This window comes from Saimiri boliviensis, chromosome 2 (assembly GCF_048565385.1).
Source record: "Saimiri boliviensis isolate mSaiBol1 chromosome 2, mSaiBol1.pri, whole genome shotgun sequence".
NCBI classification, from domain to species: Eukaryota; Metazoa; Chordata; class Mammalia; order Primates; family Cebidae; genus Saimiri; species Saimiri boliviensis.
The window spans coordinates 174,506,656-174,578,744 of NC_133450.1; the positions used below are offsets into that span (position 1 = coordinate 174,506,656).

Consider the following 72,089-nt stretch of genomic DNA (forward strand, 5'->3'; position numbering starts at 1 on the left):
TCATCCTGGGTGACACAGCGAGACCCTATCACCAAATAAATAAAGGAATGAGGCCAAGCATGGTGGCTCATGCCTGTAATCCCAGCGTTTTGGGAGGCCAAGGCGGGGAGACTGCCTGAGCTCAGGAGTTTGAGACCAGCGTGGGCAACATGGTGAAACCCTATCTCTACTAAAATACAAAAAATTAGCCTGGTGTGGTGGCGTGTGCCTGTAGTCCCAGACTTGGGAGGCAGAGGTTGCACTGAGCCAAGAACACACTACTGCACTCCATCCTGGGTGACATAGCGAGACTCCATCTCAAAAAAACAAAAAAGTAAAAAATGAATGAAAAAGAGTGAATTAAAGCCATCTTGATTTTTTTTCCCTAAATCTTTTATATGCACCCCACCCCCCAAAAGAAAGGCATTTTTCCTTTATGACCCAACAGAATGAGCTGTAATAACCTTGTAATATGTGCAAATGTCTATCCACATTCAGATATCCCCAGCTTTGTGGCTGCCTTCATTTGTAGTGGGCAGTTGTGCTGGGCAAGGGCACAGCATTGGCATGTGTGTGGAGTGAGTGAGCTTCGTCGTCCTCCTCCTCTGACACCCATTTGTATCTTGTCCTCAGGTTGATTGTCCAGGGCTACCACCAGCCCCTGGAGAGCAGTGGCCTCTGGTCCTTAAACAAGGAGGATTTGTCCTCGGAACAAGTCTTGCCTGTTTTGGTAAAGAACTAGAAGAAAAAATGCACCAAGTCTAGGAAATAAGTGTGAGTTTCCTTGTCCTCTAGGATGCCCTGGCTCCCTTCTTCCCGCCCCTGTGGCCTGCATCCAAGCTGTGGCCCTGGCAGTGCTGCCTGTTACTAGCTTTGTGGTTCTCTCTTCTCCTCTGGGCCTCAGTTTGTTTTTCAGAGAAATGGGGTAAAATCTCACAAGACATTAAGGCAACTGAATACAGAAGAAGAGAGAAGCTGGGCATGGTGCCTCATGCCTGTAACCCCAGCACTTTGGGAGGCCAAGGTGGGTGGATCACAAGGTCAGGAGTTTGAAACCAGCCTGGCCAAAATGGTGAAACCCCATCTCTACTAAAAATACAAAAATTAGCTGGGTGTGGTGTTGAGCGCCTGTTATCCCAGCTACTTAGGAGGCTGAGGCAGAAGAATCGCTTGATCCCAGGAGGTGGAAGTTGCAGTGAGCCAAGATCCCACCACTGCACTTCAGCCTGGGAGACAGAGTGAGGCTCCATCTCAAGAAAAGAAAAAAACACTGCCCAAGCAGGCAGCTGATGCTGTTTGCCATGGCACGTGACTGTCCCTCCTTGAGTCAGTCTCACTTTTTCTGTCCCTTTCTGAGCATCTGGCATCCTGTGTGTTCCTGCTTTTTGAAGGGTTTGTGTCTAACACACCCAGCTGACCATGTACGTTTGTTTAGCCAAAGAAGCCCCATTTGTGAGTGATTTTTGCTGTCCTGGATTTTAGACTCTACCCCTTATGTAAGGTGTGCCCCATTGCGCCACCTCTGTCATTCTTTTGGGAATCAGGTCAGGGCTTCCACTGCACATACTTTAACTCTTCAAATCTGAGACACCATCAGTTGCACGGTATGTTATTATTGTGTGAGCCACTGTGCCTGGCCTACACTGTTGTCTTTAAACTTTTCAAAAGCCAGCTAGGCAGGGATAGACCTGTCACCGTCCTCCAGGACAGGTACCAGAACACTCAGTGTAGCATAGATCATGATAGTAAAAAACAGGGAACAATCTGTTTTTGCAATGAATGGAAGAAAGGTAATGCCAGCAGAGCACATCCACATGCCAGACAAGCATGCATCATGAACACAAATGAAGCAAAGCCAGGCATGATAGCAGTGCACCTGCAGTCCCAGCTACCTGGGAAGCAAAAGCAGGAGGATTGCTTGAGCCCAGGAGTTCGAGGCTGTAGTGAGCTATGATCACACTACTGTACTCCAGCCTGGGGGACAGAATGTGACCCCACTTCAAAACCAAAACTAAAAAAAAAGCAGAATGAACCCAGATGATACACAATTAACTACACAAAGAGAACTCTTTATAGTATGATCCCATTTAAATCTGTCAAAATATTTTTTAAAAACCTATATGCTTGTACATTTTCTTCTAAAAGCATGCACAAAACTGTCACTTTGGAGGAGAGAAACTGATGGAAGAGAAGACAGTATACTTTTTGTATCTTTCTGTATGATTTGATTTTTTTTTTCTACAGTGGATGACAAGTATTTGTTCAGTACCTGCTGTGCACTGTTTATAATTATATACTGAGGATATAGCAGCCCACCTGGAGCTGACATTCTAGTGGGGAAAGAAAAGTAAGTATACTTTTAAAAATTCAGTTTTTTTTTTTGAGTTCTGATTTTATTCATGTTACCTGAGCATGTTCCCACAGTCTCCCTGATCGTGCTGCCAACTGCATATTTATCCCTTTGGTATCTTCCATCCTGGGTCCTCTCCCACCTCGTCTGCATTCAGCCCTTTGGTGCCTTAAATTGTGCTGCTTTCTCTCCTGGCATCAAAGAATGAGTCAGCCAGTGGACAGTGGGGGCTGTAGTCATCATTATTGCTCAGGTGTTGTGAACTAGGAAAGAGATATGATATGTTTAAACACAGCATAGTGTCAGAGAGCCCGTGACAAATGTTGGCTCTCTTTGTCATTGTTGATGTTCTGGTGATTACTGTTGATGCTGGGTGGATTCTTCCTGGGATTGGGGCAGATACCCAGCTGTGCTGTCCCTTGGTGTTTTTATCAGGGTCCTTCCTTAAGTCTGCAGCCAAGGCATCTACCAGGGCTGGGGTCTCATCTAAAGACTCAACTGGGGAAGGGCCTACTTTGAAGCTCACCTGGTTGTTGGCAGAACTCGGTTTCCTAGTTGTTCATATTTTGAAATACTTCCTTATTACTGTGCAAACAGCCAGTGCTCCAGGTACCTTTTACAATGAAGTCTCTGGAAGTCTCTGTGATCTGGAAACAAAAGATTAATTCCTGGCACTGCAGGGTTCCCTGGGCCTCTGCCTGTTGGCTGATAACCTTGTCAAACTGATTACCTATTTTTAACATCACCTCTTCTTGCAGTGCTTGGGAACCTGGAGGCTATGCCCTTTCCTTCCTGCGGTTCCTTACATCCTGGTTCTGGGAAGTGAGCTTCACATGTCAGAGATACTGCTATCTGGGCTAGGTTTTACCCATTGCTGCTGGTACAGGATGCTGGCTCAGGCCAAACAGCTTGAGAACTTCCTGAAGCATACACAAGTTTCAATACCGAATTGATCAGGTTGAAGAAAGGATGTAAGAGATTAAAGATCAACTCAATGAAATAAAGCAAGAAGGCAAGATTAGAGAGAAAAAAAGAAATGAACAAAGCCTCCAAGAAATATAGGATTATGTGAAAAGACCAAATCTATGTTTAATTGGTGTACCTGAATGTGTGAGAGTAAAACCTAGTTGGAAAACACTCTTCAGGATATTTTCCAGGAGAAGTTCCTTAACCTAGGCAAGGCAGGTCAACATTCAAATTCAAGAAATACAGAGAACACAAAGATATACCTCCAGAAGAACAACCCCAAGGCACGTGATTGTTAGATTTACCAGGGTTGACATGAAGAAAAAAATACTAACGGCAGCCAGAGAGAAACGTCAGGTTACCCACAAAGGGAAGCATATCAGACTCACAGCGGATCTCTCGGCAGAAACCCTACAAACCAGTAGAGTGGGGGACAATATTCAACATTCTTAAAGAACTTCTTTCTTTAATAATTTCATATCCAGCCAAACTAAGCTTCAAAAGCAAAGAAGAAATAAAATCCTTTACAGATCAACTGCTGAGAGATTTTGTCACCACCAGACCTTACAGAAAGCTCCTGAAGGAACCACTAAACATGTAAAATAACAACCAGTCCCAGCCACTGCAAAAATATACCAAATTTTAAAGGCCATAGATAGTATAAAGAAACTGGCATCAAATAATGGGCAAAACAATGAGCTAGCATCAAAATGGCAGAATAAAACTCACACATAACAATATTAACCTTAAATGTAAATGGGCTAAATTCCCCACTCAAAAGACACAGACTAGGAAATTGGATAAAGCATCAAGACCAATCAGTACATTGTATTCAGACAACCCATCTCACATGCAAACCCACACATAGGCTCAAAATAAAGGAATGGAGGAAGATTTACCATGCAAATGGAGAGCAAAAAAAAAAAAAAGCAACAGTTGGAATCCTAGTCTCTGATGAAACAGACTTTAAACCAACAAAGATCAAAAGCTACAAAGAAGGACATTACATAAAGGTAAAGGGATCAGTGCAACAGCAAGAGCTAACTATCCTAAATATTGCGCACCCAATACAGGAGCACCCAGATGCATAAAGCAAGTTCCTTAATGACCTACAAAGAGACTTAGACTCCCACACAATAATAGTGGGAGACTTTAACACCCCATTGTCAATATTAGATCAGCAAGGCAGTTGTGTTCATTATAGGTATGAATCCCAGAGTCCACTGCGCAAAGAACCTGGAGTACAGATGATTAAGGGCAGGAGAAAAAGGTGGCTCTGGCTTTGGAAGAGAGAGCCTGAATTCAACCTTTCTTCACTTCTTTGTTTCATCTGGGACCCCAGCTTACTGGATAATTCCCATGCACATTAAAGGCAGATCTTCCCCATTCAGTTCACTGAGTCAAATGTCAATCTTCCCTGGAAACACCCTCACAGACACACCTGAGGATTGCCAAACCACTTGTTTTCCCTTTTAGCAGAAGAAAGATGGGCTCAGTGCTTACAGAAGCATTGAAAAGTATCAGTGCTTCACCAGTTGTATGGATATCCCTTAATCCAATCAAGTTGATGGTTAATACTCAAAATCAACCATAACAGATATCTTCTCAAGATTCTTTATGCTAATACAACTAAATATAAAAAATTTTTCCCTTACTGTATGCAGTCACTTACTATATGATTTTCTGGATATAATAATATATCCTGGATATCTTTTTCCTTTGTCCTGTATCAGCAATTAGAAGCATACTAATTATTTCTTTTAACAAGTGTATAGTATTTCATGATGTGAATGTATATACTGTATTTCACTCTCTCCTCTCATACCTATAATGAACATCACAGTCCCCTAGGCTCTCCGGCCTTCAGCTTCTAACTGAGGTTTATAACATGGACTTCCTTGGTTCTAAGACCTTTGGTCTTGGATTGAGTCATGCTACCCGCTTTCCTAGTTCTCCAGCTTGCATAGGGTCTATTGTGGGACTTCTCAACTTCCATAATTGAGTGAGCCAATTCCAAGTCCCTTTCATTTCTATCTTTCTCTCCGTTTGTCTATCTCCATAGATATATATGGGAATATACATTAGGTAGGTGCAAAAGTAATTGCAGTTTATTATTAGACATATAATAACATAAGGAAAGCAATGAATTATTATGTACCCCATATTTTACACAAATGGTCAGTTACTATATATTTTTCTGAATATTTTTCACAAAATAATATATCCTGGATATCTCTTTTCTTTTTTCTGTATCAGTAATTAGAAGCCTACTAATTCTTTTTTAAAAAGAAATGCACTGAGATATGTCAGATATATATAAGGAAAATGTGGCACATATGTACCATGGAATACTATGCAGCCATAAAAATGGGTGAGTTCATGTCCTTTGCAGAAACATGGATGAAACTAGAAACTGTTCTCAGAAAACAAGAACAGAGAACCAAACACTGCATGTTCTCACTCATAAGTGGTGTTGAACAGTAAGAACAGAGGGACACAGGGAGGAGGGGAACGTCACACACCAGGGCCTGTAAGTAGGAGATGGGGGCTAAGGGAGGGATAACATTAGAGAAAATACCTAATGTAGCTGACAGGGGGATGCATGCAGCAAACCACCATAGCACGTGTATGCCTATGTAACAAACCTGCATGTTCTTCATATGTACCCCAGAACTTAGTATAATTTTTAAAAGTAAATCGGATGCAGTCTTGTTATGCTGCCCAAGTGGTCCTCAAACTCCTGGGCTCAGGCAATCTCAAACTCCCAATTAGCTGGGACTATAGGTGTATATCACTACACCCAGCTATTTTTTGTACGATTTTTAATGTTGCAGAACCAATAAATTAAGTAGAGGAACAATCTCTCCTACCAAGTATATAATACCCAATTAATAAGTGTCCAAGAAAAACAGTTATATGCTTTTCGTTTTTCAACTAAAAGGTGCCAGGGAGATTCCATGATTACCGCAAGTAATTGGATCCACTGAAGATTTATACTGGCAAAAATATAGATGTCACACTAGTATGACTTAAAAGTCAAAGTATTAACATTTATCTAATTAAACCTTAACCAAATTTCTTATTTTTTGTATTGGGAAAAGCATTTTCTAATATGATTTTTCTGATGCTATGTATCTTCTAGTTCATTTTTGTTCAGCCCCCACCCTGTCACAGTACTTATTAATAAGATTAAAAGATTAATCTTTTGTTAGTTACTAATATTAAATAAAATTTTTTAGTCAACGAGCTGTATGTCTGTTTTTTTCTGACCAACTTTCCACAACCATCATAAAACGATAACAGGGAAGCCACTGCTAAATTTTAAAAAAGTAAGTACTATGCAAAAGTTGACTGAGTAAGAAAATTTTACAAGAGACCGCTTTACCTTAGTAGTAACAGTCAAGTTTTCATCATCTGGTTTAGGGCCTGAATCCACATACAGATCGTGGAAAATGCTTTAAAGCAAAAATATACAATAAAAATGAGCAACTTGATTTTTTTTTTTACTAATTTTAACTGCCCGTTCATATTCAGCTCCCTCCCACCCCCCTATCCTCCCCACCCCCCCAAAAAAAACCACAAACTGGGAAAAGGTCAGCTATCTCTATATGAAATGACATTTCTTGATACAATTAAGATATGGCCTCTGTTCTAAAAATAGATTTTGGTTACCTATTTCTGCCTCTACCTGTCTAAATATATACAATGTTGAATGAAAACTGACCTTGAGCTCCATAACAAATAGTGACAGCCAATATATTGGCAGAGCTTGACAATAATTTACCTTCACAAATTATTTGTCCTGAAGCAGAACATGAAATTCAATTAATGGATGACCTAACTTTTGTTACCTAAACTAGAAGGCACCTTATGACCTAAAACAAGGTAGAAAAATACACTCTCTCGCCCGTTATCTGTCTTTCGTTAAAAGACTAATCTGTGTCACTTCAAAATGGCAGTCTTGATTCCTCAGCATGAAAACCATTTAAGAAGGTCCCAATGCTTTCCTTTGTCCTAAGAGAATACAGAGAATCCTCTGCTATATTTGAAATGTGTGAGAGCTAAATGTACCGAAGTCTAATAATGAAGGTATATTTTCTTATTAAGGATACTCTTCCCAGAAAGATTAGAACATTAACAATTATAAAAATCCACTTATTTTTACTCTTTAGTTCCTAACTTATGCAAGTCCACATAAACTAGTAAGCCCTTAAAAACCTTTATAGACACTCAGATAACCAACGAGAGACACTGCTGAAAAGAGTCCTGGCAGTTGTACCTCTATTTCTCTAAGTACTATCTAAATATCTTTCTTCCTATGGGTTCTCACTTCCAGGTTCCACGTATGCAGGGCTCCAGGGCAGTCTCCAATCTTCAAATATTCAGTCTATGAAACCACAGATTTTTGAAAGGATGGCCTCAGATCACCAGGATCAAGAGTGCTCTATATCCCTGCTCCTGAATAACAACCTAACTGAAGTCTACTACCAGCACAGACACACCTCCAACTACCCACCTGAACTTCATGACTGATTTGATAGCCAGTGATGACCCTGACCCAGCCTACATGGATATGGGAAGGACATCAGTAAATTAGGAAAAGAGGCAGAGATGAGGCGACACCTACCCTGGGCCACAGATCTATGTAGTTCAGCAATCTCCAGCCCATCAGTACTCAAGGGGCTGTAAGCCACCCCTCTGTAAGTCAGGATGGAATTAGATGATACCGCATTTCTGTCTGCTATAGAGACTCCTCCAAAGGTTTTAGCATCTTACAACAGAAATCTTCAAGTTTGTCAGTTCTTGATTTAAAAAGAGCACAGCAATCTGTTGAGAGCTTCCTTGAACCCTCTATTTTAATGTGCCTTTGTAGATAATTCCCAGTATCTTGTGTCCTTCATCTTTATAATTTATCAGACTTGTCATAAACCCCAATATTCTAATCTCTTATTGAATAATCCATATCCAGTGTTGTTTCTCTTTAAACTTGGCCTTCCCCTGCTCATTCCATTCTTAGCCATTTCACTGGGTTCACCAGCTAATTTCATTCTCATTCTATCCACTGGGTGCACCAGATTCACTCCCCCTCTGTACTATTAAAATACGTGCTAGGCCAGGCACGGTTGCTCACACCGGTAATCTCAGCACTTTGGGAAGCTGAGGTGGGCAGATCACCTGAGGTCAGGAGTTCGAGACGAGCCTGACCAACATGGAGAAACCCTGTCTTTACTAAAACTACAAAATTATCCAGGAATGGTGGTGCATGCTTATAATCCCAGATACTCAGACAGCTAATGTAGGAGAATCACTTGAACCTGGGAGGCAAAGGTCGCGGTGAGCCAAGATCGTGCTAATGCACTCCAGTCTGGCAACAGGCGCGGAACTCTGTCTGAAAAAAAAACAAAACAAAAATACCAATAGAATTAAAAAAAAAAAGAAGGAAGGGTATTGGGCTTTAAAACGAGTTCAAATCTCATTTCTACCACGTCTTATGTCAAAAAAAAATCCTAATTTCTTTGAGTCTCAAGTTCTCTAGAAAATCATTTGACCAGAACATTCAACACAGACTGAAGTACTAGAAGATATTTTAATTAGTCCTAAGATTCTTTAAATTTCTGTAATTCTGTGTGCTTTTGGTTCCGTCTGTAGGAAAATTGGGAATACATAGCCTGCACAATTTGAAAACAACAAAAAACACCAACAAAGAAAAGTCATGGAAAAATAAAAATAAAAAAGCATTATGGAAGTAGGCAGAAATACTAGCCTAAACAGAAAACAAAACTGGGAATTTAAATAATTTCTCTCCAAGACTTGCCAAATCTTGGTTTTGTAAACCTATGGCCAAACCTCTACACTGCCCTAAAGAGTTTGATGACTAATTAAAAAAAAAAAAATCAAAATAAAAGGGTGCTGGTTACCACAAAAATTGTGAAATTTATTAGGACAAACTCAAGGACTAACCTCATTTCTAACAGTAACCTAAGATGAGAGTTTAACTTATTTAAACTCCTTAATTTAGACATTAATTAAAATAATCTGATTAATCTTATTCAGACCTATACCTTGATCAAAGTGCTGCACAGATATCTCTATCAATCTGTGCTGAGGAGCAAGAGAACAGATTTGAAAGCCAGTTAGGCTGACGGTCAGACTGTGGGTCAGCTACTTTGTAAGCTATGGAATCATGATCCAATTAACCTCTCTCTAAACCACAGTTGCCTATTTAATAAGCAGTAGGTTATAAGAAAACAAATGTTGTGATGACTTTATGAGATAAATGCATAGCACATATATAATAGGGTATTTAGCCTAGAATATAACACTCAATAGATGCTAGTTTCTTCCATCTATATTTTCTTAGTTAACATAATTTTTTAAATCTGTGAAATCCTACCTGACTGCAGATTCAACAGAACTCCCAGAATCTATTAAAGAAAAAGGTAAAATGCATTTTAAATCAATAATGTATAGAATATTAAAACCATATGAAAGTATGGTGATACATTCCTGTAATTTCAACTGTTTTGGAGGCTGAGGAAGGAGGATCACTTGAGAAACCCAGAAGTTTGAGACCAGTTTAGGAAACATAGCAAGACTCTACCTTCATTTAAAAAAAAAAAAAAAAGTATGCACAGTTGTGTACATGATTCAGATCATTTTTCTCTAAAATACAGGACTGATGCTTTGTTACAAAGCATTAATTTGGGAGCATACCTGGGACTTTATTAGCATTAATATAAATTATACCTATTGGTATGTAATTAATGCAGTTAGAATTCTTCCCTTACTTTGTATTTCTTCAATGCAAAGAAGAATAAATTTATCAAAATTTGATATCTACAAGTGTACTGCAGTATGCAAGTCATCCTAGCCAAACCCTATGAAATTGGCTAAAAATGGTATTGTTAGCAGAACAGGTAGAATGAGTGACCAGTGTCAAACAGCATGATTTCTGGACCAAAATATGAGGGGGGCAGTTAAAATCAGAGTAAATAGTAGTACCCTTTCTGCACTTCATGTGTGGAAAAGACACACCTGCCATGTTTTTCTCTGCTGTCACACCACAGCAACAATTATCAAAAAAGGTGGCTTCTGTGACCAAACATGGAGAGGTTTTCCCCATCAACAAGCAAGCAATCACTTCTGCAGACGACACAAACTGGGTGTCATCCAATTCAGTTCTCTTACTCTGTCTGCAGATAGCATCAGATTCCACAGGTAAGGGCCGAGTCCCATGAGACTGCCTCCCTATATCAGTCCTAAGTCTGAAACTCCAGATATTCCTACCAATTGGCTTCAAATTGGGGTTCCCAGGACTCCCTCTTTGGGTTAAATTGAATTGCTGGAATGGCTCAAAGTACTCAGGGAAACATACTTAGCAGTATACTATAAATGATATTACAAAAGGTACAGATGAAGAGATGCAAAGTATGGGGCTAGTGGCAGAGAGATTCCATGCCCTCTCAGGATGCACCACCTTCCAGGAACCTCCATGTATTCAGTGATCTGGAAGCTCTTCAAGCCCAGACCTTTGGGTCTTTATGAAAGCTTCAATACATAGGCATCACTAATTAATCACTGGCTGTTGGTGACTGACAACCTTCAGCCCGTCTCTCCTCCGCAGAGTTTGCAGAATGAGACAGAAGATGTCAACCCTAATCAGTCATGTCTTGAGGATGGTGACCAGTTCCCATCCTAAGTCTACCTAGGAGCTTCCAGCCATCGATCATTAGCATACCAAAAGACATCACTTTGGAAATTCTAAGGAATTTAAGAATTGTACACCAAGAAATGAGTCAAAGTCCAGATTTTACATCTGCAGTTTTGAATTATGTGGTTACAGATACTAATAGTTAACTGTATTCCAAACATATTACATTGAAAACTCCATTGAAAACAAGTCATAGTGTTAGTGTGCCAGTCTGAGAAGCACAATACAATCTTGAGCTAGTGCCCTTTATCCATCCCAGGATGTCAGTCATTCCTTTGTCCAGTGCATTCATACTGCATATGCTGTCCAGCCATTAGTCATCAACATCATTAAGGCCTGAAGGTCCAGGAACACTCAAAGCGGGGGTGAATAGTGGCCTAACACTATATGACAATGCCTACATCATTCACCTCACTTCATCTCGTTACATAGGGATTGTATCACTTCACATCACAGGAAAAAGGGTGAGAACCATACTATATATTTTAAGAGGCCAAATTCAAATAACTGTAATTTCAGCATGTTGCTATAATTTTCCATTTCATTATTATCGTTAATTTCTTACTGTACCTAATTTATCAATTAAACTTTATCATAGATATGTAAGTATAGAAAAAAAAGTGAGTGAGTCAGTACTATTTGTGCTTTCAGGCATTCACTGGGGCCTTTGAATGTATCTCTCACAGTTAAGGGGGAACTACTGCACTTTGTTGTAATACAACACAGTCTCTCTAGCTCTTCAGTTAAAACTATTCAGTTTAGGATAAAACACCCTATCACCAGAAGTCAGCAAAATATAAGAATCAGACCAGAAATAGGGATTCTTGCAAAAACTTTCCAGCTGCCAGTGGAGAAGAGCTCAAGAGATACTAATGTGTTACTCTGGCCAATACTCTTGGGGAAAGTGCTGGGTGTTTTTACTTAGTTGTAGCTATGTGCTGTGCCCTACATATAAAATTCACCTGCCATTTTACCTCCCAACAGAAAGAACGACTGGAAAGATTACTGCTTTAAGAGCTTATCCACTCTGAACCACATCACAGAACAATACTCTGTCTCAAAAACAACAACAACAACAACAAAGAAACAAACCCAATTGTTCCCATGTAAAAATAAGTCTAGGTCCACACTAGATCTGAAGAGTTCACAGTGCCATGAGACAGGACAGAAATCTATTAAAAAATTATATTCCTGCTTTCTGTAGAAATAAAACTGTTCAATTTAAGCTTTTGTAAGACAAGAAAAGAGCAAAAAATGCAGAAGTAAAACTTGAAAGCCCATTTCATCATCAAGGGCTCATGATCACGAGACATTCACCAACTATATATATTGTTCAAAACATTTTGATATGAGTATGTTGCAGTTTCATTCAAGGATGTCCAAGAGGTTAAATAAGAGAGAATGTCATTTGCTATTTGCTATTTTCAGTTTTTTTTTATTTAAGAGAACATTAAACCTCTTTAGAGAAATGAATTGTCATAACTTCATAGGCTACAGGCTCATGAGTCATAATTCTAAGGGCATTTGTAAAATGTGGTTGTGAATGCTTGCATTCTGAACTTTTCAGCCTTAAACTCTCATATAGTAAATATTTGCAGATACAAACTGATTAAACGAAAGCCCATTTTAGTCTGACATTATTTTTCTCTTTTTTTGTTTGAGACAGTTTTGCTCTGTTGCCAGACTGGAGTACAGTGGCACAATTTTGGCTCACTGCGACCTCCACCTCCCGGGTTCAAGCAATTTCCGTGCCTCAGCCTCCCAAATAGGTTGGACTACAGGCACGCGCCACCATGCCCAGCTAATTTTTTATATTTTAATAGAGATGGAGTTTCACCATGTTGGCCAGGATGGTCTCGATCTGACCTTGTGATCTGCCTACCTCAGCCTCCCAAATGCTGGGATTACAGGTGTGAGCCACCGTGCCCAGCCCATTTTTCTTTTACTTTTTTTTTTTCATTTATCAGCAACAGGAGAGTCTAATTAAATGTGATAGAGTAATATAAGGGAACACAATGAAAAGTATACAATAAATTAAACCAGAGCTAATCACATCAATGTGGATACATCTGGAAAATATACAAAGTAAACAAAATAAAGTGGCAGAAAGATACATAAAGTGTAGAACAACTCACATTCCATTTTAGGACACAAAAATTCTGCATATTATTTCTGAGGATCACAACATAGTTAAGGATTTCAAAAGGGTATTGAAGTGGAAAACAGCCAATGATGTTGGTAGCCTCAATGATGTTCATGATGTTGGTCACCTCTATGCAATTTTTTTTTTTAAACTTTTATACCAAAAAGTCTCAAAAACAACCATTTTAAAAGACTGTCTTCCAGCTATGAATGAATGATTACTTTCCTAGTTCTTGATAATCAAAGATGCTACAAACACACCCATACGCACACATGCACACACAATCTGCTCGTCAGAACATCTCATTGGCTTCAGATCATCAGTGTAATAACATTAACAAGAAATCTCTAAAGTTAATACAGAAACTGACATCTCAGTAAATCTTTCCTTTAGGTAAATATCAGAACTCCAACCAGCACATAAGACACTGGAAATATCTCAGAGTCCCAAAATTCACTGCTGTGAATCCCTGATAAGTATAAAAATTCCATATTGGAAATGTTATGCTATTCAAAATATTAAAATAGAAATACCTGAGTTAAAATTCATATTTTTAAAATCTTGTTTTCTAATACTTCTAAATTAATTTTTATTGAAATATGGATACCAACAATAACATTTATGTCAGTGCCTTCCATGCAATGTAGAATAAAAAGAATTAGGCGTAAGAAGAATATGAGTACTTCCAATCATTTAATGTACTTATTTCCAGCATTCTAGTTGTATTAAAAATGTACCTGCTCTCGTGTGTACATTCTTTCTTTGTACTGCTTCTCTCACAACAGGATCTTCCATTTCAATGGTAGGCTGAATGGGTTTTAAAAGGAAATAACTAAACAATCATATATATTTTATACACTATAAAGTTAGTAATTAAAAATAAATATATATAATTATCTTCAAGTAAGGATGTTATTCAGGAGGCACTACAAAGCAAAGGAGACATGTCATCAATTATATGTAGGTATGACAAGGCCAACAAAACATTCATACAGTGTTAGTATCAAGCTGAGTACTCACACCTGGCTATGAAAATAATTACTTAAGGTTTTGAGAGTTCTTTCTGGCATCTTCTTTTCATTGCCTAGGACAGCAACGTGATGGAAATATACCGAGTAAAATAGGAATATAGGATCCCTAAATCACAAAGTTTATATTTCAAAAGTGAAATTGTTTCAAATGCCTATAACTAAAATAGAATAGTATGGATATTAATGTGAACACGTTGGGGTGATAAGGATAAAAGGGACCATTAAACGTGGAGCATATCATAACCTGAGAGAATCAACATCAAGGCTGATGGTGAATGCTACGGAATATTTAAACTTGAAATGTCAGAGGCATTGATGCAGGAAGACCACAAATATTTATATGTGCTTCCCCTTGTCCTGTCACTTAGGAAATACACAGTTGGAATGCCAGTTCAGGTGATTGTATGAGTCACCTCTCATCAAACAAAGTGTTATGAATTGATCAGCTATGATACACACTTATAACAGTTTCTCAAAATTCTCATTTTCCCATACCCACATTGGCTACTGAAGCACCTACATTTCTTATATCCTTTTGTTTGACCTTAAGAGTTTCTTGATCGAATCATGCAAGATTTAAAACACATCAAATAAATCATATAGAATAAGCTTTCAATAGCAAAGAGAAAACATTGACTTGCCAGTCTTGATGGAAAAGAATAAACTTTTATATTTCAAGATCAGTGCAGTATTTGTAGAAAATGACAATTTTGGTATTCACAGAATAAATTTTATAATATGACTGCCTCTAAAGTTAGCTAAGTTTGGTATATCATCTTACTCTGTAAACCACTTTTATAAAACAGCTATCATATCAAAGAACTGGCTGAACCCCCAAAAATTAGCCAAAATGCAACTTAATGACATCTTATTCACTCATATCAATGAAACTTCTTGCTCTGAGACCTAACAGTTATGAAAAGAAATTAGCTGCTGTGATTTACCCCAATTTTAGCACTCCCTCCTGCCTCAAGTACTCTCCACAGCAATAACGGCTTTTGCTAGACCAGGCATATGCCCAAGGAACTGAAAGTGAGGTGTCTCAAGTTTCCTTGAAAATCCCCCAACAAACATCCTCCCCCTTGCCCTTTCACAGTCCCTCTTCCTTTGCAAAAGCAATCTTTAGATCTGTCATCCTGATGATTCTCTTCCTACTTTTTATAGATAATTGTGACAATTTTTTTCACCTGTATTCAGCAATAGTATATACCAATAATTTTTTTTCATCTCATTCTGCTTCCTCTGTGGCTAGAATCCTACTTCAGAAATAAAAGGAGATTAATGCCTTCACTTGATTCTGTTATTATTTTTTTAATTGCTGTCCAATGGTTCTTTTTCCAGATTTCTCTAAAGGAAGGCTATTTCCTTGTTATTCTGAGCTGTGTCCAAGGAACAGCGCCAACACCACCGGAGTACTTCTGAGAAAGGCAGAATCCCACACGTGCTGAATGAGAATGTCCATTTTCCAAAAGCTCCTCAACTAATTCATGAAAATTTGGATACTCTGTTCTACACTAATGTGCTTCCACATTTGTTTACCTTAATTGCCCATCTGGAACTTAGCCTCCCTTTCTTCCCTGTTAAGTCCATGAATTTAATTCTGCACTATAAGCCATAATGTTTCTAGTAAACTTTTAATCAGGCTATACCTCCTCTAACTTTCTCTTCATGAATCACGACGCTCTTCAATTATGTTAATCTGGCCTATATGATACTATCTAATTAAGTTATAACATTCTCTATAAAACTAAATTATGGCCATACATGGCTGACCATTTATGGTGATGATCATCTATGGCAGATAAAACACAGGTCTGTGTGGTGAGGTACCTCAGTCCTTAATGCCTCTCCAATAGTGAGAATGACAGCAAGAGCAGGAAAATGTTACTCTCATTCTCTGACACATTTTGGTGCTGGAAGCTGACATTATCTTCCTTCCTATTTCTATCATCCTGCTCTTCCTTCTACAAATCAATTTGACTTTACTACCCTCCTTTACATACACTTGCGTACTGTTTCTTCATTTATTCCATGTACACTCTGCCCTCCTTATTCTTTCTCTTTTATTCATTTCCTCTTCCTTCTTTCCTGACTTGCCTTAGATTTTAGAGTATCTTAAAATGGGAACTAAAAATTCAGCTCCTTTAATGGTACTCTCAATAGACTCAACTACTGATCCCTGATTAGATATACAACTTATCAAAATTTTACTTCTCCTTTACTTATTATACATTTAATAGAACATTTTCTTTAGCTATTTGAATATACTGGTGCTCAGATTTTTTTAAAATCCATGAAATTACTTTAAAAATAAAATAGTATTCTTACCTTCTCCTTTTACATTGACTGTACTGTATTTTTTTTTTCCCCTGGAAGGTCTAGGTAAAGGCTCTGACACTTTCTCGGGGACACACTGTTGAGGTGATATCGAGCATGAGTTTCCATTTACAAAATTATAATGAGTTGCATAAAGACTTTATCAATTTTTTCTCTTTTTTTTGAAAAAGGGTCTCACTCTGTCACCCAGGGCTGGAATGTAGTGGCATGATTATGGCTCACTGCAATCTCAACCTCCCAACCTCAAGCAGTCTTACCACCTCAACTTCCTGAGTAGCTGGAACTATAGGTGTGTACTGTCATGCTAGGCTACTTTTTTATTGTTATTTTTGTAGAGACAAGGTCTCACTATATTGCCCAGGCTGGTCTCAAACTCCTTTTTTTTTTTTTTTTTTTTTTTTTTTTTTTTTTTTTTGAGACAGAGTCTCACTCTGTTACCAGGTGCCAGGCTGGAATGCAGTGGCATGATCTCAGCTCACTGCAACCTCCACCTCCCTGGTTCAAGCAATTCTCCAGCCTCAGCCTCCTGAGTTGCTGGGACTATAGGCATATGCTACCACACCCAGCTAACCTTTTTTTTTTTTTTTTTGTATTTTAGTAGAGACTGGTTTTCACCATGTTGGCCAGGATGGTCTCAATCTCTTGACCTCATGATCCACCCGGGTTGGCCTCCCAAAGTGCTGGGGTTACAGGTGTGAGCCACCGTGCCTGGCCCACACCCCTGGTCTTAAGTAATCCTTCCACTTCTGCCTCCCGAAGGGTTGAGATAACCAACGTGCACCGCCACAGGCAGCACTAATCAATTTACTTAAATAAATAGTTTGCCCAAGCTTGGTGGCTCCCTCTTACCCCAGCCCTTTGCAAAACCAAGGTAGGTGGATTGCTTCAGCTTGAAGTTCAAGATGAGTTTGGGCAACATAATGAGAAACTATCTCTACCAAAAAATAAAAAATAAAAATGAGTTAGGCATTGTGGTGTGTGCCTGTAATCCCAGCTACTTGGGAGGCTGATGTGGGAGGATTACTTGAGCCTGGGAGGTGGAGACTGTTGCAAGCCAAGATCATGCCACTGCACTCCAGCCTAGGCAACAGAGCAAGACTCTGTCTCACCCAAAATTTTATTTTAGTATTTTAAAACTAATTTGACTTAAAAAATAGAGAAGCATGTACTGAAAACCAAAGCATTCCAGTAGAGAATGTCATCTACACTTTCTAGATTAGGCTCATATGTTATCTTCATATGTCCATCGACTTGCTTATCCAAGCATGGCAGCCCAAAGGAAACATTCACAGGCAATATATTAGCATGTGCATATTTCAGTCAGGAACTAGCTTCAAAGTACCCAACTCTACTTTGCAATCTCCTCCAAACATAAGAAAACATTTAAAAAATACATATTGGCAGCCTAACACGGTGGCTCACGCCTGTAATCCCAGCACTTTGGGAGGCTGAGGTGGGTGTATCATGAGGTCAAGAGATGGAGACCATCCTGGCCAACATGGTGAAACCCCATCTATACTAAAAAATACAAAAATTAGCTGGGTGTGGTGACGTGCACCTGTAGATCTGGCTACTTGGGAGGCTGAGGCAGGAGAATTGCTTGAACCAGGAGGTGGAGGTTGCAGTGAGCCTAGATCATGCCACTGCACTCCAGCCTGGCGCCTGGTGACAGAGCAAGATTTTGTCTCAAAAAAAAAAAAATACACATAAACACACACACACACACACACACACACACCCCAACAGGTGCATTGGCTCACATTCGTAATTTCAGCACTTTGGCAGGCCGACGTGGGTGGATCACCTGAGGTCAGGAGTTTGAGAGCAGCCTGACCAATATGGTGATACCCTGTCTCTACTAAAAATAAAAAAAATTGTCCCAGATTGGTAGTGTGCACCTGTAGTCCCAGCTACTTGGGAGGATAAGACAAGAGATTGCTTAAACACAGGAGGCAGAAGTTGCAGTGAGCAGAGTTCACACCATTGCACTCCAGCCTGGGTGAAAGAGCAAGACTCCATCTCAAAACTTACACACACACACACACACACACACAAATATATATATTACTTGGTATAATACAATATTAAAAATTTTTAAATATCCTCATATAAATATTTCAGTGTTGATATTTATGATAGAAAACTTGGAAATACGTCATACTGAGCATCAATAGAACACCATAGAAGATGCTTCCTTTAGGTTAACAAAGACTTGGAAAAACCTATATATTTTTTTATAAAATCTTTACTGATAGAAAAAAAAAAGGTTGAATAGAATGATAATGTAGTAATAAAATTTTTATGTTATATTTAAATAAAAGCAAGCAAATATGTGATCAACTGCCCAACTATTTATTTTTTTATCATACTTTAAGTTCTGGAGTATATGTGCAGAACACGCAGGTTTGTTACATAGGTATACACATGCCATGGTGAGTGGCTGCATCCATCAGGCCAGGGGCCGTGGATCACACCTTTAATCTTAAGACTTTGGGAGGCCAAGGTGGGTGGATTGCTTGAACCCAGGAGTTTGAAACCAGCCTGGGAAAAATGGTCAAACCCCATCTGTACAAAAGACACATAAATTAGCTGGGCATGGTGGTACATGCCTGTAATCACAGATATTCAGAAGGCTGAGATGGAAGGATCACATTACTCTGGAAGGTCAAGGCTGTAGTGAGCTGAAATCACACTACTGCACTTTAGCACAGGCAACAAAGTGAGACACTGTCAAGAAAGAAAAGAAAGAAAGAAAGAAAAGAAAAAGACAAAGAATGAACTTCAAAAGTGTCACAAGCTTCCTTTAAAAGGAAAAAAAAAATTTAGGAAGCATCTAAAATGTTCCAGGATTCTATTTTGCATTTGTTATACATACTGTAATCATAAAAAATAATGATGATGATTGCTTTCTGCCCATTCCAGGGTGTTAAGAGCAAAATGATGTGAGCCTTTGTTCTCTCCATTCAGAATTTCCTCTTTTAGACTTTCACATGGCTGGCTCTTTCTCATCCTTTAGTTGCAGCTTAAATATCATACTCAGAGAGGTCATCTCTGACCATAGATTTCCACTCCTACTCCCATTCCCATCCTAACTACAAACTTCCTTTATATCTTCTAACATTTTCTAGTTTCTTTATAGAAAGCATTTACAGTGAGAAGTATTTGCTCTTTTTCTGTTCCTACTACTAGAGCATAAGATCTCATCTTGTATATTCAGTGTCACACTGACTAGCACAGTTTGTGATCTATAACCAAAATTAATTCTATGTAAAAACACTTAAAAGTTATCAGAAAGTCTCACGTGCCAAACTGCTATGTTCCTACAGGACATCTTCAGTCCTAGTAGCCTGCCGAAACTGAACACACCGCTACCCTAAATTTAAAATCCACATGCCATTTCCTACTTTCCCATTCTTTTCTTGATGCTACCGCCATTTTATCGTCTTTCAGGTTTACAAAAATTTTCCTCAAGATTTACTAAGTTACTGAATACTGAATACTGCTGTGATCATTTCTTCTCACATTTGTAAACACATTTTCCAGTTTACAAATGTTTTTACATTTCCCACTACTTTTGTTCATTACACAGACCTGGGAGGTACCACTAGCACCATTTTTATGAACAAGGTCAATGACAGTCAAATACAGAATTTTTCCCAAAGTCCCATATCTAGTAAGTGGCAGAACCAGGACGCTAACATGTCTTTTGACTTCTACTTGATGCTGGTAAAACTATGCACCAGCTGCTTCTAGTGAAAAGTCAGGCCCCTCCCATTTCTCTCCACAGTCATAACATTTGAATACACCGTTATTATTTTAAACTGCTGCTGCTGTAAGTGTGGCTGCCACAAAAGTACTCAGTGTGTTCTCTTTTTGAAGATGACTTCCACTTACTACAAAACTAAACTAAATTGTTATTACAGTCCCACATATAGTTACTACTCCCCATGTTTTTTCTTAACCTAAAATGTTCATTGTAGATCTATACTGGACAATCAAAATACAGAAACATACTAAAATCCCAGCATTATCTTTTCAAGTTCCAATTTCAATAAAAACTACAATTGAAACAGTTTCTAACTCTCCTTATGATTTTGCACATCCAGATATACCACAGAATGATATATTTGGCCACAGCTTAACCTGAAATACTTCTTTATATTTTAGATAAACTTATTTTCAGAACACAAAGTGATTTTTGACAAATTCTAAACTTTATTTTTCTGGCACTATACTACACTTGCTTCTTAAATGAATCAGGCAAATTAGCAGAATTATACTATGAAACAGTAATTTACTTAGCACATAATTATTAATTATGAACTAAAAAACATGAAAAAATAATTCATTATGGGCATATGCAGGAGGTAATTATTTGAATAAGTCACTTCTTGTGGGTGAAAATGAGAATTTAGTTTATAGTAGTACCTTATTTAAGTGGGTTGGCATTGCAAATAGTATTAGTTGCTTTTATTCTGCTTGTCAAAAAGATAAAGATAAATGTATAAATTCAGCTCTTTCAAAGAAAAGGAAAAAAAAATAGTAAATCTTGTGGGCAACAATTGTTGAATGAAAGCCACACATAGATAACTAAAGAGAAAGCTGTAACTAAATATGCTGACTATGAAGACACAGATGGACTGAAAGACCAGTCACTAAAGAAATAAGATCTGTGAGAAAAAAATTAGGTGGGGATAAATCATTTTTAAAATGTGACATTAAGTGAGAAACAACAAAGAAGCCTAACTAGTCAATTTAATACGAGCTTCAGCCAAGAAAGAAAAGAAACAACATGACATACAATACATGGAGAAATAGACATGTAACTGAGCCTTTTGTTCCTTTATAGCCCTAACAATACAGGTTAATACTTATGCTACAATTAGTTTTTTAAAAATATTTCTGTGATACATAGTTTAATTTGATTACTATAAAACATTCAATTAGCTAACCATGGTCATCTACTGCTACCTGAAAAATGGTTATTATTAGAGAGGGAAAACTAGAACTTTCCATAAACTTTCCACCTCGAGAAAGAATTGGTCACCAGAATTCTAAAGGGTAATGCATGGCTTATAAAGGCGTATTTATTAGAGCATGAGTTGGGGCTAACAAAATGTTTAAGAAATTTTAGTCCCCCTTCCACACTCTTCATGGAAACCTTTCTCTTCTTCTTTCCTTCTCTTTTCTCTACCTAAACAAAATCACCTTTCTGCCACAAACACACACACACAAATTTTAGTCTGAAATCATACTGTAACCTTCTTTGCTATTAATGATCTATTTCTAATTTATTTCCTTTTTATTTATGGCATAATTTCTCAAAATAACATCAAAACGTCTGCATCCTTAAACATTAAAAATACAAATGTAAGCAATATTTTAAACTGCAATATTTAATCAATAGACACATTATGCATATTACTTTTAACATTCTATTATATAAAAATTAATTCGTCTATTTATTCAGATTAAACAACTATTAGGGCTGAATGTGGCAACTCATGCCTGTAACCCCAGCACTTTGAGAGGCTAAGACGGGCATATCATGTGAGTCCAACGGTTAAAGACCACAGTCGGCAACAAGGCAAAACCCCATCTCTACAAAAAATACAAAACTCAGCCAAGCATGGTGACAAAGGCCTACCTGGATGACTGAGGTAGGAAGATCACCTGAACCCAGGAAGTGGAGACTTCAGTGAGCCAAGATCCCACCACTGCACTCCAGCCTGGGTGACAGGGTGAAACTCTTATCTTGAAATGGGAGACTGTATTCCAGGTACTCCAGTTTACACACAAATATGTCTATGACCTCCAGTAGTTCGTAGTATGCAGGAACTTCAGACGATTACTTAAACGACTAAATATAAAAATTTCTTTAATTAAATTTCTGAATATAAAGACTTTGAGTAGATATTTTAAATAAAATATAATGACAAAATTATAGTGTTAAAGTCTTACCATATTGATATTGAGCCTGCTTATATAATTGGTTATTTGCAGTAAAATATATGTTATTCATTAGATGAAGTGTTTTACATATACCCTTTATGGACAACATATAAAACGCACAAAAACCCGTTTGTAATACAAATTTTGATAACATAACTTTACATTTCTACATTTCTACAATTTATATTTTTAAAGCAGATACAATCTGGTTATGTTGCCCAGGCTGTTCTCAAACTCCTGGGCTCAAGCAATCCTCCTGCCTCAAACCCCCAAGTAGCTGGAACTACAGGTGTACACCACCTTACCCAGCTAGTTTTCTACAAATTTTAATATTATTTTAGTCTCACTACAGAACTAATAAGCAGAAAAAAATCTCTCCTAAAAACCATATGATACCAAAATAATAAGTGTACCCAAAAAGCTATATGCTATGTGCCATACAGTTTTGCCAATAAAAGGTACCAGGGAGATTCTATGATAACTACAAGTAATTTGATTCACTGAAGATTTATACAGGCATAAATATTATGAAAGTAACACTAGTATGATTTAAAAGCCAGTATTAGTATTTATCCAGATAAACCATAACCAACGGTTATATTTCCTTTATTGGGGAAAGCATTTTCTAATGTGATTTTCCTATGCATCTTCCAGTTCAGTTTCTTTCAGCCCACACCCCATCACAATACTTAATCAATCCTTTGTTAACAAGGTTAAACAATTTTTTTAAATCAACCAGCCATGTCTATGCTTTTCTCTGACCAACTTTTTATTACCAACATAAAAAAAGATAGCCAAACCACTGCTGAATTTTAAAAGTAAATAATATGAAAAACTTTGAGTGAGAAAATTAATTTTACAAGAGGTCACTCTACCTTGGTGGTAACAGTCAAGTCATCATCATCTGGCTTAGGGCATGAATCAAGAAACAGTTCATGGAAAATGCATTAGAGCAAAAATATCCAATGAAAATGAGAGAAGTGATTTATTTATAAATTTTTTAACTGCCAGCTCATATTCAGCTTCTCCCTCCAAAAAACACAAACGCAATCTGGGAAAAGGTCGGCTGTGTGTATATTAAATCATGTTTCTTGATATAATTAATATATGGCCTCTGTTCTAAAACTAGATTTTGGTTACCTATTTCTGCCTCTACCTGTCTAAATATATACAATATTCAATGAAAACTGACCTTGAGCTACATAATAGTGACAGCCAACATATACCTGAGTCTGATAATTTACCCTGACAAATTATCTATCCTGAAGTTGTACTTAAAATTTAACTAATAAGACATAACTTTTGTTACCTAAACTGGAAGAAACTTGATGACCTAAAACAAGGTAGAGAGATCCACTGTTTCTTGTCCATTATCTATCTCTGGTTAAAAGACTAATCTGTGTCACTTCAAATTGGCAGTCTTGATTCCTCAGCATAGAAACCTCTTAAAAAGGTCCCATTGCTTTCCTTTGTCCCAAAACAGTACAGGGAATCACCTGCAATATTTGAAACGTGTGAACGCTAAATGCACAAAAGTCTAATAACAAAGGTGTATGTCCTCTTTGAGAATACTCTTCCCAGAAAGATTAACGCATTAACAATAATAAAAATTCAACTATACTAACTCTATACATCCTATCTTTTTCAGGTCCACATTAACTAGGAAGCCCTTAAATCCTTCACAGGTAGGGCTGGGCGCAGTGGCTCACACCTAAAATCCCAGGTCTTTGGGAGGCCGAGGTGAGCAGATCACTTGAGGTTAGGAGCTCAAGACCAGCCTTGCCAACATGGTGAAACCCCATCTCCACTAAAAATACAAACATTAGCCAGGTGTGGTGGCAAACACCTGTAATTTCAGCTACTAGGGAGGCTAAGGCACGAGAATCACTCGAACCCTGGATGCAGAGGTTGTGGTGAGCCAAGATCATGCCACTGCACTCCAGCCTGGGTGATGGAGCAAGACTCCCTATCAAAAAAAAAAAAAAACTTTCATAGGCACTCAGATATCCAAGGAGAGAGATGGCTTGAAAAATAGAGTCCTAGGAATGCTGGGAAGATGGCCGCCTAAGAACAGCTCAGGACTTCGGCTCCCAGTGAAAGCGTAGAGGGTTAGTGGACGCCGCATTTCCAGATGAATTTTTACTGCCCACAGACCAGGAGATACCCAGGCAGGGGGTCGCCAGCACCGCATTCCCGGCCGGTGCGGCAGTTTTGGCCCCCGTGGGGCTGATTTGGCCCGCGCTGCTGCTTTGGCCACACCCTGTTGCGGCACTTCTCTGTACAAAAGCCACTGGTCTGGGAGCCCTCTTAGCTGGCGATCGGAGCCCCGAGACGGCAGAGTTGCCCATTCATCTGAAATAGCAAGCCAGGCCAGGAGATTCCTAGGCAAAAAATCCACCAGGAGCCGGGGCCGCTGTTTGAGCCTTTGAGCCAACTCAGTGAGTCGCAGCACAGGAGATCCCAGCACCTTTTCAACAAGCAACTGGAACGCAGGGTCGTTCGATTTAAAAGATAAAAGAAAAGACTCTGAGTCAGGGAGCCAGGTGATCAGGCTCGGTTGTTCCCACCCCCCAACCCCCAACAACAATGAAAACAAGAACAATAACTGAAAACCCTCTGGGTTGAGCCCTTCAAACCAAGCACTGCTGAACCCGGGACGGTCCGGCTCAGTGGTGGAGGGGTGTCCGCCATTACTGAGACTCTCCACCACCAGGGAGGCGGGCCACCGTCGCCGAGGCAACCCGCCGTTGCCGAGGTAACCTGTCACAACAGAGAGAGTCCCCCCATAACAGAGGCGGGGCCACCCTTGCCGAGACAGTTCTAACTACGCCCATATAAACAGGACTGCAGGGAAGAGCACAGGGCAGCTGGGCAGAGCCCACAGCAGCTCAGCAAAGCCTCTGCAGGCAGACAGTGGCTAGGCGTGCTATTAGCTGGGCGGGGCAGACCTGAAAGAAAAATCAAAAAAGGCAGTAGCGCAACGGAAACTCATAAAGCCCCAACTCCCCGGGACAGAGCACCTGGGAACAAAAAGTGCTTTATGAGTTCAGCTGCAGCAGACCTAAACGTACCTGCCCAGCAGTGCTGAACGAACAACAGAGGTCACAGCTCAGGACTTAAGCCCCAATAAAAGATAGACTATCTCCTCAAGTAGCTCCCTGACCCCCATAGATCCAAAGACGCACCTCATAAAGGAGAGAACGAACTGACAGTAGGTGAGCATCCTTCTGGGACAAAGACAGAGGAAGAGGAAACTGGTAGCAACCCTTACTGTTCTGCAGCTGCTGCAGGTGATCCCCAGGCAAGCAGGGCCCGGAGAGGACCTCAGCAGTCCTACAGCAGAGGGGCCAGACTGTTAGAAGGAAAGCTTAAAAAATAAAAATAAAAAAGAAGTAACTTCAGCATTCACGAACTAGAAGCTCACTCAGAGACCCAATCTGAAAGACAGTAACTACAAAGACAACAGGTGGATAAACCCACAAAAATGGGAAGGAACCAGCGCAAAAAGGATGAAAGCTCCCGAAACCAGAACACCTCTCCTCCTAAAAGGGATCACAACTCCTCACCAGCAAGGGAACCAGACCGGATGGAGAAGGAGGGTGATGAAATGACAGAATCAGACTTCAGAAGGTGGGTAATAAGAAACTACAGTGAGCTAAAAGAACATGTTCTAACCCAATGCAAAGAAACTAGGAACCTTGAAAAAAGATTGGACGAACTGCTGACGAGAATGGACAGCATAGAGAGGAATAAAGTGAATTGATGGAGCTGAAAACCACAACACGAGAACTTCGTGAAGCATGCATAAGCTTCAACAGCCGAATTGACCAAGCAGAAGAAAGGATATCAGAGGTCGCAGATCAACTCAATGAAATAAAAAGAGAAGGCAAGAACAGAGAAAAAAGCGCAAAAAGGAATGAACAAAATCTTCAACAAATGTGGGACTATGTGAAAAGACCTAATCTACGTCTGATAGGTGTACCTGAATGTGATGAAGAGAATGAATCCAAGCTGGAAAATACTCTTCAGGATATTATCCAGGAAAACTTCCCCAACCTAGCAAGGCAGGCCAATATTCAAATACAGGAAATAAAGAGAACACCACAAAGATATTCCTCAAGAAGAGCAACCCCAAGGCACATAATCGTCAGATTCACCAGGGTTGAAATGAAAGAGAAAATGCTAAGGGCAGCCAGAGAGAAAGGTCGGGTTACCCACAAAGGGAAGCCCATTAGACTCACAGCAGATCTCTCAGCAGAAACCCTACAAGCCAGAAGAGAGTGGGGGCCAATATTCAACATCCTCAAAGAAAAGAACTTTCAACCCAGAATCTCCTATCCAGCCAAACTAAGCTTCATAAGTGAAGGAAAAATAAAATCCTTTGCGAACAAGCAAGTACTCAGAGATTTAATCACCACCAAACCTGCTCTACAAGAACTCCTGAAAGAGGCTCTACACATATAAAGGAACAACCAGTACCGGCCACTCCAAAAATACACCAAATGGTAAAAGAGCATCAACACAATCAAGAATCTGCATCAACTAACCAACAAAACAGCCAGGTAGCATCAAAATGACAGTATCAAATTCACACATAACAATACTATCCCTAAATGTAAATGGACTAAATGCCCCAATCAAAAGACACAAACTGGCAAATTGGATAAAAAGCCAAAACCCATCAGTGTGCTGTATCCAGGAAACCCATCTTACATGCAAGGATACACAAAGGCTCAAAATAAAGGGATGGAGGAAGATCTACCAAGCAAATGAAGAGAAAAAAAAAAAAGCAGGAGTTGCAATTCTCATCTCTGATAAAATAGACTTTAAAGCAACAAAGATCAAAAGAGACAAAGAAGGACATTACATAATGGTAAAAGGATCACTGCAACAAGAAGAGCTAACGATCCTAAATATATACGCACCCAATACAGGAGCACCCAGATACATAAGGCAAGTTCTTAATGACTTACAAAGAGGCTTAGACTCCCACACAATAATAGTGGGAGACTTTAACACCCCAATGTCAATATTAGACAGATCAACCAGACAGAAAATCAACAAGGATATCCAGGACCTGAACTCAGACCTGGAACAAGCAAACCTAATAGACATTTACAGAACTCTCCACCCCAAATCCACAGAATACACATTCCTCTCAGCACATCACACCTACTCTAAAATTGACCACGTAATTGGCAATAAATCACTCCTCAGCAAATGCAAAAGAACGGAAATCATAACAAACAGTCTCTCAGACCACAGTGCAATCGAGTTAGAATTCAGAATGCAGAAACTAACTCAGAACCGCACAGCTTCATGGAAACTGAACAACTTGCTCTTGAATGTTGACTGGATAAACAATGAAATGAAGGCAGAAATAAAGATGTTCTTCGAAACCAATGAGAACGAACACACAACATACCAGAATCTCTGGGACACATTTAAAGCAGTCTCTAGAGGAAAATATATAGCAATGAGTGCCCACATGAGAAGAAAGGAGAGATCTAAAATTGACACCCTATCATCAAAATTGAAAGAGCTAGAGGAGCAAGATCAAAAACACTCAAAACCTAGCAGAAGACAGGAAATAACTAAGATCAGAGCAGAACTGAAGGAAATAGAGACACAAAAAACTCTTCAAAAAAATCAATGAATCCAGGAGCTAGTTTTTTGACAAGATCAACAAAATAGACCACTAGCCAGATAAATAAAAAAGAAAAGAGAGAATAACCAAATTGATGCAATAAAAAACGATAAAGGGGATATCACCACAGATTCCACAGAAATTCAAACCATCATCAGAGATTATTACAAACAACTCTATGCACATAAACTAGTAAACCTGGAAGAAATGGATAAATTCTTGGACACCTGCATCCTCCCAAGCCTAAACCCAGAAGAAGTCGAAACCCTGAATAGACCAGTAACAAGGTCTGAAGTCGAGGCAGCAATAAAGAGCCTACCACCCAAAAAAAGCCCAGGTCCAGATGGGTTCACAGCCAAATTCTACCAGACATACAAAGAGGAGCTGATACCATTCCTTCTGAAACTATTCCAGACAATCCGAAAAGAGGGAATCCTTCCCAAATCATTTTACGAGACAAACATCATCCTGATACCAAAACCTGGCAGAGTCTCAACAAGAAAAGAAAAATTCAGGCCAATATCCATGATGAACATAGATGCAAAAATCTTCAATAAAATACTGGCAAACCGATTGCAACAGCATATCAAAAAGCTCATCCACCATGATCAAGTAGGATTCATCCCGGGGATGCAAGGCTGGTTCAACATACGCAAGTCCATAAATGTAAATCACCACATAAACAGAACCAAAGACAAAAACCACATGATTATCTCAACTGATGCAGAGAAGTCCTTTGACAAAATTCAACAGCACTTTATGCTAAAAACCCTCAATAAACTAGGTATTGACGGAACGTATCTCAAAACAATAAAAGCTATTTACGACAAACCAACAGCCAATATCATACTGAATGGGCAAAAACTGGAAGCATTCCCTTTGAAATCTGGCACTAGACAAGGATGCCCTCTCTCACCACTCCTATTCAATATAGTAATGGAAATTCTAGCCAGAGCAATCAGGCAAGAAAAAGAAATAAAGGGTATTCAAATTGGAAAGGAGGAAATGAAATTGTCTCTATTTGCAGATGACACGATTGTATATATAGAAGACCCCATCATCTCAGCCCAAAATCTTCTAAAACTGATAAACAACTTCAGCAAAGTCTCAGGATACAATATCAACGTGCAAAAATCACAAGCATCCCTATACACCAGTAACAGACTTAAAGAGAGCCAAATCAAGAACGAACTGCCATTCACAATTGCTACAAAGAGAATAAAATACCTAGGAATACAACTAACAAGGAATGTAAAGGACCTCTTCAAGGAGAACTACAAGCCACTGCTCAATGAAGTAAGAGAGGACACAAACAGATGGAGAAACATTCCATGTTCATGGTTAGGAAGAATCAGCATCGTGAAAATGGCCATACTGCCCAAAGTAATTTACCAATTCAATGCTATTCCCATCAAGCTACCAATGACCTTCTTGACAGAATTGGAAAAAAACACCTTAAACTTCATATGGAACCAAAAGAGAGCCCGCATAGCCAAGTCAATTCTAAGCAGAAAGAACAAAGCGGGAGGCATCACACTACCGGACTTCAAACTATACTACAAGGCTACAGTAATCAAAACACCATGGTACTGGTACCAAAACAGAGATATAGACCAATGGAACAGAACAGAGGCCTCAGAGGAAATACAACATACCCACAACCATCTGATCTTCGACAAACCTGACAAAAACAAGCAATGGGGAAAGGATTCCCTGTTTAGTAAATGGTGTTGGGAAAACTGGCTAGCCATGTGCAGAAAGCAGAAACAGGACCCCTTCCTGACACCTTACACCAAAATTAACTCCAGATGGATTAAAGACTTAAACATCAGACCTAACACCATAAAAACCCTAGAAGAAAATCTAGGCAAAACCATTCAGGACATAGGCGTAGGCAAGGACTTCATGACCAAAACGCCAAAAGCAATGGCATCAAAAGCCAAAATAGACAAGTGGGACCTAATCAAACTCCACAGCTTCTGCACGGCAAAAGACACAGTCAGTAGAGTGAATCGGCAACCAACAGAATGGGAAAAAATTTTTGCAGTCTACCCATCTGACAAGGGGCTGATATCCAGAATTTACAAAGAACTAAAACAGATCTACCAGAAAAAAACAAACAAGCCCATTCAAAAATGGGCGAAGGATATGAACAGATACTTTACAAAAGAAGACATACAGGAGGCCAACAAACATATGAAAAAATGCTCATCATCATTGGTCATTAGAGAAATGCAAATCAAAACCACATTGACATACCATCTCACACCAGTTAGAATGGCGATCATTACAAAATCTGGAGACAACAGATGCTGGAGAGGATGTGGAGAAATAGGAACACTTTTACACTGTTGGTGGGAATGTAAATTAATTCAACCATTGTGGAAGACAGTGTGGCGATTCCTCAAGGACCTAAAAACAGAAATCCCATTTGACCCAGCAATCCCATTACTGGGTATATATCCAAAGGATTATAAATCATTCTACTATAAGGACACATGCACATGAATGTTCATTGCAGCACTGTTTACAATAGCAAATACCTGGAACCAACCCAAATGCCCAACAATGATAGACTGGATAGGGAAAATGTGGTACATACACACCATGGAATATTACGCAGCCATCAAAAACGATGAGTTCACGTCCTTTATAGGGACAGGGATGAACCTGGAAACCATCAGTCAGCAAACTGACACAAGAGCAAAAAATCAAATACCGCATGTTCTCACTCATAGGCGGGTGTTGAACAATGAGAACACATGGTCACAGGGAGGGGAGCACTACACACTGGGGTCCGTTGGGGGGAAATGGGGGAGGGACGGGGGGTTGGGAGGTGGGAAGAGATAGCATGGGGAGAAATGACAGATACAGGCGAGGGGACAGAAGGCAGAAAACGACACTGCCATGTGTGTACCTATGCAACTATCTTGCATGTTCTTCACATGTACCCCAAAACCTAAAACGCAATTAAAAAAAAAAGAAAAATAGAGTCCTCTATTTCCCTAAGTACTATCTAAGTATCTTTCTTCCTATGGGCTTCCAGATTCCACTTGTGCAGGGCTCCATTGCAGTCTCCAATCTTCAAATCGTCACTCTACGAAAGCACAGATTCCTGAAAGGATGGCCTCAAATGACCAGGAGTAGCTCTCTATATCCCTGCTCCTGAATAACAAGCTAACTGGAGTCACCATCAACTACCCCCAGCATAGACACACCTCCAATTACCCAAGTAAACTTCATGACTGATCGGCCAGTCAATCATGCCCCTGACCCAGCCTACATGAACACTGGAAGGCCATCAGCAAATTATGAAAAGCAGCAGAGGTGAGGAGGTACCTGCCCTGGGCTACAGATCTATGTAGTTCAGCAATCTCCAGCCCCTAATACTCAAGAAGCTCTAAGCCACCCTTTTGTAAGTCAGAATGGAAGCACATGATACCACATTTTTATCTGCTGTAGAGACTCTTCCCAATGTCTCAAAATGTTTTAGCATCTTTCAGTAAAATTCTTCAGGTTTGTCGGTTATTGATTAAAAAAAAAATAAAAAGCAACCTGTTTAATGCTCCCTTGAACCGTCTATTTTAATGTGCCTTTGTAAACTCCCAACATCTTGTGTTCTTCATCTTTGTAATTTATCTTTATTAAACTTGTCATAAACTCCAATATTCTGATCTCTTACTGAAGAATCCATATTCCTATCCAATCCAGTGTTGTTTCTCTTCAAACTTAGCCTTCCCCTGCTCATTCCATTCTTAGCCAATTCCACTGTGTTCACCAGTTAATTTCATCCTCATTTTATCCACTGGGTGCACCAGACTCCCTTCCCCTTTGTATCATCATCATTATGAGACAGAGTCTCGCTCTGTCACCAGGCTAGAGTGCAATGGCGTGATCTTGGCTCACTGCAACCTCCGCCTCCTGTGTCCAAGCAACTCTCCTACCTCAGCCTCCCAAGTAGCTGGAACTACAGGTGCCCACCACCATGACCAGCTAATTTGTTTTAGATTTTTAGTAGACAGATTTTCACCATTTTGGCCAGGATGGTCTGGATCTCTTGACCTCATAATACGCCTGCCTCAGCCTCCCAAAGTGCTGGGATTAGAGGTGTGAGCCACTCTTGCACGGCTGTAATCCCAGCTATTTGGGAGGCTGAGACAGGAGACTTACTAGAACCCAGGCAGCAGAGATTGCAATGAGCTGAGACTGCACCACTGCACTGAAGCCTGGGTGAGACAGCACACCTCTGTCAACAACAACAACAAATGCCCATAAAATAAAAAAAAAGAAAGGTGAGTACTGGCCTTTAAAATGAGTTTAAATCTCATTTCTGCCACTTCCTATGTCCAAGAAGAAAACTATCCTAATCTATTTGAGTCTCAGGTTCCCCATCTAGAGAAACACTTGACCAGAATGTTTAACACACATTGAAGTACTAGAGGTTAATTAGTCCTGTGATTCCTCAACATTCTGAAACTCTTCACGCTTTTGATTGCCTACAGGAAGACTGGGGATACATAGCCAGCAGAATTTGAAAAAATAATAGAACAAAACAAACACCAAAAGCAGAGGAGAACATTTTAAAACATCAAGAGAAGGTTATAGAAACGTAGTGGAAAAAGAAAACACGACTCAAAAAAAAAAGGTATTGTGGAAGTAGGCAGAAATACTAGCCTAAAGGGAAAACCAAACTGGGAATTCAAATAATTTCTCTCTAAGACTTGTCTAATCTTGGTTTTGTAAAATTTACAATCCTATGGCAAACCTTTACACTGCCCTAAAGCCTTTGGTGGTAAAGATATTGGTTACCACTGAAATTATTCAATTTATTAGGACAAACTCTTACACCAACCTCATTTCTCACAATAACCTTAAATGAGAGTTAACATATAACTAGATTTGACTGTACTAATTAATCTGATTCTAACATATATCTTGATCCAATTGCTGCACAGATCTTTATCCATCTATGCTGAGGAGCAAAACAAAGATTTGGAAGCCAGGCAGGCTGGTGGTTTAACTGTGAGTCAGCTACTTTTTTAACTATGGGGTCATGAGCCAATTAACCAACCTCTCTAAACCACAGTTGCCTATTTAATAAACAGTAGGTTTTAAGAACACAGATGTTGTGATGGCTTTCTGAGATAAATGCATAGCACATAATAGGGTGGTTAGCCCAGAATACAATACTCAACAGATATTAGTTTCTTCCATCTGTATTTCGTTAGTTAATAAAATTTTTTAAATCTGTAAAATCCCACCTGACTGCAGATTCATCAGAACTCCCAGAATTTATTAAAGGAAAAGGTAAAATGCATTGTAAATCAATAATAAATATATAGAATATTAAAAACATAAGAAGGCAATGTCATGCATGCCTGTAATTTCAATCTACTTGGGAGACGGAGGCAGAAAGATCACTTGAGAAACCCAGAAGTTTGAGACCAGTTTGGGAAACATAGCAAGACTCTACCTTCATAAAAAAAATAGGCACACTAGTGTGCATGCTTTAGACCATTTTTCTTTCAAGTATAGGACTGATGCTTTGTTACAAAACATTCCTTTGGGAGCATACTTGAGACCTTCTTAGAATTAATATAAATTATACCTATTGGTATGTGATTAGCACAGTAAGAACTCTTACTTCCCTTACTTTTATTTATTAAATGCAAAGAATAAATTTTCTCAAAATTTGATATCTACAAGTAAACTGCAGTATACAAGTCATCTTATACAAACTATATGAGATTGACTAAAAATGGCATTGTTATCAGAACAGGTGTGATGAGTGATCAGTGTTAAAGAGCATGATTTCTGAACCAAAATATGAAGGGCAGTTAAACAGAGTATAGAGTAGTTCCCTTATCCACGACATGTGTGGAAAAGACATACTTGCCTTGTTTTTCCCTGTTCTCACACCACAGCAACAATCATCAACAAAGAAGGCTTCTGTAAGAAAACGTGTGGAGGCTTTTCCCCACCAAAAAGCAAGCAATCATTTCAGCAGAGGATACAAGCTTGGTGTCCTCTAAATCAGTTCTCATACTCTATCTGCAGATAGCATCAGATTCCACAAATACAGGACTCAGTCCCATGAGACTGCCTCCCTGTATCAGTCCTAAATCTGAAACTCCAAAATTTTTGACCAACTGGCTTCAATTTGGGGTTCATTGAGATTCCCAAGACTCCCTCTTTGGGTTAAACTGAATTGCTGGAATGACTTAAAGTACTCAGGGAAACACATTTACCAGTTTGCTATGAATGACATTACAAAAGGTACAGACGAAGAGATGCAAAGTGTGGAGGAAGTGGGACGATTACATGCCCTCCCGGGACACTTCCTCCAGGAACCTCAATGTATTTAGTGAACTGGAAGCTCTCTAAGCCCAGTCCTTTTGGGTCTTTTTATTACATATGCACCACCGATTAAGTAAATCGCTGGCCATTGGTAACTGAAAACCCTCAGGCTTCCTCTTCGCCCCAGAGTCGGCAGAGACAGGAGATCTCAACCCTCTAATCAACGTCTTCATGGGAAAGACCAGCTGCCATTCTGAATCTACGTAGGGGCTTCCAGCCATCAATTATTAGCTTACAAAAAGACATAATTTTGGAATTTCTAACAATTTTAGAATTGTACACCAAGAAATGAGTCAACATCCAAACACAGATTTTACATTCACAGTTATTTCTGTGGTTACAGCTAACAGTCAATTGTATTCCAAAAATATCACATGGAAAACTTCAGAAACAAACATGTCATAAGTTTTAGTGCACCATTCTGAGAAGCGCAATGAAACCTTGAGCCCCCTCCATCCAGATCAGGATGTGAATTATCCCTGTTCAGTACATCCACACTGCATATGCTGTTCACCCCTTAGGCATCAACACGGTCCCCTTCTGTTGCCAGCCATCAACATCATTAACGCCTGGAGATCCAGGGTCACTCACAGCTCATGATCTTTTGACTGACTTAGATTCAGGGAGGGCATAGTAGCCTAACACTGCATTACAATGCCTACCTCATTCACCTCACTTCATCTCATTACACAGGCATTGTATCACTTCACATCATCACAGGAAAAAGGGTGAGAATCATAAGAATATATTTTATTGTGAGTTACTGTTAATTTCTTACTATGCCTAATTTATAAACTAAATGCTATCATAGATATATATGTGTAGAAAAAAATGGTATGTGATTCAGTACTATTTGGGGTTTCAGGCATTTACTGGGAGTCTTAACTACTGCACTTATTTTGTTGAGCACAACATAGCCTCCCTAGCTCTGCAGTTAAAACTGTTCAGATTGGATAAAACAACTTGTCACTGGAAGCCAGCAGAAGTCAGACCCAAAAACTTGCCAGCTGCCAGTGGAGAAGGGCTCAAGAGAGATCAATGTGTTACTCTGGCTAATACTCTTCTGGGGAAGGTGCTGGGTGGTTTACTTAGTTGTAGCTATATGCTCAGCTCTACGTATAACAAGGCCCAAATTCGCCTGCCATTTTACCTCCCACAGAAAGAACCACTGGAAAGATCACTCCTTTAAGAGCTTATCCACTCCAAATCACACCTCACATTCAGAGAAAAGCTTAAGAAACACTGGGGAGGTGTGGCAGGCTGCCAGGCAGCACTATCTGATATGAAAAATATATAGAAAGAAAACTATCAATGCGCTCTTGCTACCAGAATGTGCCAATGCTTTCCCCTCTCCCTAGTAGGAGAAAAAAATTCTTTTTGAACCTCATATAAAGCAAAATTGTGTGATTTCCTTGCCATCCCTCATGACAGAGAATCCAGTCATAGGTGAATCATGTTATCATAATACAGACTGTTTCCCTCAAAAGAAGAGGATCTGTGAGGAGCATGGGTATTTACCTATAGCATTCACTGCCTGGTCTTATTTCCAACTGAAAGTACGTATGGAAGTCTTGTGATTTCAGTTTTATAAAGTACAACCTTTTGAACTTGTTACCTTCCAAGGAACAGAGAGTCTATCTGAACCCACCCCATAAACCAAGATGCTCCAGTTTGTGCTGTGTGGTAATACATGGTGTCATTTTCCTCAACCCTTTCCATTATGTGGCAAATATTTACACAAATCATGGTTTCTAAATATGTAAAGCACATGTCATCAGATCTTATAATGATAAAAATAAAAACAAAAGGACAAAGTATATCTTAAATGACCACATTGTTACCATGGAACTTTAATTTTTTAACTAGTCAAAAATATAGGCTGGGCGCGGTGGCTCAAGCCTGTAATCCCAGCACTTTGGGAGGCCGAGGCGGGTGGATCACGAGGTCAAGAGATCGAGACCATCCTGGTCAACATGGTGAAACCCCATCTCTACTAAAAATACAAAAAAATTAGCTGGGCATGGTGGCACGTGCCTGTAATCCCAGCTACTCAGGAGGCGGAGGCAGGAGAATTGCCTGAGCCCAGGAGGCGGAGGTTGTGGTGAGCCGAGATCGCGCCATTGCACTCCAGCCTGGGTAACAAGAGCGAAACTCTGTCTCAAAAAAAAAAAAAAAATATATATATATATATATATATATATATCCACTGTATTATTTCAACTATATAACTCTTCTGAAAAAAGTAAAACTATGAAGATAGAAAAGATCAGTGGTTGGAGTTGCTAGGAAGAAAGGGAGAGATGAACAGGCACAGTACTGAGAATTTTTAGGGCAGTGAAACTGTTCTATAAAAATAATAGATACATGTCATTATACATCTGGAGAGTGAGCATGGGAGGAGGTGTGTGTGTGTGAGACGTGATGAGGTCAGCGAGGTCCCAGGAGCACGTCACACAAGACCTTACAGAAATACCGAAGGTGAGGCAGATCACTTGAGGCCAGGAGTTCGAAACCAGCCTGACCAATATGACAAAACCTTGTCTCTACTAACAATACAAAAATTAGCCAGGCATGGTGATATGTGACTGTAGTCCCAGCTACTCAGGAGGCTGAGGCAGGAGAATTGCTTGAACCCAGGACGTGGAGGTTGCAGTGAGCCGAGATTGCACCACTGCACTCCAGCCTGGGCAATACAGCAAGACTCTGTCTCAAAAAAATAAATACATATAAATAAAAAGAAATAACAAAGGAAGTGAGAATATATCCTGAGTGACTCTAATAAGTAAGGACTGAACATGTTCTCAGCTGCTGATGTTTCCTTTTCCAGCTGGAAGGCCTGCACTTGTCCCCTGGTGCTCACCTTCATGTACACCAGGCCAGTTATGGCTGACTGCAGCCTTATATGAAGCACCTTGGGCCGGTACACGTTCTGCTGCTCAAACAGCATTTGCAGGCAGGCCGAGAGGAATAGCAGCATAGCAAGGAGGTAGCCCTTCCAGGCTGGAGGCTTGGGATCACCAATAAACTCAGGAAAAGGCTTGCAGGGGAAAAAGAAGGTACAGCTGGTGAGAGGACGTTGCCCATGTGTGTTGCCTTTGCCCAAATCAGGCCAGGTGTGGAGGATCAGTCAGAGTGGTTGACTTTTTTGCAATCAGGATCTCAGTTACTTCCCCCACCGTCCATACTTCTTTTCAATCTGACTGCAGCTCCTCAAGATCAAGAGATGGTGTTTTTGTCCCCACCTGTTATGGGCTAATAAAATTTGTGTGCTCACAAAATTTGTATGTCGAAGCCCCAACCCCCGGTGCCTCTGAATGTGAATGTATTTGGAAACAGGGCCTTAAAAGAGACAATGAAGTTAAAATGAGATCATTAAACTGGGCCCTCATCCAGTCTGACTGGGGTCCTTATAAGAGGAGAAAATGCAGACACACAGGGAGACATCAGGGCGCACACAGAGGAAAGACACAGGGAGGTGGTGGCCAAACGCATGACAAGGGCAGAGGCCCCAGACGGAACCAACTTGCAGATATCTGATCTGGCACTTCCAGCTTCCAGAATCATGAGAAAAATACGTTTCTGTTGTTGAAGCTACTCAGTCTGTGATGCTCTGTTATGGCAGCTGAGCAGGCAGCACTTGAATCTGGGCTGGCCAGAAAACCACCTTTGACCAACAGAGTACGGTGGAGGTAAAGCTATGCCAGCTCTGAGCCTCAAGAGAAAATGTGGCTTTTGGCCTATTGCTTAGAACCCTCCCAAGCAGCCACATGAACAAGTCTGAGCTAGCTTTTTGGAGGATGGGAACTGGCATGGAACAGAGACAACCATTCCGGCTTCAGATACACAACTGCAGGCACGTGAAAAAACCCAGCCAAGAAAAGAACCACCCAGCTGAGCCGAGCCCATGTTACTGACCCACATTACCATGAATTAAATAAATGAATGCTTGTAATTTTAAGCCACTCACTTTTGGAGCATTTTATAGCAAAAGCTAATTGATGCAGTCAGGTAACAGCTTGCTTATTTGCCCTTCTGGAGGTCAGTCACTTTCTCATTAATCATTTCCCTTCCTCAGTATCCTTCTCACCCACCCTCCAGTGTCCCAAGCACCACATCTATAGGCAGAGGCAGGAGAGCTGAAGCCCCCTGACCCTGGAGGGATGCCATTAAGAGACCACCAGCCTTAGCAGAGCACCTGAAGTCTGGACTCACCTAAGCAGCTTGGGGACAGTGAACCTGAAGACATCACTGATGACGAGGCTGCGAGTCCCCAGGAGGAAGGTAGAATGGAACACCTGCCAGATGGCCCTCAGCAGTGGGCCCCACTAGCTCCCTTCTTGCCATAGGAAGGGCTCAGTCTCTGAAGCCTCCATGCCACTGCCTTCTTTCCTTTTAAACACTATTGCCTTGGCGAGCCTTAGAGGAAGGGAGAGGTTGGCTCTGGGTCTCATTTTATACTCTCAGCCCAAAGCAGCAGGACCAGGCATTAAAGGCTTGTTTTCCTAACAAGGGGCGTGGGTGGGTGTGGAGCTAGCCTGGCTCCCTCACCTGTGCCTCCTTATCAACCTGAGTAGCCATTTAAGAGGTGGTCACAGGAGTTGTGGGGGAAGGGCAGGAAGGCAGCCCTTAGGCCTCTTAGATGGCCACAAGAAAGCACACACGTTGAGCACCTACTACGTGCCAGAAACTCCCCAGTTATCCTAAGACCCCCAGCAAGCCAGATGTTCTCATTTCACAGATGAGAAAACTGAGGCTCAGAGAAGTGAACTTGTGCAAGGGCACACAGCTGAGAGGTAAAAGCTGGGATTCAATTCCGTCTCTCTGCCTCTAGAGCCCATGTACTTTTCTTTTCTTTTTTCTTTTTTTTTTTTTTTTGAGACAAATTCTCACCCTGTCACCCAGGCTGCAGTGCAGTGGTATGATCTCAGCTCACTACAACCTCTGCTTCCTGGATTCAAGTGATTCTCCTACCTCAGCCTCCCAAGTAGCTGGGATTACAGGCAAATGCCACCACCCCCAGTGAATTTTTGTACATTTAGGAGATGGGGTTTCACCAGGTTGGCCAGGCTAGTTTTGAACTCCTACCTCAGGTGATTCACCCACCTCAGCCTCCCAAATTGCTGGGGTTACAGGCATGAGCCACTGCAACCAGCCTCCCATGTACTTTTCAATCTATCATGTCATCCTGGAGGAAGAAAAGCACCCCCTCTTCCACACACACAACCAGCTAGACCTTAGGTGGTTTTGAAGCAGTGGAGAATCAGAGCTGATGTACATGAAGCCTGGTGCTCTGGCTCTGCGTGAAAGCACAGACAGAAGCTCAGGCTGCCTCAAACTCATAAGATCCCCAGGCTTTGGTCATAACCAGGGGCCATAGAGAAGAGCTAAAGTAAGGAAGGGGCAGGAGGTGGTAGGGGGAGGCCCAAGGGCCCCTCCAGGACAGGTCAGAAGCCCGGCGCCATAATGGAGAGGCTGGGGAGATGCAGCTGCTGACAGCCAGTTGCTGTGTGGTCTTGGGTAGATAGACTGCTCCCCTCTCTGTATGTGAGGGTGGGTGTGGTCCCCCCTCTGAGTCCCTTGTGTCCTCTGAGAATCTATAAGGTTATCAGTAATTGCTTGCTTGCTTGCTTTTTTGAGACAAAGTTTCACTCTTGTTGCCCAGGCTGGAGGGCAGTGGCACGATCGCACCCCACTGCAACCTCCAACTCCTGGGTTCCAGCGATTCTCCTGCCTCAGCCTCCTGAGTAGCTGGGATTACAGGCATACACCACCATGCCCGACTAATTTGTATTTATCATAAAGATGGGGTTTCACCACATTGGCCAGGCTGGTCTTAAACTCCTGACCTCAGGTATTCCACCTGCCTTGGCTTCCCAAAGTTCTGGGATTATGAGTGTAAGCCACCACACCTGGCCACTTATCAGTAATTTCAATCCCTATTACAAATTCATGACTCGGGACCATGTGCAGAGATCAGCTCTTTACACGAAGGAGCTCACTGACTTCCCTGGACTCCCTTGCCAGGAGAGTATTGTTAGACTCTCTATTTTACAGAAGGGGAAGGAAGCTGACGCTCTGAGAGGTGGTGATATCATCCGAAGGTCACACAGCAAGGGCAGAGCAAGCACTGGAGCCTAGATCTTGATTTATGGTTCCCAGAGTGTTTCTTGTGCACTAAGGACCCCCAACCGAACCATAATAATAATAATAAAAGAAGCATAACAAAAATCCCCTTGTGAGCTCAGGTGGCAAGACCCTTCCAGACCAAGGTCTTTGTCCCTCACCGCTGGCCTGATCTGGTGTTTGGTTTGGTGTCTATGGAGGGTTGCAGCTCAGCTCTGTTACTGAGTGGGCATGGCCTGCTGCTCACAGGTATTTTGGCATTTGGGTCTCAAAGCCAAGAAGATGCCCCTTCCATTGCTGAGAGCATCCCTGACCACCCTTCCTGTCTGATCCCGCCATTTCATTCATTGCCTTCACAGCCTTGCCCACAGCGCCAACCCTCTCTTTGTCTTGTTAGAACCCCAGGTGGGTAGACTTCGCTTGAGTTTTCTAACTAGATGTCCCTAGTATCGAGTCCAGCTCCTGTACACAGTAGGAGCTCAATAAACACTTGTCAAATGAATGGGGAAAGCAGACTGAGTGATATGTGTAGAAGGGCCTAACAAGAGTGCCCAGCACATACTGTTATAAGCATTTATAGAAAGAAGGAAGGAGCCTGGCTGGGTGGACAGAACTTGGCTTTAGAGCCAGGAGACTATGGTTCCAGTGCCTGCTCTGTCTCCTCTCAACTGATCCTTAGTGTTTCCATCTGTAAAATGGGGTCAGGGAAGAGTTGACTGGCAAGTTTTCTTTCTGGCTGGAGATTTTGCTCACTTCTGTTCTAGCTGTTTGCCCAGAGAGTCACTGTGTTCAGCCTGCAGGCTCTATAGCAGGCGTTTTCCTCTCCTGGAGGTCTCACCTCCCATCAAGGAAGAGGTCCAGATTGCTGTCTGACGTCTGGTCTCCGGACTGAAGGCCATTTAGTGCAGGACTCACAAATGACCATGGGCCAAGGCAGGGGGTATGCATAAGTGGCATGGGCAAGGTATGAGTTGGGGGATACAAAAGGGAGTGGTGGCCGGGTGCGATGGCTCACGCCTGTAATCCCAATACTTTGAGAGGCCAAGGTGGGCAGATAACCTTAGGTCAGGAGTTGGAGGCAAGCCTGATAACCTGAGCAACATGGAGAAACCCCACCTCTAATAAAAAATACAAAAATTAGCTGGTCCTGGTGGCGGGTGCTTGTAGTCCCAGCTACTCGGGAGGCTAAGGAAGGAGAATCATTTGAACCCAGGAGGTGGAGCTTGCAATGAAGCAAGATGGTGCCACTCACTCCAGCCTGGGTGACAGAAGCAGAGAGAAGGAAGAGAGGGAGGGAGGGAGGAATTAAGGAAGGAAGGATGAAAGGAAGCGAGCGAGGGAGGGAAAGAGCAAAAGAGAGGGAGAGAAGGAAATAGGAAATAAAGAGGTGAGGACTGTGGCTAACTGAAATCTGCACACCTTGTCAAATACTGCAGACTCTACCCGAATCCAGTCTCCTACTGCCTTATACTAGATGTGGCCTAGTGTTGCCAGATCTACTTTAAGAGGGACCAGAATTCCAGATTTTTATTTATTGGTATTTGCATTTAGTTTTTGAGACAAGAGTCTCACTCTGTTACCCAGGCTAGAGTGCAGTGGTGTGATCTCGGCTCACTGGAACCTCCACCTCCCAGGTTCAAGCTATTCTCCTGCCTCAGCCTCTCCAGTAGCTGGGATTACAGGCATTTGCCACCACGCCCAGCTAATTTTTATATTTTTAGTAGAGACGGGGTTTCACCATGTTGGCCAGGCTGGTCTTGAACTCCTGACCTCATGTGATTTGCTTGCCTCAGCCTCCCAAAGTGCTGAGATTTCAGGTGTGAGCCAGTGCGCCCAGCCTTGGATTCCAGATTTTTATGTGATCTCTCCAAATTTTTAAATATTGGCAACTTATTAAAAAACAAAACAATACAAACACCCATAAAGCCCCATGTGCACCAAACATACCTTGTGAAGCTGACCTGACCAGCAGGTGGCTGTTGTGTGACCTCTCAGGAGGACGCCCTCTCCCTTCAACCAGTGGTTGAAAATATTTCAGAGAGAAAACCAAAGTTCTCTCTGGGTGCGATCGGTTGGCTCAGAAGCTGACTGAGCATGGTCTTTATTTAACCCCATCCTTCCCTTTTCTTTGTGTCAGTTGTTGGTGGAAGGATTCTCAAACCGTTCTGGAGAATGTTTCTAGCTTTTAATTCTAGTGTTGGGTGGCCTGTAATTTTCATGTTGGTTGGGGATGCAAGGAGTTGGCAGAGGCTCATTCCAGAGCCCCTGTGGACTGAATTCTGCCACTGCTACACAGTCATTGAAAAGTAGAGGGTGAGTCAGGCCCAGTGGCTCACACCTATAATCCCAGCACTTTGAGAGGCCAAGGAAGGCAGATCACCTGAGGTCAGGAGTTCAAGACCAACCTGGCCCAAAAGGTGAAACCCTGCCTTACAAAAAACTACAAAAATTAGCTGGGTGTGGTGGCAGGCACCCGTAATCCCAGCTACTTGGGAGGCTGAGGCAGGAGAATCGCTTGAATCCGGAAGGTGGAGGTTGCAGTGAGCCAAGATTGTGCCATTGCACTGCAGCATGGGGATACTGTTTCAAAAAAACAAAAAAAGGAAAGAAAAAGAAAAAGAATACTCTGAGTATGATGGCTCACACCCGTAATCCCAGCATTTTGGGAGGCCAATGCAGGTGGGTCACTTGAGGTTGGGAGTTTGAGACCAGCCTGACCAACACGGAGAAACCCCCGTCTCTACTAAAAATACAAAATTAGCTGAGCGTGGTGGTGCATGCCCGTAATCCCAGCTACTTAGGAGGCTGAAGCAGGAGAATTTCTTGAACCTGGGAGATGGAGGTTGCGGTGAGCCGAGATCACGCCATTGCACTCCAGCCTGGGCAACAAAACCAAACTCCATCTCAAAAGAAAATTTAAAAATAAAAAAATAAAAAGAAAATAATAACCACTTACACTCATTATGTGCCAGGTCCTGTTCCAAGTGCTTTACAGGCCTTATTTAATCTTCACAACCCTAGGAGGTAAATGCTATTATTCCCATTTTGAAGGAATGGAGATGGAGGCACAGAGAGGTTAAGTAACTTGCCCAAAGCTACACAACTAGGAAGTGGTAGGGCCAGTATTCAACTCCACATGTCTCATGCTTCTGAGGTCTGAATGCGGTGTGGTCAGGAGGGGCACAGCCTCAAGTGCCTGCTGAGCTGGCCACGGAGAGCAGCTGGTTTCTCCTTGCCTGGAAACCTCCAGAAAGTAGACACTTGCTCCTTTATCTCCTTGCCCCTGGTGCTTAGCATATAGTAGGTGCTTATTAAATGCTGGTGGAATGACGGAAGCCAAGTAGTGGAGACAATTCTGTTACTATTAAGCACCTGCTGTGTGCCAGCACTAAGCACTTTCCCACTCATAAAGGTTGGGTCATCCCCATTTTAGAGGGGAAAACTGAGACTCCGGGGGTTTGTGACATGGCCTGCTAAGAGGCAGAGGTAGGATTCAAATCCAGATCTCACTCCAGCAAGTAAGTGGGAACAGGATGCAGATGGTGGACATGGAACATGAAGAAGAAAAGAAGAAAGCGCCGAGGCTGGGATGGAGAAAGCCTGGCTGGCCTTTTTGAGCATGGGGGGAGCCTTGTAGGGGAAGGGCCATGGGTGGGAATTAGTGTAGCAAATGCAGGTGGGTGAGGCACCCCCCAACACTTCCCTGTGACTTTACTTACCCAGAAACCCACCAGAACAAGGCTTTGGAGGGGGAAGTATGCCCCCGCCTCTGGACAGAGGTTCTGTAACAGACAGAAGTGGAGAAGGCAGAAGCCTTGGTCTCACATCCCATGGTGAGTATGTGGGAAGGGCAGGAAGACAGGATGAACTGACTTTGTTTTTTTTTTTTTTTTTTTTTGATACAGGGTTTTGCTCTGTCGCCCAGGCTGGAGTACGGCGGTGTGATCTCGGCTCACTGCTACTTCTGCCTCCCAGGTTCAAGCCATTCTCCTGTCTCAGCCTTCCAAAGAGCTGGGATTACAGGTGTACGCCACCACACCTAGCTAATTTTTTTGTATTTTTAGTAGAGACAGGGCTTCACTATATTGGCCAGGCTGGTCTCAAACCCCTGACCTCAAGTGATTTGCCCACCTTGGCCTCCCAAAGTGCTGGGATTACAGGTGTGAGCCACCTCGCCCAGCCCTGACTGTGTATTTGGTACTGAAAGTACACGTCGTGGTGCCCTGTCTCCTTCCCAGAGGTGCACACCAATGAGCTTGGTGCCTCCCAGCAGGCAGGGCAAAAAGGGATTGGGCCACAGGACTGACAATGTCCACAAGGTCAGAAGTAACCATGGCTCAGAAGAACAACTATAATTATACTCAAACCAAAACCTTGCTTCGCTTCTCAAAGCAGGGACCCTGCATAATGAAGACAATGAGACACTTGACAATATCCCTCAGCAAATGCTGTGGAGAGAGACCTGTCCTGTGATTCTGTCAGGTGCTCCAGGGAGATTACACCAATCTGTACTCTTTACCAGTAAGGCATGACGGTGCCCATTTCACCACATATTTGCCATCACAGCTTATCAGTTTCTAAATTTTGTTGCCACTCTGGTAAGCGAATAAATATTCCTATGATAGTTTTAACTATATTTCTTAAGCATTTGAGCAATTTTTAATTTGAGACAGGGTCTTGCTCTGTTACGCAGGCTGGGGTGCAGTGGTGTGATCACAGCTCACTGCAGCCTTTACCTCTGGGACTCAAGCAATCCTCCTGCCTCAGCCTCCACAGAGCTACTCTATGGGACTCCACAGAGCTACTCTGTAGTGGGACTACAGGCGTGCACCACCACATTTGGTTATTTTTTAAAAAAACTTTTTGTAGAGATGGGGTCTCACTACATTACCTAGTCTGATCTAGAACACCTGGGCTCAAGAAATCCTCCTTCCTCAGGCTCCCAAAGTGTTGAGATTAGAGGCATGCTCCATTGCACCCAGTCCATCTGAACATCTGTTTATATGATGTCAGATCAGTCTCTTCCTCAAAAGAATTATTTCTTGATTTCACAGATTGCTTCAGTGTTACCTGTTGTAAAACTCTCATGAACTTCTACAAAGCATTTACCCCGGGGCTATTTTTCTTTTCTTTTTTTTGAGAATGGAGTTTTGCTCTTTGTTACCCAGGCTGGAGTGTAATGGTGCAATCTCAGCTCACTCCACCTCCACCTCCAGAGTTCAAGTGATTCTCCTGCCTCAGCCTCCTGAGTAGCTGGGATTACAGGCATGTGCCACCATGCCCGACTAACTTTTCTAATTTTAGTACAGACAGGGTTTTACCATGTTGGCCAGGCTGGTCCTGAACTCTCAACCTCAGGTGATCCACCTGCCTTGGCCTCCAAAGTGTGGGGATTCTGGGCACATGAACCACTGTGCCCAGCCAATTTTCAACATATTTAATTATGTGAGTAATGTCTGGTTCCCCTACTTGACCACTAGCTACATGAGAACAGGAACTCTATCTGCTTGTTCACCATAGATCCTTAAGCCCTTGCTGGGGCATAGAGCGGGGTCTGTAAACCATGACCAAATCTGGCCCACTGCCTGTTGCTGCAAATAAAGTTTTATTGCAACACAGCCATGCAATTTGTTGACATATTCGGCTTTTGCGTTCAGTGGCAGAGTTGTGGAGTTGCCACAGAGATCACTGTATGGCTCACAGAGTCTCTTGCCCCATACAGAAAAAGTCTACTAATGGTGGCATCAAGTAGAAATGCAATTCACATTTTGCTGAATGGCTAAATAAATAAAAAATTAGACTTTTGGTCACATGAGGGGGACTGAGACCTCAAAGTGGAACAGGAATGAGGTTAGAACTTGGTGACTTACAGACTGCTGAGGGTCTTCAGGTTGGAAGGAAGGTTGATCTTCAAGGCAGGACAGCACAAACTATGCCACCACTAGAGACAAGCACAGACAGGTGGACAGGTGGTGGACCGGGTCACTCTGCAAGCCCTGTGGGAGAGAAAGCAGAAGGTAAGGCATGGAGATGGAGGAGGGTGCTCAGAGGAGAGAAAAGGTCTCTGATGCCGGGTCTGTGCCCATAATGGGGACCAGGGCAAGAGCATTTGAAAGCCAGAGTGCTGGCATTCCTTTTCTTTTCTTTTTTTGAGATTGAGTCTCGCTCTGTCGCCCAGGCTGGAGTGCAATGGCGTGATCTCGGCTCACTGTAACTTCTCCTTCCCAGGTTCAAGCAATTCTCCTGCCTCAACTTCCCAAGTAGTTGGGACTACAGGTGCACACCACCATGCCCGGCTAATTTTTTTTTGTATTTTTGGTAGAGATGGGGTTTCGCCATGTTTCAAATACCCAATTTACAATATTATGTCTGTACATATGGTAGGCCAGGGCTGTGTCTGGGGTTTGTCCTTAGCCACGTGATGATTGGCCACAGCTGCTGAGACAATGAGATGAAGAAACACATTACCTTCTTCTTCGTGCCACAGAGGAAATCCTTTCCCCATTCCACCCTCTGCCCCAGTCTTCAGCCCTGCTCCCTGTTGGCCAGTGTTCTCTGGTTTGCAGAGACGGGAGTTGGTTTTACTGAGCACCAGCTCTGTCCTGAGCACATGTAGGAGACTCTCGCCATGTACAGTTTCATCAGCTGGGGTTTTCTTACTTCCTTTGACTCATGGGGAAACCAAGGCTCAGAGAGGCGGCAGCACCTTGTTCAAGGACACACAAGATCTGGTCCAAATGGCAAAGCTCCTGCTGCCATGTCACCATGATTTTTGCATCTGCTGCCTGTCATCTGGTCATAAACACCTGAATTTTCTTTTTTTTAATTTAAAAAAATTATTTTTAAATTTTGGGTATATATGTATATATTTATTTATAAATAAATAAATAAATAAATAAATAAATATATATATATACTCAGGAGGCTGAGGCAGGTATATATGTATAAATTAAGGTATATATATGTGTATATATATATATATATATATATACACATATATATACACATATCGTATATATATATGTATATATACATAAACTTTTTTATGTTTTAATTTTAGGTATATTATATATGTATATGTATATGTGCATGTGTGTATTTTTTTTTGAGACAGAGTCTTGCTCTGTCATCCAGGCTGGTGTGCAGCGGCACGATCTCAGCTCACTCTGGGCTCACTGCAACCTCTGCCTCCTGGGTTCAAGTACTTCTTCTGCCTCAGCCTCCTAAGTAGCTGGGATTACAGGCACACACAACAATGCCCAACTAATTTTTATATTTTTAGTAGAGATGGGGTTTTACCATGTTGGCCAGGCTGGTCTCAAACTCCTGACCTCAGGGGATCCTCCTGCCTCAACCTCCCAAAGTGCTGGGATTATAGGCATCAGTCACTGCACAAGCCTGATGTATATATTTCTAGATGACATGAGATATCTTGATACAGGCCTGCAATGCATAATAATCACATCAGGTTAAATGAGGTATCCATCCCCTCAATCATTTATCCTTTCTGTTACAAACAATCTATTTTACTCTTTTAGTTATTTCATTTATTAGTTTGAGTTGGAGCCTTACTATGTTGCCCAGGCTGGAGTACAGTGGTTTGATTTTGGCTCACTGTAACCTCTGTCTCCCGGGTTCAAGTGATTCTCCTTCCTCAGCAGCTGAGATTACAGGTGTGTGCCACCATGCCTAATTGTTTTGTATTTTTAGTAGAAGTGGGGTTTCACCATGTTGCCCAGGCTGTTCTTGAACTCCTCACCTCAGGTGATTCTTCTGCCTCAGCCTCCCAAAGTGCTGGAATTAAAGGCATTAGCCACTGTGTCCGGCCTCTTTTAAAGTGTACAATCAAATTATTATCAACCACAGTCACCCTGTTATGCTATCAAATAGGTATTATTCATTCTTTCTACTGTTTTGTACCCATTAACCATCCCCATCTCCCCTCACCCACTATTCTTCCTAACCTCTAGTAACCATCCTTCTATTCTATATGTTCATGAGTTCAACTGTTTTCATTTTTAGCTTCCACAAATAAGTGAGAACATGTAAAGTTTATCTGGCTTATTTAACTTAACAAAATGACCTCCAGTTCCATCCACGTTGTTGAAAGTGAAAGGACCTCATGCTTTTTTATGGCAGCATAGTACTCCATTGTGTATACCACATTTTCTTTATCCATTATATATACCACATTTTCTTTGTCCATTCATTTGTTGGGTGGGTGACTGAGGCCTGGCCAATGAATACATTCCAGTCTCTTGGCTACCATGATTGGGTTAGGAATGCACATAGCACCCCATGCTGGGTCCTTGAGAGCTGGAGCCATCGGGAGATTCTGCCAGGTTTGCTACATGGTAGAACATAAGTCTGAAGGTATTGGTGGCTCTTCTTGCCACTCCATTGGAGAATCAAGTTAACATGGCAGAGCCAAGAGGCAGAAGTGGAGACCTGGTGATGGTACCTAGTCCCAGGCCTGGATCAGTCATGCCTGGGACATCCCATGGATATGAAAAGAAATACATGAGCTAATGAACACCCTCTGACCTTCCCTTTTCCTTAAGCTAGTGTGAACTGAGTTTTTGTGGCTTTAAACAAGAGCCCTAGTTTTTTGTTGTTGTTGTTGTTTTTATCTTTTGAGACCGAGTCTCATTCTGTTACCCAGGCTGGAATGCAGTGGTATGATCTCAGCTCACTGCAACCTCTACCTCCTTGGTTTAATTGATTCTCCTGCCTCAGGCTCCTGAGTAGCTGGGACTACAGGCACAGGCCACCACGCCCAGCAAATTTTTTTATTTTTAGTAGAGACAGGATTTCACCATATTGGCCAGCATGGTATCGAACTCCTAACCTTGTGATCCACCTGCCTCAGCCTCCCAAAGTGCTGGGATTACAGGCATGAGCCACCGCACTCGGCCCAGAGCCCTAGTTTCAAATCACAATTCCTCTACTGGATTTTTTGCTCTTCTAGGTTTTGTTTTTGTTGTTGTTGTTGTTTTGGCAGATAGAAAATTGGATATTCCAATGACAATATGGCCCATCTTCCCTAAACTGCCACTGTTTTCCCCACTGTTTCTATCAGAAAGTTTGTTCTGCATTTGCGGGAGATGAATTTGGGCTCTGTACTCTCAAGCTGTGTGGCCCTAAGGCCGTCAATCCCTTTTCGTAGCCTTAGTTTCCCTCATCTTTAAAATGGCCTGTTAGAATCCATCATTGGCTGGGCACACTGGCTCAAGCCTGTAATCCCAGCACTTTGGGAGGCCAATGCGGATGGATCACTTGAGGTCAGGCATTTGAGTCCAGCCTGGCCAACATGGTGAAACTCTGACTCTACTAAAAATACAAAAATTAACTGGGTATGGTGGTTCCTGCCTGTAATCCCAGCTACTTGGGAGGCTGAGGCAGAATTGCTTGAACCCGGGAGGTAGAGGTTGCAGTGAGCCAAGATCGTGCCACTGCACTCCAGCCTGGGCAATAGATCAAGCCTCTGTCTCAGAATAAATAATTAAATAAACAAACAAACAAAAAATGAAAACTTTGTCCTTAAGGACAGGATGATGTTTCCCTACCTTCTTCTTCAGAGGCAGGATGGAGTAACCACTGGACTCCAGAAATGATCTGTGAATCCAGATGTGGTGGCTCATGCCTATAATCCCAGCACTTTAGGAGGCTGAGGTCAGAATTGCTCGAACCCAGGAGTTCAAGATCAGCCTGGACAACAAAGAATGACCTTTTCTCCACAAAAATAAAATAATAAAGTAAAATATCTGCAACCTGCTACAGCCTGGTCATTGGTATCAGGATAATCCCTCTCCCCGAAGCCTTGGCTAAGCACTCTGTCGAGGCCAGTGCCCCTCAACAGGTGGGCGATTTTGTCCTCCCCACTCCCAGGAACACCTGGTAATATCGGGAGACACTTTGGGTTACTGCAATTGGATGGTATGCTACTGGCATCTGTGGGTGGAAGCCAGGGATGCTGTTTCACACCCTCCAGCAAACAGGACACCCCTGTCCTCCCAACAAAGAATTATCTGGCCACACGTTACTAAAGCTGAGGTTGAGAAAAGTTGGTCTAGATCAGGAGTCCCCAAACTGCGGCCCGTGGGCCGCATGAGGCCCCCTGAGACCATTTATCTGGCCCCCCCGCCACACTTCAGGAAGGGGCACCTCTTTCATTGGTGGTCAGTGAGAGGAGCACAGTATGTGGCGGCCCTCCAACTGTCTGAGGGACAGTGAATTGGCCCCCTGTGTAAAAAGTTTGGGGACGCCTGGTCTAGATTACATGTTTTTCTCTTTACAGAGAAAATGACCCATCACATCTCCTAATATAGAAATGCTGCTTCCAGACAGGCATAGTGACTCACACCTGTAATCTCAGCACTGTGGGAGGCTAAGGCAGGCAGGTTACTTGAGGTCAGGAGTTTGATACCAGCCTGGCCAACATGGTGAAATGCCGTCTTACTAAAAATACAAAAATTAGCCTCATGTAGTGGTGCATGTCTGTAATTCCAGCTACACGGGAAGCTGAGGCAGGAGAATCCCTTGAATCAGGGAGGCAGAGGTTACAGTGAGCTGAGATCATGCCACTACACTCCAGAGTGGGCGACAGAAAGAGCCTCTCAAAAAAAAAGAAGAAGAAAGAAGAAAGAAAAGAAAGGGAAGGAAGGAAGGAGGGAGGGAGGGAAGGAAGGAGGGAGGAAGAATACCAGGAAGGAAGGAAGGAAGGAAGGAAGGAAAGATGCCCGGTGGCACACACCTCTAATCCCAGCACTTTGGGAGGCCGAGGCTGGTGGATCACAATGTCAAGAGATCAAGACCATCCTGGCCAAGATGGTGAAACCCCATCTCTACTAAAAATATAAAAAATTAGCTGGGTGTGGTGGCAAGCACCTATAATCCCAGCTACTCGGGAGACTGAGGCAGGAGAATTGCTTGAACCCAGGAGGTGGAGGTTGCAATGAACTGAGATTGAGCCACTGCACTCCAGAGCGAGACTCTGCCTCAACAAAAAGAAAAAGAAAAAAGAAAAAAAAATGCTGCTTCCCAGACTGGAAAGAAATGTTGGTGTGCAGAATAAGAGTGTACATATAGATGTGTAGAAACACGGGGAGGGTGCGCGCATGAGGGGAGGTGTGCATGTAGGGGGATGTGTGCACACAGGAGTGTGTCTGCCCAGGTTGTGTGTGTGTGCGTGCATGCACGTGCTTGTGTGATGTATGAATTGGTGCATTATTGTGTGCCCTGTGTGCAAGTGGAGTGTATCATGTGGGTATGAAAGCAACAAGAAATTGTGCTGATAAGTAAAGTATGGGATGACAGGTAATTACAGGTGTGGGAGTGGATTCTGTGTCTCTAGAGTCTAAGTGACTGGCTTGTGTGTGTCGCTGAGTCGAGAATAAGTCATATGTGGAAACGGGAGGAAGAAGGATGGGACCCAAGACCTGCGCTAGCATTTTGGTTTCCGGGGTAGCCCATACCCTACTTACCCACCGGAGGCCTTTTGGGCGGCACTGGTAGCTGGCAACACAAAGCAGAGAAGTCAGTACCCAAACAGCACTCCAGATGACTGGACTCCCTTCTTCCTCTCGGTGTGAATCAGGAACACTGTGTAGCTCTGGGTGGGAAAGTCAGGGCAGGCCCCTTAGGGGAGGGCAGGAGACAGGAGAGCCTCTTCTCTTCCCCTTGCTCTCCACTGCGGCAGGCAAAGCAGCAGCCAGCGGGGACCCTCTGCTTCCCGGCGTCTTTCTCCTCTACCCCACCCGCGGCTGGGGGAGCTGCGGCCGTCCGCGGCCGCTCGGTGCCTGGAGGTTGCTCCATCACCTCCTCCGGCCGTAGGAAGGGAGAGGCAGTGGCGCTGGAACAGGTGAGCGGACTAAGGCCAGAGCCTGTCCAGCCCCCAGGGGGAACATGGCGACCTAGGCAGCAGCAGCCTTCCAGACCGCGCAGTTGAGTTCCCGGAGAAGCAAACGTGCATCGTGAGAAGACTCCACCAAGCGGAACTCCGGTCTCGCCGCCCCGGAAGTGGGCCGCAGCGCCACAGCGCCACAGCGCCACAGCGAGGAAGTCCCAGGTGGGGCACTGGGCACCATCGAGCGCCACAGCACCTCCAGGCGGCGCCACGGCAACCTCCAGGCAGCACCCATACCAGCCTACAGGGGGCGCCAACCAACCTCCAGGGGGCGCCCACATCAGCCCACAAGGGGCGCCACGCACACTGCACCTGCCACTGCCACCCTGGGGCAGGAACTGCATTATATGTTCTGCCACACTGACCCGGGCCCGCTGTAGCTGGAGGAGGATCCTACAGCCACTGCCCAGGGTGACCAGGAAGAGCAGGTCAGCGTCCTGGAAAAGGGCAAGAGCTCAGAGCTAGGGCCCCGTACCAGGAAAGGCCAGGAGCAGAAGACGGAGAGATGGAGATGGAGAAGCAGTAGGGGGGAAGGAGTGGCCTTCACGAGCCGGGTCAGCAGTCGCTCGCGGGGTTAGAGCTTGAAGAGGATGAAGCAGCAGAAAGAGCAGAAATGAGAAGGTGCAATGACACCATGGAGCACAATGCAGAATCCAGCCCCAGGACTCCAATAAAGGCTGGTTTTAATTCCAGTTCACACTCCCACCCCTAATCAGAGAGGATCAGGGGAGAGGGAGGACCCAAGGAACCTGAAGAGTGGGAATCTGAGGCCAGGACTGATTGTGGGACATGGTGGGAATCAGAAAAGGAGAAAGTGAGGTGGAATGGGGGACAGGGGGTGGAGGGACGGACAGTGAGCTGGGTTAGGAAGGATTAGACATCAGAATCTCACAAAAGATACAGAAAGGAACTGTCCTTAAGAAGGTGCCTGCTGTGGCAGGTGCGGTGGCTCACACTTGTATTACCAGCACTTTGGGAAGCCAAGGTGGGTGGATCACCTGATGTCAGGAGTTGGAGACCAGCCTGGCCAACCTGGCAAAACCCTGTCTCTACTAAAAATACGAAAATTAGCCAGGTGTGGTAGTTTGCGCGACTAATCCCAGCTACTTGGGAGGCTGAGGCAGGAGAATCGCTTGAACCTGGTAGGTGGAAGTTACGGTCAGCTTAGATCGCGCCACAGCACTCTGGCCTGGGCAAGAGTGAGACTCTGACCTGCTCCCCACCCCTCCCCAAAACAGAAGGTGTGTACTGGGGATAAGGAAGGAGTTCTAAGACTCAGGGAGTAAGGGCACCAGAGAGACAGGGTTCGGGGTGCAGTGGGGTGCTAATGCAACACCAGAGGAAGACTGGAGGAAAACAGAGCCCTTCTCCTCCAACTCCAGCTGCTCCTCTGAGTCCCAGGCCACCTGCTCCTGTCTCTGCCGACCTGACCTACTGATCTGTCTCTGAACCCTGCTGGAATACTGTTCCTCCTGATCTCTGCCCTGCCCCAGACCTTTCACTACCACCAGCACCCCCACTGCCCCTGACCATAGCCTGCCCCATCCCAGATGTCCTTGTTCCAGCCTCATGCCCTTGGTGACCCAAAGGGGACCGGGACACACAAGTGAAGAGGGTGCTCTTCTGGTTCCTCCTGCTCAGGCGTCCCAGTCGCGCAATCATGAGTGTGAGGAAATGTTGGATCTGACACAGATTCTATCTCTCAGGCTGTTACACTGTGGTTTCCCTGTAAGTGTTTTTGTGGAGTCATCAATGGGGATTTGGGCCTCCCTGCAGAGCAAGGACCTGAGTGCAGATTTCTTGAGCAGCCCAGAGAGGCACATAAAGTTCTAGGTCCTACCGGCCCTGCTTAGCCCAAACACAGCAAGGTTGACAGGATAGAAACAGGAAAGTATGGACTATAATATTGAAAAGGAAGGATTTTATGGGTCCGTGGAACACAATAAAGAACCCAGAAATGAATTTGTGCATTTACAGCCAACTCATTCTTCACCAAGGCACCAAGAACATACCTTGGGGAACAGATGGTGTCTTGAATAAGTGGTGCTTGGAAAATGAGAGGTATCTACGTGTGAAGAATAAAATCAGACCCCTATGCTTCACCATATATAAAAATCAAGGAGCCTGGGCATGGTGGCTCACCCCTGTAATCTCAGCACTTTGGGAGGCCGAGGCAGGTGGATCATGAGGTCAGGAGTTCGAGACCAGTCTGGCCAACATGGTGAAACCCCGTCTCTACTAAAAATACAAAAAATTAGCCAGGTGCGTTGGCAGGCACCTGTAATCCCAGCTACTTAGGAGGCTGAGGCAAGAGAATTGCTTGAACCTGAGAGGCAGACGTTGCAGTGAGCCAAGACGAAGCCACTGTACTCTAACCTGGGCAACAGAGCAAGACTTCATCTTTAAAAAAATCAAATCAAAATTAATTAAAAACTTACATGTAAAAAACTACAGGCCAGGCATGTTGGCTCATACCTGTAATCCCAACCCAGACAGAGGTGGACTGCCTGAGCTCAGGTGTTAAAGACCATCCTGGCCAACATGGAAAAAACCTGTCACAACTAAAAGTACAAAAATTGCTGGGTGCAGTGGCTCACCCCTGTAATCCAAGCACTTTGGGAGGCCGAGGCAGGCAGATCACCTGAGGTTGGGTGTTCAAGACAAGGTTGATCAGCATGGAGAAACCCCATCTCTACTCAAAAAAAATATAAAAAATTAGCCAGGCGTGGTGGCTCATGCCTGTAAACCCAGCTACTCAGGAGACAGGGGCAGGAGGATCACTTGAACCCAGAAAGCAGAAGTTGCAGCGAGCCAAGATTGCAACATTGCACTCCAGCCTGGGAAACAAGAGTGAAACTCATATCTTTAAAAAAAAAAAAAAATTGTCCATCTGTGGTAACAGATGCCTGTAATCCCAACTACTAGAGAGGCTGAGTGAGGCAGGAGAATTGCTTGAATCCAGTGGGTGGAGGTGGCAGTGAGCTGAGATCCGGCCACTGCCCTCCAGCCTCGGCGACAGAGCGAGACTTCATTTCAAACAAAAAAACACAAAAAACAAACAAACAAAAAAACCCGAAAACTACTAAACTACTAGAAAAAAACATTGGGGAAATGCTTTAGAACACTGGTCTAGGCAAAGATTTGTTTAGTAAGACCTCAAAAGCACAGGCAACCAAAGCAAAAATTGATAAATAGGGTTACATCAAGCTACAGAGCTTCTGCACAGGAAAAAAAAAAATAAAAATAATTAGAATTAAAAACAAACAAGGTGGACCAGGTGTGATAGCTCATGCCTGTAATCCCAGCACTTTGGGAGGCCAAGGCAGGAAGTTCACTTGAGGTCAAGAGTTCTAGACAAGCCTGGTCAACATGTAAAACCCTGTCTCTACTAAAATACAAATAATAAGCCAGGGATGGTGGCAGGTGTCTGTAATCCCCAGCTACTAGGGAGGCTGAGGCAGAAGAATTGCTTGAACCTGGGAGGCAAAGGTTGCAGTGAGCCGAGATCATGCCACTGCACTCCAGCCTGGGTGGCAGAATGAGACTCTGTCTAAAATGAATAAACAAACAAATATATCTGTATCCATAGATATAGATATATAAGCAAGCAAGAAAGCAAGCAAATAGACAAATAAAATGAAGAGACAACCCACAGAATGAGAGATAATTTTTTCGAACTATTTATCCAACAAGGCATTAATAACCAGAATACATAAGAATTCAAAAACAAAAATCCTAAATACGCCCACTAAAAAATGGGCAAAAGCCATGGCGTGCCTGGCCCCATGGCCTCTCCCTGCGCACCAGCCCGTCCCTCCGTGCCGCACCCAGCCTGGACCACAGGGACTGAGCCTCACCCAGCCCCTCCAGCCGCCTGGACCCTCAGGACTCGGAGAATCCGCGACTCTAATACAGCTTGTGACCCTTGCCAACCAGTTTTCGGGCCCAGGCGGTCTGGGGGCAGGGCCGTCACCTAGACCAAAGCCATGCCATTGTGCTGCCCCGGCCACCAGCCCGCCCAGAAGCCATAGAGGAGAGGTAGGCAGCCTTAGTCGGACTGATCAGCCTGGCCAGCAGGGCAGCCCCTCTGAGCCCTGGGCCGTCTCCCTCCTCGCCCTGAGCCCATCCCAGTCACCCCTGACCCTGGCGGCGGCCTCACGTGGGAGGGGGCTCCCTTCACCTCGATGCTTCAATTTCCCCAGCTGTAAAACAGGGACAGGGCGGCCCAGTGGCCCAGAGGAGCCACCTGTGGAGCCCTGCCCGTCCCCCCCCCCCCCTCCAGGTGGCCCGCGATCTGATGAGGATGGTTTTCTAAGTGCAGTACTTGGCCCACTGGCTTCTCACTGCCCCCATCAAGCTCAGGCAGTAACCGGCCCAGCCCCAGTCCATGCATCCCGTGGTGACCTCCGGGAGCAGCATCCAGGCTCCCTCCAGCACTGGCATCCAGGCTCCCTCCAGCACTGGCACCCAGGGGCAGGCCGTCCTGGCTGCGCAGGGTGCAGGGGTGAGGCTGGGGTCCTGCCGCAGCGATGAATGGACTGACTAGCTGAGGCAGCAGTGCCCCCACTGTGGTGCCCACACCCCACTTAAGCCCCACACCCTCCTTCTGCAAGGACAGCACTGGAAAGAGAAAAAATTGTTTCCTATGATCCATGTTAGAGGAAGTTAAAAAAAAAAAGTTCAATAGATCTCAATAGATATTTTCCAAAAGCTGACATACAAATTGCCAACAGGTAAATGCAAACATGTTTAACATCACTAATCATCACAGAAATTCAATCAAAATCACAATAAAATGTCACCTAACCTCAATTCACATGCCGATTATCAAAAAAGCACTCAAACACTCTTGGTGAGAACGTAAAATAGTCTATCCACTATGGAATACTGCATGGAGGTTCCTCAAGAAACTGAAAACAGAACTACCATATGATTCAGCAGTCACACTGCTGGGTACATGCCCATGAGAAGGAAATTCAGTATATCAAACACACATCTGCACTCCCATGTCTATTGTAGCACTATTCACAACTGCTGGGTACATGCCCGTGAGAAGGAAATTCAGTATATCAAACACACATCTGCACTCCCATGTCTATTGTAGCACTATTCACAACTGCTGGGTACATGCCCGTGAGAAGGAAATTCAGTATATCAAACACACATCTGCACTTCCATGTCTATTGCAGCACTATTCACAACAGCCGAAATATGAAATCAACCTAGGTATGCATCAACAGAGAAATGGACAAGAAAGTGTGGTACATACACACAAAAAGAAAGGATTTGTGAATATACTAAAAGCATTGAATTGGATGCCTTAAATGGGAAGTTGTATGCTATGTAAACTCTATTTCAATAAAGTTGTTTTTAAAAACATAAGGGGCCAGGTGTGTTGGCTCATGCCTGTAATCCTAGCACTCTGGGAGGCCGAGATGGGCAGATCATGAGGTCAGGAGATAGAGACCATCCTGGCTAACATGGTGAAACCCCATCTCTACTTAAAAAAAAAAAAAAAAAAAAATAGCCAGGTGGGTAACAAGTGCCTGTGATCCCAGCTACTCAGGAGGCTGAGGCAAGAGAATTGCTTGAACCCAGGAGGCAGAGTTGCAGTGAGCGGAGATCTGGTCATTGCACTCCAGCCTGGTGACAAAGGGAGACTCCGTCTCAAAAAAAAAAAAGTTCCTTACTCTTTACTCTTTTTTTTTTTTTTTTTTTTTTTTTTTTGCCACTGCAACCCAAAATGAAGTCTTGCTCTGTCACCCAGGCTGGAGTGCAGTGGCACCATCTGAGCTCACTGCAACCTCTGCCTCCCAGGTACAAACAATTCTCCTGCCTCAGCCTCTGGAGTAGCTGGGATTACAGGCATGCACCACCACTGCTGGCTAATCTTTTTGTATTTTTAGTAGAGACAGGGTTTCACCACGTTAGCCAGGCTAGTCTCAAACTCCTGACCTCTAATGATCCACCCCTCTCCGCCTCCCAAAGTACTAGGGTTACAGGCATGAGCCACTATGCCTGGCCTGCATTTTTCTTTATAAAAGTCATTTCATTAAGAAAATCTGAAAAAGATGACTACGTTGATTAAAAAAAAAAAAAAAAAAGGAACACTATTCACTGAAAAAGCAGTATGATCCGGGTGCAGTTGCTCATGTCTGTAATCTCAGCATGAGATTTTTGGGAGGCTGGACTGGTGGATTGCTTGAGGTCAGGAATTTGAGACCAGCCTGACCAACATGGTGAAACACTGTCTCTACTAAAAATAACAAAAATTAGCCAGGCATGGTGGCAGACACCTGTAGTCCCATCTACTGAGAAGGCAGAGGTTGCAGTGACTCAACATTGCAATACTGTACTCCAGCAACAGAACCAGACTAGGTCTCAAAAACAAACAAACTCACAAAAAACAAACAAACAAAAAAAGTCAGGGTGATAATACACACCAAAATGTTCACAATGCTTTGCATGGCAGATTGGTATCATGAATAACATTAACTTATAAACTCCAGTCAGATGAATGGCAGGGCAGATTTTTTCATTTTCTCAAGCTGAGCTTATTTTTACTTTCTGAACCTAATTTTACCAATGTGATATGTTATGGGTTTAGGAAAGTAAATTAGTTCCTACTACTATTTTGATTTCTTAAGAAGTATTTTTAGAAAGTGAGAAAAAAAATTATTACAGTATAATTTTCATAGAATAGTATATACCCATTTTAAGTGTACAGTGAGTTTTTGGCTCATGGTTCTGGAGGCTGAGAAGTCTAGGATCAAGGGGCCAAAACTTGTGAGGACCTTCTTGCAGTGCCATACCATAGCAGAGGGGCAAGCGTGCACAGGACACAGAGAGTGGATGGAAACTGAACTTATTCTTTTATCAGAAGCCCACTCCCTGGGTAACCCAACCTACTCTCTAGATACCAACATTCGTCCATTCATGAGGGCAGAGGCCTCATGACCTAACCAACTCTTAGAGGCCCAACCTCTTATTCTTTCTTTTCTTTTCTTTTCTTTTTTTTCTTTTTTTTTTTTCCTTTTAGAAGGAGTTTTGCTCTTGTTGCCCAGGCTGGAGTGAAATAAAGCAATCTCGGCTAACTGCAAACTCCGCCTCCAGGAATCAGGTGATTCTGCTGCCTCAGCCATCCAAGTGGCTGGGATTACAGGTGCCTGAGAACATGCCCAGGTAATTTTTGTGTTTTTAGCAGAGACAGGGTTTCACCATGTTGGCCAGGCTGTTCTTGAATTCCTGACCTCAGATGATCCACCCGCCTTAACCTTCCAAAGGGCTAGGATTACAGACCTGAGCCACCGTGCCCGGCCAGGTCTCACCTCTTAATGCCATCAGAATGGCAAATTTCAACATGAGTTTTGGAGGCGGCATTCAAACCACAGCACTTACTTGTTTTTCCTGAATCTCCTGGGATGTCTTCCCAAATTGTTTCATTTCTTTGTGGAAGGGGTAAAAGCAAATAATTGTGCTTTATCATCAAACATCAAAATTCAGAATGATTTCTTTCCTTCATTATTTATTATTATTTCCTTTATTATTATTTTTTTGTCAAGAAGGTTACTGCTTACTGAAACTTGAACTGATTTCACAGAACTCAGAATAACTCTAAATTAACCTAGGATTTAATTTGTTCAACTTTTCCTTTATCCTCCCTTCCCTTTCATCAACGCTTGACATACCCCCTCTTGGAACAGTCTTTCCTAACCCCTTTGCGAGGCCCAACAGGGCGTAGGAGGAGCCAGAGAGTGTTTATATTTGACCCCAACAGCTCTGAAGGCATGATCTCAGCTCACTGCAACCTCCACCTCCCTGGCGGAAGCGATTCTCCTGTCTCAGCCTCCTGAGTAGGTGGGATTACAGGCTCGTGCCACCACACCCAGCCAATTTTTGTATTTTTAGTAGAGATGTGGTTTCACCATGTTGGTCAGGCTGGTCTCAAACTCCTGACCTTGTGATCCACCCACCTAAGCCTCCCAAAGTGTTGGGATTACAGGCGTGAGCCACCACGCCCAGTCCTCTATTAATCTAAACATTTAAAATAAATAAAACATTTGTTAGGATATAGCAGCTAACACAAAGATATCTGAACATAAAATTAAACAGTATATTGAATCCAGAAGTGTATTAAAAAACAAAATAAAGCAGCAAAGTGACCAGGACGCCCTGGGTGAGGGGACTGGGTCTAGGATGGGCACCCTCCTCATCAACAAGATCCGGGAGGAGTACCCAGACGGGATCATGAACACGTTCACTGTGGTGCCCTCACCCAAGGTGTCAGACACAGTGGTAGAGCCCTACAGTGCCACCCTCCCCATCCACCAGCTCATAGGAAAAACAGATGAGACCTACTGCATTGATGATGAAGCTCTCTATGACGTCTGCTTCAGACCCCTAAAGCTGCTACCCCCACCTATGGTGACCTGAACCACCCGGTGTCTGCCACCATGAATGGGGTCACTACCTGACTGTGCTTCTGAGGCCAGCTCAATTCTGACTTGCAGAAAGGCCATGAATATGGTCCCGTTTCCCCGTCAGCACTTATTCATGCCCAGCTTTGCCCCACTGACCAGCCAGGGAAGCCAGCAGCTGTGGGCCCTGACAATGCCTGAGCTCACTGAGCAGATGTTGGATGCCCAGAATATGATGGCCGCTACCTGAAGGCGGCTGCTGTGTTCAGGAGCTGCATGTCCATGAAAGAGGTGGATGAGCAAATGTTTAATGTCCAAAACAAGAACAGCAGCTACTTTGTTGAGTGGATCCCCAACAATGAGAAAATGGCTGGCTGTGACATCCCACCCCGAGGGCTAAAAATGTCCACCACCTTCACTGGCAGCAGCAGGGCCATCCAGGAGCTGTTCTAGCATATCTCGGAGCAGTTCACAGCCATGTTTCCGCACAAGACCTTCCTGCACTGCTACACTGGCAAGGGCCTGGACAAGATGGAGTTCACCAGGGCCAAGAGCAATATGAAGTACCTGGTGTTCAAATACCAACAGTACCAGGAAGCCACAGCCAAGGAGGAGGGTGAGTTTGAGGAGGAAGCGGCCTAGAGTCTCCAGTCACTGGGGAAAGTAGGGAAGCGGTGTGAACTCTTTACTCACTCCCAGCCTGTCCTCTGGCCTGTGCCTCTGTGCGTGCACTTGCTATTTTCTCTGTCCACATCCCATGCTATACAGACACCATTATTAAAGCATTTTCATAGTGAAAAAAATTGTTTTGGTTTATTTCCATGTCTTTTTTTGCCCAGTATACATTTTGTCTTCTATAAAATACCTGTGCCCGTACTGAATACTTCCATGTGTGGCTGCATATGTGTCTGTATGTCATGAAGAATAATTATCTACAGATCACAGATACAGATCTCAGAGTTTAACTGTGTATACATTCCTATAATTTCTTCATCTCGTAAGAATCTGAATTTTAATCTTGGAGACAATCTCTTTTGAAACAGAGATTGGAAATCCCAGGGGCCTGAGCTGTTGCACCCTAAGGTTAGTAAACTTCAATAAACGTCTTTTGCTGATCTTCTGAGTGGGAATATTTTCATTTAACCAGTGGGAGGGATGAGGTTCTCCCTTGTAGCAGCTATTTTGCAAGATGCTTTCCTTATGGGCTTGGTCTCTTTGTCCCCACCCTGACCTCATAACCACATCAGTCCCAGCTCATTTCTGAGAAAGCTGGGGCTCTGAGCCCCACTGAGAATTGGTGTCTGGGCTCAGGCAGCAGGGACACAGTGAAGGAGAAGGATTTTGCAGGCCAAGTTTGGGAGAGGCAAAGCTGGGAGTCACAAGGGGAGAGAGAGGTTGCTTTGGATAAGATGATGCCAGAACAGCTCAGGATTGTCCTTGAGTTCCCTACCAGAGTCAGCCTGATTCTGAAGACCAAGGCCGTAGCTCCAGTAAACCAGACCCATCCTCATTGTTAGTCTCCTGTAGCCAGAAAAACTAAGGGAGATAGGGTACCCTGACAGAACCAAGTTAAATTTCCCAGAGCTCTAGGCTTTCATTCACCCTGATCCAGAGTCTTTACACACTCAGGGAAAGAATCACCATTCCTACAGATAATGGACTAAGGGCAGTAGGGCAATGCGGAAGTGCTGAGGGCATAATTCCCTGTGCACACCCGGCCATCTGAGCTCTCCCACAGCAGCTCTGTGGGGTCCTCGCTCAGCCTCCATGCTCCTGCTCACACTGCTTGCCCTGCCAGGAGCCTTCCAGCTCCACCTGAGTTACACAAACCCCCAAGTGACACCAACCCGCTTCAGCCTTCTCTTGCACAACCTCCTGCTTATTCCCAGGAGATTTGGTCTCTTTCTTTTGCACCCTGGGTCCCTTCACTTGTGCTTCCACTGTGGGTGGTCACAAGCTCTGTGCCCTTTGGTGTGGATCTCTCTGCTGAAGGACACAGGATGTAATGTAAGTCAGGGACAGGGCTCATCCCTCAGAGACGGCCATATGGCCCAGGTTCTATACATGCCTGCAAAACTGCCATTTCTGGCTGCTATAAACAATCTCTGGCTGGGCTGGTGGCTCATGCCTGTAATCTCAACACTTTGGAAGGCCTAAGCTGGCAGATGGCATGAGTCCACGAGCTTGAGACCAGCCTGGGCAACATGGTGAAACACAGTCTCTTCGAAAAGTTAAATAAAAAAAGGGGGGGGGGGGGAGAGAGAGAGAGAGAGAGAGAGAGAGAGAGAGAGAGAGAGATGGGCATGGTGGCTCACATCTGTAATCCTAGCACTTCGGGAGGTCAAGGTGGGTGGATCACCTGAGGTCAGGAGTTCAAGACCAGCCTGGCCAATATGCTGAAACCCTGTCTCTACTAAAAATACAAAAATTAGCCAGATGTGGTGGTATGCACCTGTAGTCTCAGCTATGCAGGAGGCTGAGGCAGAAGAATCACTTGAACCCGGGAGGTGAAGGTTGCAGTGAGCTGAGATCTAAGATCACACCACTTCACTCCAGCCTGGGTGACAAAGTGAGACTCCATCTCAAAGAATAAAAAAAGAAAGAAAGAAAAAAAAAAGGCCGGGCACTGTGGCTCATGCATGTAATCCCAGAACTTTGGGAGGCCAAGGCAGACAGATCACGAGATCAACAGATCAAGACTGTCCTGGCCAACATGGTGAAGCTGTCTCTACTAAAAATATAAAAAATTAGTTGGGCATAGTGACATGCACCTGTAGTCCCAGATTCATGGGAGGCAGGAGAATCGCTTGAATCTAAGAGGTGGAGGTTGCAGTGAGCTGAAATGGCACCAAGAGTGAGACTCTGTCTCAGAAAAAAAAGAAAAAATAAATAACAGCCAAACATGATGTTGCATGACTGTAGTCCCCACTGCTCCTCTGGAGGCTAAGGTGGCAGGATTACCTCAACCCTGGAGATGGAGGTTGCACTGAGCCAGGATTGCACCACTGCACTCAAGCCTGGGTGACACAGTGAGACTCTGTCCCCACAAAAAAAATAAAAATCTGTCTTTATCTACAAGATACCTGCTGCCAAACTCATGATGGAGAAATAATGCAACCAACCGTGTACTCTCAGAAACTTGAGAAAAGTGACCAGGATCTCAGCCAGTGTTACCCTTGTACTGCAAAGCCCTGCAGTACCATCTGTGACATTTCTTTTTATTCACTCAAAAAAAGAAGAGATGAATTTTTTTTAAAAAATTACATTATATTATTCAAATCAACATATCAAGTGGTGCATTTAGAGGTGTTGGTCGAGGTCTCAGAGGCCATGTGACTAGAGGAGGGGGCTGATGTCCAAGAGGACACTCAGGTGAAGGTTGAGTGTCAGTTGAGACAGCAGGTCAGCCAAGTGAAGGAGTTGGCTGAAGTACTAGATAAGACCTAGGTGAAGGAAGTGGCTGAGGGCTGAGAGGTCATGAGTAGATTATTTAGGTACTAGCAGAGACTCATGTGAAGGTGATAGCTAAGGGAGGCCACCAAGGTAGAGAAGGTGGCTGAGGTTCCAGAGGCCACTCATGTGAAGATGGTAGCTAAGGGACCAGAGGCCACCAAGGTAGAGAAGTTGGCCGAGGTTCCAGTGGCCACTAAGTGGAGAAGTAGGCTGAGGTCCCAGAGGCCACACTTCTGGAGGAAGAAGATGAGGTCCCCCAGGACAGACAGCTGGATGAGGTGAATAAAGTCCCCCAGGACAGACAGCTGGATGAAGTGGATAAGGTCCCCCAGAACAGACACCTGGATGAGGTGAATGGGGTCCCCCAGGACAAACAGTTGGATGAGGTGGAGGGAGTCCCCTAGGACAGACACCTCAATGAGGTGAATGGGGTCCCCCAGGACAGACACCTAGATGAGGTGGATGGGGTCCCCCAGGACAGACAGGTCAATGAGGTGGTTGGGGTCCCCCAGGACAGACACCTGAATGAGATGGATGGGGTTCCACAGGACAGACATCTGAATGAGGTGTATGGAGTCCCCCAGGACAGATAGTAGAAAGAGGTGGTAACTCAGGACAGACAGCTCGATGAGGTGGATAAAGTCCCATAGGAGATGCAGCTGGAGGAGGTGGTGGACGTCCCACAAAACAAACAGCTGGAAGACATGAAGGAGGTCCCAGAGGATACTCAATTTCTGGAGGTGTCTGCAGTTCCAGAAGATCACCAGCTGGAGAAGATGGTGGAGATATCAGAAAGCACTTGACTGGAGGAGGTGACTGTGGTCTCAGAGAATCTTCACTTGGAGAAGATGGTTGAGGTGGCACAGGACACTAGAGTGAAGTAGATGGCTGAAGACCCAGAGGACACCTGAGTGAAATAGGAGGTTGAGGTCCCAGAAAACACTCAAGTGGTGGAGTTGCCTGTGGTCTCAGAAAGTCATTAGCTGAAGAAGGTGCTATAGGTAACAGATTACACTCGGGTGGAGATGTGTGTGATCTCAGAAAATCATCAGCTTGAGATGGTGGTAGAGATATCAGAGAACACTCAAGTGCAGGTGTGTGAGGTCTTAGAACGTCTTCAGCTGGAGACAGTGGCAGAGGAACTAGAGTACAATCAGACACACTTGTGTTTTTTTGTTCACAAACGACAATCCACTTTTGCTTTCTAGGAAAGTTAAAATGAAATACAAAAATCTTAAATCTTGAGAATTACAGCAAAAAACATTGCAGCCTCTTTGTCTTTCTTTTCTTATTCATATTTTTTCATCATGAATTAGAACATAATTCAGGAGCAGCAAAACAAACTTTGCCACTTAAATACTATGTGAGAAGAAGATATAAAAATATAAAATGAACAATCACAAACAGGCAAAGGAAGGTAGGCTATTTCTCCTTGACAGAATAGCGTAGGCCTCAGCCATGCACTGTCAAAGTGAGAGAGGGAAGCAGAGGACCATCGTAGAATCACAATGACTGGATGAAAAATGGTAAATCATTATTTTGTCTAATATAAGCTTCTTCTTAGAGACAATGCCATCACTGTATTCCCTATGCCCATCTCAGAAACTTCAAGTATAACAAATAAAAGTACTAATCAGTAAGAATCATATCTGACAGAACAAAAATTATTCGAGTACTGAAGGTAAAATGATTTTCACTGGTTAACTTCTGCACTCCTTAAACAAAACAAACATCTGCTATCAGCATCTGAGGGTTTTTGAAACTTTTCATACCTGAGGACATGGGTAAGGAGAGGAGGGTTCACCACTGAGAGCTAGGGTTCATTCAAACACTATTATGGCAAGGGGAGGGTTTTGGGAGATGTATTGTTCTGACAGCAAAGAAACAAATCCTTCTCTAGTAAACAGCTCTAAAGACATCAGAATGTGGAGAACCTGCCTCTAGTGAATGAGTCAGAAGGGTTTGGACCGAGGACACTGTTCCTCTATAGGAGAGGGTCAGTAGATGTCATACTACCTTGTGAGTGAGGTGGTGCTAGGAAAATACAACTATCTTGGGATTAGATTCCTCCATGCCTGTATGCACCCAAACAGAATGAGGATCCCTTCTTGGAGGTTTTGGAACAGCCTAAGGAGTACTTAGACCTCCGGGAAGAACATAGTGGAAAGAAGGGGCGATGTATATGTTCATGCTGATCTGACAGCCCCAGTAAAGTACAAACACATGGACGTGCATGAAAGTATTTTAGAAGGAAAAGAAACACTGGAGAAACTTATTCACGAATAATCATCAGCCTCTTCATGAATATAAGAGTGGACATAGCCCACTTATTGATTCTAAAAGCTTATTTGCTGCAGATACTCTGGTAAATCTCTAATAAAATACAGAGACCTGTGGGGTCAGGGAGCCTGGCTTCCTATGGAAAGGTAAAAGTAGAGCCTAGGATCAGAGCTAATTTCTTTTTTCCTGGAAGAGAAAAGAGCAATATTTATAAATGAAAAACAAAAACAAAAAATGATGTGTGTGTGTGTGTATATTTACATTCCTACATTTCAGTCTTTACAATAAAGAAATTTCTCATTTAATTGATAAGTATCCATTTGTATTGGAATATCTGAAGTTTACTGGGAAAATTAATCTTACGATGCCAAAATCAAAAGTTCAGAGAGATGACATCTTTTAGGCCATATAGAAAACAAAAATTAAAAAGAAAAAGTGAGAGTGAAAGTCCAGAAAAAGGTCAAAAAATGAGAACTATATGTTCTGTATTAAAAGCAATGCATAGAAAGAATATCTTCCAAAAAGCTAGGGTCCAAGGTTCACTCAGACCCCAATCCAGCCAGGCCAGCAGCACCCCCATTTTCCATTGGCCCTCTTGGTCCCCCTACTTGTGCTCCTTGTGCTATGCAGCCGTGGCTCTGTTGGATCTCTAGGCTGTGACCTGCTTCAGAACCACTGCCTGCTAGGCAGGAAGACCTTGGAGCTACTGGGCCAAATGAGGAGAATCTCCCCTTTCTCATGTCTCAAGGACAGGAGAGATTTCAGGTTGCCCCAAGGGATGGTGGATGGTCTTCCTGGTTTAGGCTTGGGAGGATGCAAGTGTCCAGGAATTTATTCATTTCTTCCAGATTTACTGTTTTAGGTGCACAGAGTTGTTTTTAGTAATCTCTGATGGTGGTTTGTATTTCTGTGGAATCTGTGGTGATATCACCTCTATCGTTTTTTAATGCACCTATTTGATTATTCCCTCTTTTCTTTTTTATTAATCTGGTTAGTGGTCTGTCTATTTTGTTGATTTTTTCAAAAAACCAGCTCCTGGATTTATTGATTTTTTTGAAGAATTTTTGGGTCTCTACAGCTGATCTTAGTTATTTCTTGTCTTCTGCTAGCTTTTGAGTTTTTTTTTTTTATCTTGCTCCTCAAGCTCTTTCGAAGACAGGGTGTCGATTTTAGATCTTTCCTTGCTTCTCATGTGGGCATTTATTGTTATATATTTTCCTCTAGACACTGCTTTAAATGTGTCCCAGAGATTCTGGTATGTTGTGTCTTTGTTCTCGTTGGTTTCAAAGAACATCTTTATTTCTGCCTTCATTTCATTGTTTATCCAGTCAACATTCAAGAGCCAGTTGTTCAGTTTCCATGAAGTTGTGAAGTTCTGAGTTAGATTCTGAATTCTGAGTTCTAACTTGATTGCACGGTGATCTGAGAGACTGTTGTGATTTCCATTCTTTTGCATTTGCTGAGGAGTGATTTACTTCCAATTATGTGGTCAGTTTTAGAGTAAGTGTAATGTAGTAATGACATACAAAGAGAAGCTGGTACCACTCCTTCTGAAACTATTCCAAACAATACAAAAAGAAGGAATCCTTCTCAAATCATTTTATGAGACCAACATCATCCTGATACCAAAGCCCGGCAGAGACTCAACAAGAAAAGAAAACTTCAGGCCAATATCCATGATGAACATAAATGCAAAAATCTTCAACAAAATACTGGCACACCAATTGCAACAGCACATCAAAAAACTTATCCATCATGATCAAATAGGCTTCATCCCAGGGATGCAAGGCTGGTTCAAAATATGCAATTCTATAAATGTAATTCACCAAAGACAAAAACCACATGATTATTTCAATAGATGCAGAGAAGGCCTTAGACAAAATTTAACAGCCCTTTATGCTAAAAATCCTCACAAACTAGGTATCGATGAAACGTATCTCAAAATAATAAAAGCTATTTATGACAAACCCACAGCCAATATCATACTGAATGGGCAAAAACTGGAAGCATTCCCTTTGAAATCTAGAACTAGACAAGGATGCCATCTCTCACCACTCCTATTCAATATAGTATTGAAAGTTCTAGCCAGAGCAATCAGGCAAGAAAAAGAAATAAAGGGTATTCAATTAGGAAAGGAGGAAGTCAAATTGTCTCTATTTGCAGATGACATGACTGTATATTTTAGAAGACCCCATCGTCTCAGCCCAAAATCTCCTGAAATTGATAAGCAACTTCAGCAAAGTCTCAGGATACAAAATCAATGTGCAGAAATCACAAGCATTCCTAGACACCAGTAACAGACTTAAAGAGAGCCAAATCAAGAACGAACTGTCATTCACAATTGCTACAAAGAGAATAAAATACCTAGGAATACAACTAACAAAGGATGTAAAGGACCTCTTCAAGGAGAATTACAAGCCAATGCTCAACGAAATAAGAGAGGACACAAATAGATGGAAAAACATCCCATGCTCATGGTTAGGAAGAATCAATATCGTGAAAATGGCCATACTGCCCAAAGTAATTGACAAATTCAGTGCTATCCCCATCAAGCTACCAATGACCTTCTTCAGAGAACTGGAAAAACCACCTTAAACTTCATATGGAACCAAAAGAGAACCCACATAGCCAAGTCAATTCTAAGCAAAAAGAACAAAGCCAGAGGCATCACACTACCGGACTTCAAATTACATTAAAAGTCTACAGTAATCAAAACAGCATGGTACTGGTACCAAAACAGAGATATAGACCAATGGAACAGAACAGAGGCCTCAGAGGCAATGCCATGCATCTACAACAATCTGATCTTTGACAAACCTGACAAAAACAAGGAATGGAGAAAGGATTCCCTGTTTAATAAATGGTGTTGGGAAAACTGGCTAGCCATGTGCAGAAAGCAGAAACTGGACTCCTTTCTGACACCTTATACTGAAATTAACTCCAGGTGGATTAAAGATTTAAACATAAGACCTAACACCATAAAAACTCTAGAATAAAATCTAGGCAAAATCATTCAGGACATAGGCAAGGACTTCATGACTAAAACACCAAAAGTATTGGCAACAAAATACAAAACAGACAAATGGGACCTAACTAAACTCCAGAGCTTCTGCACAGCAAAAGAAACAATCATTAGAGTGAATCGGCAACCAACAGAACAGGAAAAAAATTTTGCAATCTACCCATCTGACAAAGGGCTAATATCCAGAATTTACAAAAAACTAAAACAGATTTGCAATAAAAAAAACCAAACATGCCCATTCAAAAGTGGGCGAAGGATATGAACAGACACTTTACAAAAGAAGACATACATGAGGCCAACAAACATGAAAAAATGCTCATCATCACTGGTCATTAGAGAAATGCAAATCAAAACCACGTTGACATACCATCTCAAACCAGTTAGAATGGCGATCTTTAAAAAATCTGAAGACAACAGATGCTGGAGAGGATGTGGAGAAATAGGAACACTTTTACACTGTTGGTGGGAGTGTAAATTAGTACAACCATTGTGGAAGACAGTGTGGCGATTCCTCAAGGACCTAGAAAGAGAAATTTCTTTTGACCCAGCAATCCCATTACTGGGTACATATCCAAAGGATTATAAATCATTCTATTATAAGGACACATGCACATGAGTGTTCATTGCAGCACTGTTTACAATAGCAAAGACTTGGAACTAACCCAAATGCCCATCTATGATAGACTGGACAGGGAAAATGTGGCACACATACACCATAGAATACTATGCAGCCATAAAAAATGATGAGTTCCTGTCCTTTGTAGGGACATGGATGAACCTGGAAACCATTATTCTCAGCAAACTGATACAAGAACAGAAAATCAAACACCACATGTTCTCACTCATAGGTGGGTGTTGAACAATGAGAACACATGGACACTGGGAGGGAAGCATCACACACTAAGGTCTGTTGGGGGGAACTAGGGGAGGGACAGTTGGGGTGGGGAGTTGGAGAGGGATAACTGGGGAGAAACGCCAGATATGGTGATGGGGTGGAAGGTAGCAAACCACATTGCCATGTATGTATCTATGCAACAATCCTGCATGTTCTTCATATTCACCCCAGAACCTAAAAAATAATTTTTAAGAAGTGTGAAATAAACACTGATTACTATTTTCTTTACTGTCCATACTACTATAGTAGTTGCTTAATAAATGTATTGACTTTGAATACATTAATATGTTTGATGCAAAGTAATACAAGATGTTGAATCTTATCTTTGATCATTTCTCTGCAGGCAGGTGGGTGAATCCCCAAATGTCGAAAATAGGCACTTTGTAAACATGTATGGTCTCATTATATGCCAGCTCAGCTGCATTTTTTGTCACTTAGTCTAATATTAATAAGTTGAAATAAACTGAGTCAGCATGCTCCACAGAGGGGTCTTTTCCCTCTCTGAGAGAGAGAGAGAGAGAGAGAGAGAGAGAGAGAGAGAGAGAGAGAAAAGACCTATAATAAATATAATATACAAAAGGAATGACACTTCTTTTCATAACGTTACGCTTAATCTATTTAGACAATAGAAATTTGATTAGTCTTAAAAAAACTTTAAATATTTAATGCTGAGCTTCAGGAAAACAGTATGAAAATAAATTAAGAATATCAGAAGGGACTCTAATGATGATGAGCTTTGGTCTATAATTAAGGCTTTCTCATCATTTTCATTGAATTGACAAAAATGATCTAAATGTTGTTTAATTTTCAAGTGATCAGGCATATTCCAGATACCTTTCTGTTACTGATTTCTTATTTGAATATGTTGTGGTTAAAGAATGTAGTTTAGCCGGGCGCGGTGGCTCAAGCCTGTAATCCCAGCACTTTGGGAGGCCGAGGCGGGTGGATCACGAGGTCAAGAAATCGAGACCATCCCGGTCAACATAGTGAAACCCCGTCTCTACTAAAAATACAAAAAATTAGCTGGGCATGGTGGTGCGTGCCTGTAATCCCAGCTACTCAGGAGGCCGAGGCAGGAGAATTGCCTGAGCCCAGGAGGCGGAGGTTGCGGTGAGCCGAGATCGCGCCATCGCACTCCAGCCTGGGTAACAAGAGTGAAACTCCGTCACAAAAAAAAAAAAAAAAAAAAAAAAAAAAAAAAATGTAGTTTAAATTTATTGAGACTTAGTGGCTCAGCATATGGTTTATCTTGGTGACAGTTCCTTGTGAACTTGAAATAATAATGTTCTATTTTTGTTGGTTGGACTGTTTTATAAATGCCAGTTAGGTTAAGTTAGTTGAAACTGTTTGAAATTTTCTCTGTCCTTTCTGATGATCTATTTGTTCTATCAACCATCATGAGAGAGGAGTTGAAATCCCTAATAGAATTTTAATTTGTCTATCTCCCATTTCAGTTATATCAGTTTTTGTCCTATATATTCTAGAACTTTATTATTAGGTACATCATATTTAGGATTATTA

General features: G+C 42.7%; 1 long non-coding RNA gene and 1 pseudogene across 1 annotated transcript; one reads left to right on the forward strand and one right to left on the reverse strand.

The window, feature by feature from the left end:
* Positions 1–4,950: 4,950 nt before the first annotated feature.
* Positions 4,951–18,147, reverse strand: LOC141583737 (uncharacterized). Its single transcript, XR_012516597.1, has 3 exons — positions 13,887–18,147; positions 9,690–9,720; positions 4,951–6,750 (listed from the first exon to the last, which is right to left on the reverse strand). It is a non-coding gene; the product is annotated as an uncharacterized LOC141583737 (long non-coding RNA).
* Positions 18,148–60,676: 42,529 nt separating this feature from the next.
* On the forward strand, positions 60,677–61,560 carry LOC101039700 (tubulin beta-4B chain-like; annotated as a pseudogene).
* The last annotated feature ends 10,529 nt before the right edge of the window (positions 61,561–72,089 follow it).